Raw genomic sequence first — 71,322 nt, 5'->3', positions numbered from 1 at the left:
ATCCACACCGAGTCGGAGGAAGCACCGGAGCACAACCCGGCCACCCACCAATGACTCCAACCTCTTCGGCAAGAGGACAAATTTCACCTTTCGGGAAAACGAAAACATGATGTTTCGAATCCCAAAACCGAGAACATGCTTCAAGAAACGAAGGTTGCACCTTGACTTGACGAAGCACCAACAATTGACCAAATCCCATGCAATCGAGTTGATACTTCTCGGGAGGCGACAAATCCCGGCACCATTGTCGCAATGCGTTCTCAAAAGCATCCATGAAATATTTTTGTGGAAGAAGAAGAGGTTTTGTAGAGATGTTTTTGTGTTTCGGATGATGAAACAATGAAGCGCAAACGTCTCTATTTATACAAAATGATCAGCACATTTTTCAGAAAAAGGGGAGAGCCGGCTTCCATCGCCGGGCTGCTCGCGCCTCTTTGAGGCTCCTCCAGGATTCCCGCTGTTGACTTGTCTCTTTCAACATGTGTTTTCTCCTGACACCTCAAACCTCCCGCCAGGAACCTCGCGCCTCTTGATCCGGGACATTTTGTGTTTCCTCACACTCACATTTCCTTGTTTTCGCGTTTTACGAAATCCGACACGATTTTCATGACGCAGCTTTAAACATACGGATTTTTCTTTCTTTTTTTAAAAGGGGGAAGGGCTAGTCGCCCCGATCCGCGATGGATCGTTTCCATGTCAGTCGAGTTCCGAAAATTTTTCGTTTTTTTCTCAATTTGCCGGCAAAAATCAAAATCGAGAATTGATAACACGACATCAATTTTCCTCAAAAATTCAAGCGCTCACAAATTCGAGTCTTGACCTCAAAAAGCAAATACACTCGCAAAAATCCTTTTCTAAAAATTCATCCCCGACGGTTTGAGTTTGAATTTTTTCGAGTCAATTTCAATAATTTCGATACAATTTAATTCACGACACGAGTTAATTGCTCAAATTTTCAAATCAATTCCTTTTGAATTCCAAACGTGACGATTTTGTCACGGAATTTTCAAAATTCATTTCAAAATTTCAATTTTAACTTCAAGGTCATCTTGGTTAATTTTTGATTTTCAATCAAATGCTTCTACGTGTTTGCGTTTATGCATATATGCTATCTGTTGCCTGTTTTCTACACTAACGATGCAAGAACCAGTGCAAAGCAAAAGGAGAATCAACAGCCAACAACGCTCCTCCGAAACACAACACAAAAAAGCCAAAATCACAAAATAAACCACAATCCAAAAACACATATATACAAACCGCCTTATGCAGAATACATCGACAACCGTCTATCATACAGACACTGGCCTAAAACAAACGTCTATCATACAGACACTGGCCTAAAACAAACGTCTATCATATAGACACCGGCCTAAAACAAACGTCTATCATACAGACACTAGCTTAAAACAAACGTCTATCATACAGACACTGGCCTAAAACAAACGTCTATCATACAGACACTGGCCTAAAACAACCGTCTATCATACAGACACTGGCCTAAAACAAACGTCTATCATACAGACACTGGCCTAAGACAACGAACTGGGGACTATCTGCCACCTACCGAACTAAGCACTCTCTATCCTCTCAAACGGAAAAGAAAGAGAGCAACACAAGAAACGGAGGAGCAACAACGGAAGCAGAGGTGGTTACCATGACGGTAATACCTCGTTCCTACTCCACGACAAAAATAAAGACAGTGTCTTGCAGACTTCGGATGATTAGGAGGCCAAGGACCGTAACTTAGCGTGTCATCCCGATGTTGAACCCCACTCAGCTGAATTCAACTGCGATCAAGGTCAACAACAAGGGATAACACACTTGTACTGAACCCCACTCATCAGCCACCCTGTCCATGAGCCACAACGAAAAGGACAAACCGGCTATATCAGCCGTCTCTCCTCCTCTACGGAAGCATCCTCCACCACCGCCTCGAGTACGCCAGCCTCCTCGGCCGCTACAGCCCCTCCAGGATCGACTTCCTCCTCCAAAGCCTCAACAACGGACCCCATAGGTCCCAAACGATACCCTGCGATCGAAAAAGGGCAACAAACAAAAAACGTCAGCCGAAATTCCGGCATTACGACGGCATGAAACGGATAAATCCATCCAAAATCCAAAAACAAAAAAACAACCTGCAACACAAAAACAAGGGGGCAATCCCGCCCAAATCCAACCAAACTATTCACAAAAAAAAACACAAAAAACGAATCGCCCCTCTTTTCAAGCAAAAGACAAGTCAAAACCACAAAAACGGCATTTCAAGACCCATACAAGGTCCGCCAACAACCCAAAACACATTCCCGACACAATGAGGATTTTTCTACGGCTCAAAAAGGCAATTCATACGCTAATTTGAGCCCAAACCGGTCAAAATTCAAAAACGACCGCAAAAAGGGAAGCGTGATTTTATCACGCCTCAAGGTGACCTAAAATACCAATAAGGTCCATTTCAAGGCAAACTGACTCAATTCAAGCTCACAAAGGCGCTTATTTTGTCGGACGTAAGACCGTCACAAAAGGCAAAAATCCAATTTTGCCCACGATATTCAACGAAGGTCCATAAAATGGTGAATACGGGTTTTCTCAACTACAATGCAACCTAGTGGGACCCACTACCCAAGCAAATAAACTTGGCATTGCGAAATGAGACGGTTTCTCGCCTCACTCACGTTTTTCGAGCATAGGGAGCAGGAACGGGGACCAAAATGCAAACTAAAAGCACCCCTATACTCCTAAACAGGTTTCTAACCTAATGCAATCATCAATTTCACTCGAAATTGGCTCAATCAAAAACGCCCAATTCGATTTTTAGGGTAAAATTCGCCCTAATTCAATCAAGCTAAAAATCAACAAATTTGAAAGGATTCAAGAAGAAATACTTACCTTGAGATGACATTTGTTGACAATGGCACAAGCGAAAGCAAGCTAGAAGGTCCTTTAATGGCGATTTTGCGAGATTTTTGAGGTTGAAGATGAATAATCATCCGCAGCTCAACCTCGCGTCTTTGTAACAAAAAATAGGGAAGCCGGCTTCCATCGCCAGATGGCTCGCGCCTAAACCAGGCCTCCCCTTTGCTTTTCAGCGGATTTTGGGCTTTAGCCCAATTTCCCATAAACAAACTTCGAATTTTCATTTGACGATATATAAAGTCGTCATTTTTCTCGAAAGCGAACAGTGAAGACTTAAATTCACTATTTTCGAAGGCTTCGAACGACGGAACATAAACCGTCACCCCAATCGAATAGTGAAAATTTAAAATTCGCTATTTTCAAGCAAACGGCGATCAAAACCGCCAATTTCAAAAATAATGGTGAAATCAAAGTTCACCATTTTCCTTCAAAATTTCAAAAATAATGGCGAAAATTCAAAAACCGCTATTTCTCCAAATTTTAAACGACGGCAATTAAAACCGTCATTTTCAAAATGATAGCTGGAAATTGAATTCCACTATTTTTACCACACATGTCAACGGCGGCACATAAACCGTCACTTCAATCAATGGTGAAGATTCCAAATTAACTATTTCTTACAAATGTCAATGACGGCACATAAACCGTCACTTCGATCAATAGTGAAGATTCCAAATTCACTATTTCTTACAAATATCAACGACGGCACATAAACCGTCACTTCAATTAATAGTGAAGATTCCAAATTCACTATTCCTTCAAATACCAGCAGGGGGCTTCCTCGCGGGACCCGCTCATTCCAAAAACAGTGATAATCCAAGCTCACTATTTCCACAGCGACATCACGAGTTCGCTACTTTCAAAACAAGCCCATTCGACGCGGCTACTCCCATGGTCCATTAACCGACCATACCGTCACGGCTGGCGAGCCTTTGTCCGCAACCCTTTTCAAGGACACATCCCGAAGATGCCTCGGGTACATTTCCTTACTTTTGGCTGGCGAGCCTTTGTCCGCAACCTTTTCAAGGACACATCCCGAAGATGCCTCGGGTACATTTCCTTACCTTTGGCTGGCGAGCCTTTGTCCGCAACCTTTTCAAGGACACATCCCGAAGATGCCTCGGGTACATTTCCTTACCTTTGGCTGGCGAGCCTTTGTCCGCAACCTTTTCAAGGACACATCCCGAAGATGCCTCGGGTACATTTCCTTACCTTTGGCTGGCGAACCTTTGCCCGCAACCCTTTCAAGGACACACCCCGAAGATGCCTGGGGTACGTTTCCTTACCTTTGGCTGGCGAGCCTTTGCCCGCAACCTTTTCAAGGACGCCTCCCGAAGATGCCTCGGGTACATTTCCTTACCATACAGCTGGCGAGCCTTTGTCCGCAACATCCAAGGATACATCCCGAAGATGCCTCGGGTACATTTCCTCACCACGGCTGGCGAGCCTTACAATGCACACGGCTGGCGAGCCTTACAACGCACCACGGCTGGCGAGCCTTACAACGCACCACGGCTGGCGAGCCTTACAACGCACACGGCTGGCGAGCCTTACAACGCACACGGCTGGCAAGCCTTACAACGCACCGCGGCTGGCGAGCCTTACAATGCACCGCGGCTGGCGAGCCTTACAACGCACCGCGGCTGGCGAGCCTTACAAGGCACCGCGGCTGGCGAGCCTTACAACGCACCACGGCTGGCGAGCCTTTGTCCACAAACAATCGAGGACAGATCCCGAAGATGCCTCGGGTACATTTCCTTCCCACAGCTGGCGAGCCTTTGTCCACAAACGCGCAAGGACATATCCGAAGATGCCTCAGGTATGACTCCTCCATATAGCTGGCGAGCCTTTGTACGTAGTCTAACGGACTTTAAACGACCCGCATGGACAGTCGACAGACTCTAAACTGTTCCCGACGATAGGTCCTTGGCTCGTACCCTCGAGTCGCCTTGGCGTCGCCCTTCCCGACGGCAGGTCCTTGGCCCGAATCCTTTCGAGCCGCCTTGACGTCGCTTGGGTCTCCAGGTTGTAATCTTCGATTGACCTGGGGGCTCTACTTTGACTTTCGCCATGTCCAAGCCTCAGTCAAAGTGGGGCTCAGAGATACCCGATGATCTGCTGAGACTCCAACAAACACCCGATGGTTATCGGACTACAACATGTTTTGGAATCACAGGCGTTTGATCGACAGTTTGTGTACAACTTTACGTCGGAAAACTTAAAACGATTTCGAAAATAAAACATTTTAAAACATTTCAAAAATACCTGGAGTGTTTAATGCACGGCGACGGGGTCACGATGACACTAACTAGAGTCAAAACCGACACCATACCAAAAACCGACTCAAAAATTCAAATCCCGACTCCAACAACGAGTCAAACCGAGTCAACCACAAAAAACAAGCATTTCAAACCTTCTATGCTAAGATTTCCCGGATTTATGAATGGTCAAGTACCAAACATATGACTACAAATCCTAGGATAGAACAAATCATGATTGCGTTTGTTGTGAAAGCGACAACACAGCTCGAAGACCCGCGACGTGGCTCGCGCCTCTTTGAGAAGCCCAGGTGGCCACGTCGCTCAAAACTCACACAACCACTCATTCTCCTATAAATACCCCTCAAATGCCACCCATTTGAGACTTACGCGAGTGTCCGCCCCCTCTTTTCTTCCTTAAAATTCTCGACTCGACTTTTTAAGTCACAATCCGACGCGTAATTACGACCTACCGATCGTAAATACGAGTCTTACACATTGTTTGGTACCGTCATCGTGCATTAAATCACTTGACCGACCACTTCGACCACTACACCATCACTAAACTTTTAAAACACTCTTTTACTTACCAAAACGGTTTTAAACCGAGTTTTTTCCGATCAAACGAGTTGTTACACTTACGTCGGTCACTCGCCATAACCAAACATGTAAGTATAAGGGTGTAAAAATCCTCTTTTATTATGTTTTCATTTGTTTCATTACTCTAACATGCTAAAACATGCATAACATGAACCAAAACATGGAATAAACGAGCCAAAACTGATTTTTGGTCTGAGGCAGAAGCCCCTTAGGTCGCCAACTGGCTCGCGCCTAAATGGGGTATTCAGACCAGAAATCAACCGTGTTTGTTCTCGTCATTTCCCTTAATCCACTTTTCATATTTGTAATCGGTTTCTACCATTTCAAGTATTTTCAAAACCTTTTTGTTTCATTTCACATGTTTTAACCATAAAACATTTTTCACCCTTGGTTCTTCATACCATGACGGTTAAATCCGTGTTTCGGTGATAATATTTTGTTAATGACATTTAAAAGGTATTTTAAAGCCTTTTATTTCATTTATTTACATTTTCAAACAAATATATTAGTCACCAATACAAAGTCATCCTTGGTTCTACATACCATGCCGGATTTCAACCCGGGTACGATGATGAGTATCGACTAATTACATTCAAATGGACTTAAAACAATTAGTCCATAATCAATTTTCAAAACTATTCATGTCAAGTTTGTCAAATCGAACCCGACACCGAATATTATCAAAACAATGATGATTATTCGAGTCTAGTTCTTCAAATCAACAAAAGCGGTCTAAACGACCTCCCTCAAATCAAACCGGGTTCAAATACCCATTTTCAACACGTTTTATAACGTTTTCTAAAAGGTCAGAACATGGCATATAACCGTTGGCTAACCCGCGCCTCAAGCAGGCCTTTCTTTTCTTATTTTCAAAACCAGAGGGAGGCCTCTTACACCGCCGGCTGGCTCGCGCCTCTTATAGCCGTCTAGTACAGGGCCTGTTCCCTTCCAGCATTAGTCTAGGACGATCCCGACTCCGGTTGACCCGGATATAGGACGGATCAGATGACTATTCGTTTATTCAAAACCATATTTGCAAAATGCCTTACTAAGACAAATGGATCATGTTATGCACCCTAAACCTAATACGGTAAATGGATGTTTAATTTCCGTCTTGCATGCAAATCAACCATTAATCCAACTCGACATCTTATACTTGATACTTGGGTTAAATCAACCGACTTAGAAAGCTCTCACATGTTAGGTTTAAATCATTGGATGCGCATTCATGCATTTAAACCGTTTTATCAACTTTTGCATTCAACCAACCAAGATCGATCAGTAGAGGCCGCTAAACGCGGGCGGGATTGGGTGTCTGATTAAAGGGCTTCCCAATACGTACCTTCACCTCTTACTCAGAAACTTTGGATAGTGGACGACCTTATCCAGGGCGTACGAGAGTCATTCTAGATATAGGATGCTAAAGAGGGACGATTTCCTTATCTTTAGTACCTATGTCAAACGCTGCTTTGTGCTTCGATTTGACCGAGGTATAAAGTGGAATTCGAACGGGTTCCAGGCATCCCACAAATGCTTGGTGGCGACTCCGAACATCTCTAATCGTTTCGAGACCCTTACCGAGACGAAGCCGACCGATCTAAAACGATCCGGTCGAAAGCATCTTTACGCCGCCGAGCGTGGCTTTCAAAAGACCGATGCATGTCCACAGATTGGCTTGGCGTGCAGGTGACCCATGACTACGGATTGGTAGGTGGCCCAAATCCACAGACCGAGACGTGGCCCATGTCCACACGTGTCTAGACTTATTGCTAGACTTGTGTTCTTTAGCTTGAAAGATCGCCCCACTATTGTCACAGAAGATCGTGATAGGATCTTTGGTGGTGGGAACTACCTTTAGCCCTTCCATGAATTGCCTAATCCACACGGCTTCCTTGGCAGCTTCTGAGGCTACAACATACTCAGCCTCCGTAGTAGAATCCGCAATCACAGCTTCTTTGAAGCTTCTCCAGCTTATGGCACCACCATTGAGCATGTATATAAATCCAGCCTGGGATTTCATATCATCTCTATCTGTTTGAAAACTCGAGTCTGTGTAACCCTTAACACATAACTCGGAGTCACCTTCAAACACTAAGATAGAATCCTTAGTCCTTCGCAAGTACTTAAGGATATTCTTCACAACTATCCAGTGACTCTCACCTGGATTCTCTTGATATCTACTAGTCATGCTTAAAGCATACGAGACATCCGGACGAGTGCATATCATGGCATACATGATTGATCCAACAGCGGAAGCATAAGGAATCAACTTCATGCGTTCAACATCTTCGGGTTTGGAAGGAGATTGAGACTTGCTCAAAATGATTCCACTACCCATAGGAATTAAGCCTCTCTTGGACTTTTCCATGCTGAATCGTCGAAGTATCTTTTCAATGTAAGATTCTTGACTCAATGCCAATATCCTTTTGGGTCTATCTCTATAGATCCGGATACCTAGTATGTGTTGTGTTTCTCCTAAATCCTTCATTTGGAAATAATTTCCCAAATACTCCTTGACGGAGGATAACATTGGAATATCATTTCCAATAAGTAGTATGTCATTCACATACAATATTAGGAACACAACATCGCTCCCACTGAACTTCATGTATAAACATGGTTCCTCAACACTTCGAGTAAAACCATTTTCTCTTATAACATGATTGAATCGATGATTCCAGCTTCTAGATGCCTGCTTAAGACCATAAATGGATCTCTTAAGATTGCATACTTTGTTAGGATTTTTCGGATCTACAAAACCTTCAGGTTGTAACATGTACACCTCCTCTTCTAAATGCCCATTTAGAAAAGCGGTCTTTACATCCATTTGCCATATTTCATAGTCATGAAATGCAGCAATCGCTAATAATATCCGAATGGATCTTAGCATGGCTACAGGAGCAAAGGTTTCATCATAGTGAAGACCCTAAACTTGGGTAAAACCCTTTGCAACAAGCCTAGCCTTGTAGACATCATCATGTCCTTCTATGCCATTCTTTATTTTGAATATCCATTTGCATTGAAGAGGTCTCACTCCATCAGGCAAATCCACCAAGTTCCAGACTTGATTTTCATGCATAGAACTAATTTCGGATTCCATGGCTTGAAGCCATAAAGCTGAATTAGGACTAGAGATTGCAGCTTTGTAGGTGGCGGGTTCGTCGCTTTCTAGAAGCAACACATCAAGACTCCCATCCTCTTCGATAAGTCCCACGTATCTATCAGGATGGCGAATTTCTCGACCCGACCTCCTCAATTGAGGAACAACTTCCGAATTAGATGACGAAGGAACGTCTTCACGTGCTTCTCCATTTGTCACTACTTCGGTTTGTGTCTCTTGAACTTCATTAAGTTCAAAATTTCTCCCACTCTGTCTCTTAGAAATAAACTCACTTTCTAAGAAGACAGCCTCATTAGACACAAACACTTTGTTTTCTTGAGGTTTGTAGAAGTAGTAGCCTCGTGAGTTGGTAGGATAACCTACAAAGGTGCATTTTTCGGACTGGGGGGCTAGCTTGTTGTCGGTCTTTACTTTGACGCAAGCATCACATCCCCAAATCTTCATGTAGGAAATATTAGGAACCCTTCCTTTCCACATCTCATATGGAGTCTTTTCGGTTGCTTTTGATGGACTATAATTCAATGAGATAATTGCTGTTTGAATTGCAAAACCCCAAAACGAGCCAGGTAACTCAGTTTGACTCATCATAGATCGAACCATATCTAGTAGGGTTCGATTTCTCCTTTCGGCCACACCATTTAGTTGTGGTGTACCAGGTGGAGTAAGTTGTGACACAATGCCACAATCTTTCAAGTGTGAATCAAATTCATTACTGAGATATTCTCCACCACGATCAGATCGTAGTGTCTTTATCCTTTTGTTCAATTGGTTCTCAACTTCATTCTGAAATTGTTTAAATTTCTCAAAAGCTTCACTCTTATATTTCATTAAGTAGATATACCCATATCTACTTAAATCATCGGTGAAGGTAATGAAGTAATCATAATTATCCCTAGCGGTGACACTCATTGGTCCACACACATCGGTATGTATAAGGCCCAAAAGTTCACTAGCTCGTGTCCCTTTACCACTAAAAGGACTACGAGTCATTTTGCCTAGGAGGCATGATTCACATATACCATAAGATTGGAAATCAAATGGTTTGATCACGTTAGTAGAAACTAATCTCTTAATGCGATTCTCATTGATATGACCCAATCGACAATGCCAAATGTACGACTCATTTGGATCACTTGATTTGAGTTTCTTGGTTTGTATATTATAGATGTCATTCCTTGGATTTGATGTTTCTAGAACATAAATGCCATTAATAGATGAACCTCGGCCTATGACCAAGTCATTTCTAGTAATAGTACAACAATTGTTCTTGATGGCAAAATTAAAGCCTTCTATGTCTAACATAGCAACTGAAACAATGTTCTTAGATAGAGTAGGTACATAAAAACAATTATGCAAATACAACTCAAATCCATTCGCTAGAACAAGTACATAAGTACCCTTGGACGTGGCCGCTACCCTAGCTCCATTCCCAAGTCGGAGATCAACATCGCCCTTGCTTAGCTTTTCCACGTTTCTTAGCCCCTGTAAATAATTACAAAGGTGAGAACCACAACCAGTATCTAGTACCCATGTTGTGACGGAAGTGAAATTTACATCAATAACATAAATCTCAGTAGGAATTTTACCAAGTGGAATGACAAGTCCATCCCTTATATTTCCCAAATATATGGGCCAATTTCTCATCCAATGTCCCATGCCATGACAATAATGGCATTCATCATCAACTTTGGCTCCTCTACTAGTCCCACTAGTCCTATTGTTACCATTGTTGAATTTTCTCCCTTTTCTTCCCTTCCTCTTGAACCATTTCCCTTTTGTAGCAAGAACTAGCTTGCTAGAACTCCCACTTACTTCGGCATCCCTTTATTCCAAGGATAGGGATCTCATAGACTTAGTGATATGGTCTACCTGAGACGCATTCACATAAGGCCTAGTTATAGTAGGAGGTATTGAGGAAGTGATGAAATTGAGGTTTCCATCGGAACCGATCCCAAAATGAAGCTCTCTAGTAGTATCGAGTTGGTGGTTGGAGCAAATTTCGTCGAATAAGTTATGACATGACTCAATGGTAATTGGTGTTGTTGCTTGTGATGGATCCATTGTGATATATATCAACTACAAATTTGGAGGTAAAGGAAATATTAACATTTGTCATTTTAATTAAACTTGTAAACATTTTTAAACAAGTTTTAACATTTATATAGTGACCTCCACCCAACTAATATAAATGATTCCGAGATCCAAATTCATATTAATACGGGTACGGTAAGCCGAGTCATCCCTTATTAATATAACTTGGTGGATTAACCTTTTAATCGATTCTACTTTTAGAACTCTCGGTCGATAAAAATTACTCTAACTTTCATCTTTAGCCCGGAACACATGCGACTACGGTCACGAATGCTTCCGTTGAGCTCAATCCAAATTTCGATGTAATAACATTTTACTACCCCACTTCGCCAATGTAACAAGGTTTGTATTACGGTAAAGCCGGCTCAACTCCCTTATGAAATTGGTACTTCATTGGTTTCTACTATTTGGCAAGGCTAATTCTCAATTATTATTATATGTGAGAGGTCTTGTCAATTTATTATCTATCACGTTTTAAGTGAACTAAGCGGTGAACCACGATAATTATAATTGACACGGTCGATGACTCGATATGATATGCATGTGTTGTTATGGCGATTTGGCAATGCATGCAACATATTAAAAGAAATGCAAAGCAATAAATAAAATTCCTAGTATGGCCTTCCTAAAATAGAAAATCAAATAATCTATTACATATTCGGAAACCAACTCCTTTGGTCCCTTGAATCTTCAATTGGCACGCCTCACAAGACACTGTCTTCGTCGGATCACCTTTCCGAATGGCACCGTCTTTGAAGATGCTCCATAATTACAAATAATAATAAAAAATACAAAGCTATTCCTATTATACATTTGTAAAATGGAAAAACTAATAAAAATAAAAGTGATACGAGATCACATTAAATTACAACCGAATCAATATTCCCTTTCATTACGGGTAATATTGATTAAAACTAAGGCCATACTAAGATAAAATTACATAATTCAAAATTATATAAATAAAAGACATTCAACAATTGAAATATGCAGCATTATAATATATACCTATCATGCCAAATCATGTGCCAAATCGCCCTATTTAACTTATGTCGTATATATAACCCGGTTTTATGGAAATGTGTGATAATAACCTTTTAAAATCACTAATTAACACTTAAATCACATCTAAGCTCAAGTTAATTATCTTAACACCTATTAGGACTCAAAAATTAGTCATCACTAAATTTTTGACAATAATTCAACTTGATTTAATTTTATGCTCATTTTTTTTGACCTTAAAATCATAATATTTATGAAATAAATCCAAATTAAATTATAAAAATTTCAAAATTTGAATTTTAAATTTTTGAACATTCTGGAATAATTCCATGACACTCATAATGTCAAAAAACATGGTTAAAATTTTCGAATTAATTTTGAGAAAATATAGTTGCATTTATTCGGTTTTATCACATAAAATATTTAAAGTATCCAAAAATTAATCCAATAATTTTTACAACTTTAGATCTGATTAGTGGGATATTAATGCAACCTAAAATAATTTTCTCATGCCATGCAATACGTTTTAGCTATTTATGCCAAAATAGTCACTATTTATGCCATTTTTACTCTAAAAATTCATAAATCATGCTAATTGAGATCTTTTAATCTCAAAATTTACATAAACTCTGTAAACTTTGCATGTGACAACATATTAAAATCTTATGGCTTAATTCGAAATATAACTATTTTTAACCATTTTACCTCTTTTAATCCATTTTTATCTCATAAAAATCATAAATCATGCAATATTAATCCAATTAATACGAGATTTTACACACAACTTGTAAAATATGCATGTGAGGTCATATAAAATTTTCAAGGTCAGAAACTTAGTTTAACTATTTTTAGCATTTTGATTCCCATTTTAGTCATAAAAATGTAATAAAATGACCAAAAATCCTTAAAATGAGCAATAAATTTCCATAAATCATAAAAATGACCTAAATCATTTTAAGACCAGAATATATAACATGCATGGTGATTTCGTGGCTTATACTTATAAATCACAAAATTTTAGTTTTATATGTTAACCTTTTAACTCGGAAAAAACAATAACCGATTATGCATGCAACATCCTTATGCTCTGATACCACTTGTTAGGTTCATATACCTATTATTAGACTCCTCTAATAATGAACTAATTAACTTGTTAATTATTTGTTCTTTAGATCTAGTGCATGCATAACAAAATAAGAGATTTATAAGAAAAACAATGTCCCTTACATTGGTAGTTGGTTCGAAAATATGGGCACAAGTAAGGTCACCTTCCTTCACTTGTTCTTGAGCTTAATATGATGGATGATCCTCCTAAGACTCCAAGTATAGAAGACACTCCAATAAGTTGCACCCAAGATTAATCCCAAAAATTCCTACTAATATTAACTAGATATGTAGTAGAAATGTAACCTTAATAATACTAATATTTCTAGTATTACTACTTCTAGTAATAGATTGAGTGTATTAGTATTTGTGAGAGTTTTTAGCAATTTGCATGTGAGGGAAAGTAAGTGGAAAAACAAGTAAAACCAAGAAGGAAAAATGAGCAACAAATGCTCATATTTAAGGGCCAAAAACCGGTGGCCTCGGAGCATTAGGGGGAATATTTTTCCTTTTGTTTTTACTCATTTGTATAGTCTAGGTAGAGTAGTGTAAGAATAGGTATGATTAAAGCTTGTGTGTTGTGTCACAATCACCCTTTAATCAAAACCAACAAAAGACAAAAGAGCATCTTTTGCTCTTCCATATGACCGAAATAATGGAGCCATTTTGGTCCATTTTTGCCTTTTGTCATTTGTCCCACAAATGCTTATAAGTCATATGTTTAACTATCTTACATAATTAATTATTAATGTAATCATTTAACACTTAAATATTACAACTAATAATATAATATACACTCCACTATATGAGTAGTATACTACCATTATATCAACATATAATGGGTCTTATAATTACTAGTTAGTTAAAATTACAACTTCTTGTAACTTTAAATAACTAATTACCTCTACCTCAACTTATAAAATACCTCAACTAATTTAGTAATTTAACACTTAATTACTAAATTAAATCTTATTTAATCACATTACAATAAGACGTAAAATTGCACTCCCATAATTAAGGAATTAATTAATCTGTATCGCATACAATTAATTAAATATCTATTTGGGCCTCATCCTATAGGTGTGACCTAAAGGGATCAACTGACCACCACCGTCACACGACAGTCGACTATATAAAGAATCATCCCCCACGTATTCTTAGTATGAGATTTAATTATGATATTAAATCATGTGATCGCACTATTGTTGAGGACACATTTCCCAACAGGTTGGGCCAGCTAACTGTGAAACAACAGACATATCGGTCCTCTGGTTGCGCAATGAAGTCCATATCATCGACAGTTATGTCGTATGCGACCACCACCTGAAGCCGGATGTCCCATAAGTCAGTAGTGTGGACGCGGGCCCACGGGGGCGCTTGGAAAAACAAGCGTTTGCATTTGTGGAGTCGCCACCAATTTATTGTGGAAAATTGGAAACCGTTCGAATACTTCGTGTCATGTCAAAACACAAAGTAGTGACATGAACACCAAGAACTCGTTACCCTTAGCATTCTATGTCTAGAATGACTCTCGTGGATGCCAATGAACACGGATGTTCACAGAGATCTGGAGTAAGGGGTGAGGGTACGTATTAGGAAGCTCTTTTGATCGAACATCTAATCTCGCCCGCTTCGATAGCGGCCTCTACTAATGATTAGGGAAATTATCTATACTCGATATATTGTCAATTTAAATGCATGCAATGCAACATCCATTAGATTAATCCTAGCATGTGAGAATTAATACTAAGTCGGTGAACACGTAATTTAACATACAATTAATTGTCAAGGTAGGAATTTAGATTGATTACATGTCAGAGCATACAAGAAATACAAGAAATATAATAAATACAATAAAGAAAATTACAATAATTAAAATGGGATTAAACGATTTATGTCGAAAATACTTTTAAAGCGGATAATTTTAGAAAATAAAGAATAAATAAATTAACGAACAAGAATTAGGCGATAATATGAATAATAGTTAATTAAATACGTGATTAAAACTAGGTCAAAGCAGAAACGGAAATTCAGAGACAGAAATCAACCAGGAACAGCCGCAGCAGAGCTGCGTCCCTTGGAAGAGGCGCAGCAGTCGCTGCGTCTGTTCCTTGGCTCAGTTCTGGCTGTGAAGCCGGAATTGCAAGCCGTTAATGTTAATTGGTGATTTTAATGCTTGATTATGAATAATTGACTCGGATGAAAGTGATTAATATGTTATTTACATGTGATTGAGGGTGATAAAAGCAATAAAACACGGACAAAGCTAATTTGGACTAATTATTTACAAGATTAGAAGGATTAATAATTACAAATTAAACAAACTAAACAAATTAATTAGACTAAACAGGTTATTAATGATGAATTAATGGTGGTGATGATAAACAAACAAATGAGAATATATCAATGACGAATTCCAGAGACTCAATATGGATGAATCGAACCTCTAAAACCCGAATTGATTTTATGACGAAAATTCGTAAATATGAATTACTTGGGATTTAAGTCGGGATTTAATGATGAATTAATGATGAATGATGATTAATGATATGTCAGATTATTATATACAAATTATTATGTTAAAAGAAACGTGAACAAATGAAAACAAAGCAAAAACGATAGGACGAACAAAAGACGAAGGAATAAAAAAGGAAGCAGGAACTGCGGCAGCCTCGCGAAGAGGCGCAGCAGGTGCTGCGTCCCTTCGAAGAGGCGCAGCAGTTGCTGCGTCCTTTCTCGACGGTTGTCTTCTGATAATCCGTAAAAAGGGATTAAAGCATAGTTTTACAAATCGGTTTTAGAAATATTTTCGACATAAACCTTACAATTGTGATTACAAAAATAAAGAACAATAAATAAAAGGAGGATTATACACCCTCAGACTTACATGTTTGACGAAACTAGATGAACTAAGTTAACGTTTAGTGATGCTCGACTCGAATGTAGACGAAAGTGCCCTCGTAAGAGGAAAGAAACAAAGTTGATTAAAGTTGATTATGGTGTAGTTGGTCAAATTGGTAGGTCATGCAAAACGAGGCTGGTACTTAGAAAGATCCAAGTTTACGTGGTCGAAGGTTCAAGCACGTAGACGCCAAAAAGTAAGAACGTGGTCTAGAATGCAAAGGGAGAAGAGAAGGGCGGACACTCGCGTGAGAAATATGTGAGACCGAAGGTCTCTATTTATACTAATCACGTGGAGGAAATTAGGGCTTTCGGAGAAACTATGGAAGTGAATCTCGAAAAGATATGAAAAGATACGAAAAATACGCAGAAAAGGACTTGGGAAGAGGTGCAGCAGACACTGCGTCTCTTGGAAGAGGCGCAGCACCTACTGCGTCCTTTCCCAGGTGGTTTCCTCCTGCGGAAGAAAGATTTCCGTATTTGATTATGGAATAACGGATTAATCTTGTTTTCCTTAATATTTTGTGTGAATATTACGGGAAATTATTTGCCAAAGATTAAAAGATTGTAAAATATGGAATAGAAATATCCGGAACATTCCAGAACATTCTGACTCGGTTTTAGAAAATGAAGACGGTTTTTTGACCCGGACTCCAAATGTACTCTAATTACTGCCAAAACGACCGTATCGGCACGTAGATGACAATTAAGAGGTAGAAATAAGTGTTTGAGCGATCACTTGACGATAAACTTACGAACTGTCACAAATCGTTCCGCGTACCAAACATGCGGCCCAATCATCACCGGGTGGTTTTGCGGGAGGTGCAGAAATGAGGTATCTCTGAGCCCCACTTTGTCGAGGCTTGGACAAGGTGAAAGTCAAAGTATAGCCATCAGGTCAATCGAAGATTACAACCTGACGACTATGGCGACGCGAGGCGGCTCAAGGGGTCTGAGCCAAGGACCTGTCGTCGGGAACATTTTAGAGTCTGTCGACTATCGGGGAGGGTCGTTTAAAGTCCATTAGACTATGTAATGAGGCTCGCCAGCCATAAGAAGAGACCATACCTGAAATTCCTCGAAACTCCAGGGAAAACAAAACGCGATATTGGGAGAAGATAGCAGGACACAGTCTGGAGCTGCTGGGAGAAATCTGCTTGTGTTCGGCTTCAAACAAACTTCGGAAGAGCTTGGGGTCGATGTGGATCTCCATGTCTCGAGAGGGAACGACTGTCGGTCGTGAAACTCTCGCTGGGGGAACATAATCGGGAACTGATCTCCATGTCTCGAGAGGGAATGTCTATCCGTGTACTCTCGCTGGGGGAACGTAATCGGGAACTGATCTCCATGTCTCGAGAGGGAATGTCTATCCGTGTACTCTCGCTGGGGGAACAGAATAGAGGTGTATCGAAACACCTGTCAAAGAAGGAACGCTCGTTGTGACAAGCTAGGTCTTGGATGAGAAAGAATATATGGCAGTTTGTAGTAGGCTTGAAAATGCAAGACCGGACGAAGAATATACGTCAAACGGATCAGCTATGTGATATGGCATCAAGGAAGAGGCGCACCAAAGATGGGCCCACAAAATAACGAACTCATAACGAATTTTTGAAAAGTCGTATGATGGGAAGCTGAGGAAAAGGCGCAGCAAGAGTTGCGTCCCTTGGAAGAGTCGCATCACCTGCTGCGTCTATTCCTGGACGTGTCAATTCTGCGTAAAAACGCGATAAAACAGAGGGTTTATTTCATTATTTCGAAACATAAACTCTCAATTTCTCTCTCAAATTCCAACCATTTCCGTCAAAATTTGATCGAAAAGCTTGCATCGAGGTATGTATATCAATCTTGCATTTATCTTCCGTATTTGATCAAATGGGATCGACAAAATTAGGGTTTTCGACCCTAATTAGTCGAAAATTTGGGGCTTTTCCCCCAAATGATTTTGCCTTGCAAAATTGACTTTATAAATGGCTAATTGGTAATATAAGGATCATAACCATGTATTTGTTTCGAATTTTCGTTGAGTTTTGAGCATTTGAGTGAAATTGAGACGGTCTTACAGTTAAACCGTAAATCGCTTCGAAAATAGCCTTAGGATTGCCCATTTGTGACGAAACTTGACATCTGGACTCCTTGTATGATGGGTAAACTTCCTACCATCTCGGAATTTTGGTTGGTGACGGCTTTTTCAGGACACTTCCTAGGGCATAATCGCCGTTATAACGAAATGCTATCGAAATTTCGACTCGAACCCATGACTAGGCTTCAACTTAGGCTTGACTCGACCCAAATTATCACATGAGCGGTCGGGTTTGTGGGAAATTTGCCAAAGATGGCGAGAAAAGAGCGATTTCGGAGCTCCGAAAACTCGAAAATCCCCTAATCAAGGCTTGTCGTCACTTGACGCGGCCTAAATTTACTTTAATTTTGCAGGTGACGAGACTTCTACGTCTGGGAGAGCTCCCATGGACGTGGACACCGCTGTTGACCCTTCTCAGGTGCTTGAGGAGGCGTTGGAGGAGGCTTTCACCGTTGCGGTGATGGCTGCTGAGGACGAGGTCCCAGAGGAGGAGGAGGCCCCGAGACGGGCCAACGTTGGATGGGGTGGTCGCCAGCTGAGGGGAGCACCTGCGTGGGATGAGACCTGGGACAGTAGGCACCTGCTTTGGGCTGCGGAGGATCACCTGTCCTACAGGACGGTGAAGAGCTTGGTAAATCGAATTCATCACTCTTCATTCATCTTCTTTCGTTTCTGTTTGTCATTCCTTTTCTTCTTCATCTGAGCTAAAGATAGCTTTTGTTTCAAATCATAGGAGGTCGGGAACATCAGATCGTTCTCGGGCTATACGACGGCGATGGGGTGCTACGAGAGGCTGTCGGCTGAGGAGCAAGCCATGATCGAGCGGGGAGCGTTCGGAGCCCTAGTGCAGGCTTGGAGGGATATCGCGAAGAGGAAGCTTCGGGCTAACCTCAGTCTTGTCCGAGCTTTCTTGGACCGATTTTGGGATACGACCTCCACATTTCACATGCCTTTTGGTGAGGTGGGGGTTACGTTGGAGGATTACGGCATGATTTCTGGTCTGCCGTGTGGGACTGAGGTGGTGGAGTGGCCGGAGACAGCCATGAGGGTTGACTCGGCCGAGGCTAGGAGGCTGATCGGCTGGAATTTGGTGCCAAAGGCTGCTGCGATACCTGGCTTGGTGCCTAGTTCTTACGTTCGAGACTACTTCGCGGGGAAGACCCCGGCGTTGGTGGTGATCGATGGGAGGGAGGTGGCTCCTCCTCCCTGCACTGCAGAGCAGAGAGTCCGCTTGTGGCTCTGGTGGTTTCTGTCTTCGATCTACCTCGGAGACAAGGGAGAGAGGCTTTCGACGAAGCTCCTTCCCTTCCTTTCTGACCTGAGCTCCCTAGGCCGTTGGGATTGGGTCACTGCTGGTTTTGCGGTCCTCATCCGCTTCATGAGGGTTATGGTTTGTCCGGAGTTGATGGAGAAGGGGACCTCTCCTGCTGCTGTCGGCCCTGGATTGCTGTTGGAGGTATGAACCTTCACTTCATTTCATGAAAGATCATTTCCTTTTCTTATCAAATCACGAAGGATCGTTGTTGATTATCTTGTTTCACAGGCGTGGGTGTACTCCTACTTTCCGAGCCTCGCGCCCAAGAGGACGGAGCCGGTGGAGAAGGCCTATCCCGTTGTGAGGGATTGGGTGATGTGTCGCACGAGGAGTCGGCGTTCCTTCCACGACGTCTGTCGGCGGGAGGTGAACGCTCTTCAGCTGGACGGCGTGAGCATTTCACCTTTATTTGTTTCTTCATTACCTTACTTTTAGAACTGATCATAAGAATGACCCTTTGTTTGCTTCTCTAGTGGGTGCCTAGGCCCTGGGAGGAGTACGCTGGCCCTCCTCCTTTCCTGGCTGAGGTCCTTCAACCTAGGAGCTCGAGCCGGTTGCTGTTGAGGACGTCGATCGGTCCTGTGTGGTACTTGGGCGAGCGCTTGGCTCGTCAGTGCTCTCGGGACGTCTTGACGGTTCCCATCGATCCTCCTCGGACGATGTTTAGGGAGCCTTCTGAGGCTGAGAGGGAGACTGACCTGGCTGGCGTCGGTGGCGACGCCCTCTTTCTTCCTGGTGAGGACTACTGGGCGTTCCTCTACGGGAGGTTGGCGTACTGACCGGTTGTGGTAAGTGCTTTATCCTCTTTCATTTTTGATTACTTGAGAACACGATGAATGATCATCGGTTAATGGAAATCACCTGATCTTGCAGGAGGTCGAGGCGGCGGGCATCGAGCCCCCAGAGTACCCCGAGACCCTTGAGTACACCGACGCGACCAGGAGGACGACGATCTCCGAGCTGCGTGACTTTGACGTGACGGTGAGAGATGCTGGCTTGGACGAGTGGCAGCATCTGATTCGGAGGGTGGGTCTTCTAACTTGAATAATTTTGTGTAAGAACACATTCGCTCGAGTTTGTCCAATCGCTAAGAATTTTCCTGCAGGTTGCGCCATCTCGGTTCGTGGCTTTGTGGAGGGTAGCCAACCGGCTACGGGCTACTGCCGTCGAGGCACTTGCTGGTGGCCGAGGACGTCAGGTATGAACCTTCCGTTTACTTCATTTTCGAATTTTCTAATCTTCCTTTATGTTTGAAATGATTGACATAAGCCGGTTTTTGTGTTTGCAGAGGGAGCACGAGCTGGAGCGAGAGCTTGCCCAGTCCCGGGAGGAGACAGCTCGCCTGCTGAGGGAGCTCGAGGTCCGCGACGCCGAGGTTGCTGCTCTCGAGGCGAGAGCTGCGGAGCTAGGCGGCGACCAGCAGTAGCTTCCGTGTTGCTTCTTTTTGATGTTGTATTTTTGTACATTTACACATTTTTGGACCCACTTTTGGACATTTGGATCTTGTTTTGGGGCTCGAGCCCCCAGTCTGGTGTACATATCCCATTTTGGTTGTATATATGATGGCCTGAGTGCCTTTGCTGCTGGGTTGTTTTGTTTGTACCTGCAGGTTAGCTTTGAACAGGTTTGGTAGATGACGGTGTACGCCGTCATGCTGCCGAAATTTACACAGAAATCACATAGAACATACATTTGTACATATGACATAAATTAGCGCAAAACAATGACTCGAAAATGCAAAAAATTGGTCGGAAATGACCGGACGGTAGGGAGGGTTACCCCCTAAAGAAAAAAAGAAAAAATAAGAACGTATAAGTTTGAAATGTGATGTGGAAGGAGAGTGAAATGATTCCCCAAAAAGAAAAGTTGAAAAGAAATGTATAAGTTTGAAAAAAAAGATTAAATTAAATTAAATGCAAAAATGTATAGATTTGAAAAATGAATAAATTAAATTAAATTGGTGAAATGATTCCCTAAAAAAAAGAATTAAAAAAAGAAAGAAATGTATAAGTGTGAGAAAAATGACGAAAATGTCGATGTCGTCTCGAAATACTTGTCCGTGAAATTAGGAAACACGAAATATGGCAACTTGACGTATTTACCAAAATAATAACTCGTATGAATAGGATTATTCGTTGAGGAATTTAGGAAAGATCCGACGCGAAAAATCACAGAAAGAATGCTGAGGAAGAGGCGCAGCAAGAGCTGCGTCCCTTCGAAGAGGCGCAAAGACTGGCCTTGCGCTGTTCCCTGCCAATCGTCTGTCTCCGACGGATTTTAGGAAACAACTTTTAGTATAAATAGAGACGTCGAGGGAGGTTTTATTCACATAATTCTTCTGTCTTTCTTCGTCTTATTACATAAAGCTCTCGAAACAAGCATACATCATGAATACTCTTGAAATTCGTCTAAAAGAATGGACAAACGAATTCTCTAATGTGGAGAAATATGACATGGGTGCTTATAATTTTGGATCGCTTTTGAGCTTGAAGCTGATCAAGGTAGTCAAACCGTTTCTAGATGCTTGTCTTGATTATTGGGACCCAAATTATCACGTGTTTGCCTTCCCTGGAGGCGATATTTGCCCATTTCCCGAGGAGATTGCTGCGATTGGTGGTTGGGACCCGGAACATTTGTCTGCTATTCCCTCCACTTTTCAAGGGTATAAGAACAAGTTTAGAGACTTGTTTGGATTGGCCAGAGTTGATGTTGACCGTCTTGTTACTTCTAAAGGAGTGCGAATGTTGGATTTCATCGATCGATTTATCAATAGGGCTGATCCCACTGTCTCTTATGTTGCGAGGCGAAGGGCATTCGGGTTTTGTCTATTACACGTATATGTCCTTCAAGGGCATGTTGATGAGGATATGAGAGGCGACCCTCGTCTCTTGAGCTTGATTGAGCAAATGGAGATGCGCAGGAGCCCAGCTTGTCTGTGTTTAGGAGAGATCCTATTGGACTTGGATAACAGGAAAGCCAATCGCGGCCTACCTTATTTGGGAAGTCCCATTATATTGCAGGTAAAAGAACTCTTTTTCTCTTTTTTTTTCTTTTTCGTTTTTTCTTTTCGTTTTTTTTTTTTTTGTTTTGTTTTTTCCGTTTTTTAATACCTGCTTTTGGTAGGTCTGGCTTATGGAGCGTCTTCGATTGATCGAGCCCCCAGTTAATGTTCCTGCTTATCATGCTCGCTCAATTGCAATGAGGACTAGGCTCTACATGGTGGATTTCACTCGAGTCTGCAATTATTGGGAAAACAAATTGAAGAGTGAAGATGGCCCCTTAATTAGATGGATCGTACCATGGTGGCATCTCAAAACTGTCACTGGAGTATCATCCTTGGATCCTACCCGATCTGTTTGCATTCCCGGCCTGGAGTTTATGATATGCATCTTCCCGGAGAGGTTGATGAGGCAGGTTGGATTGAAGCAGATGATCCCGAAGCTTGACACTATCCCGCAGACTGCTGTGGCGCTCACTACTGAGAGTCGAAGAGAATGGGCCATCAAATGGGCTCAGAGGAACATGTGGTTCTTAAATTCTTCTATTAGTTCTCTATGGGTGTCAGATTCCTATCTGCGGTGGAGGAAAGCTACTACTTCGGAAGAGCGCGAGAGACTAAGGAAGCGCGAACCTGTGGACTACAAGGTTCGCGAGGTGGAAAAGGAGAAAGAGAAGCATCTGACCGAGGGAGAGGAAGAAGCCGGGTTTCGAGTTGTTCATCCCTCGAAGAAACCAAAGACCTCTCCTGCCGTCGAGATGGTGGTTGACAAGAATGGCAAAGCGAGACCACGAGAGAGACCATTGGTGATTAGGTCCGAAGTGGCGCAAGAGCGCCTGGTTCGAGGTCGGGACAAGAAGTATGATAGAAATGACAAAGGCAAAGGGAAAATGGAAGAGTAGCCTAAGTCTTTATTATTATTTATTATTATTATTATTATTGTTGTTGTAATAAGAAGGTGGGGTTTTTAGAATCCTAGCCTATTTATTTTTTTTTTTATGATTTTATTATGTAACGTACTATTATTAGAAATGAAATAAAAAGGTTAATTGGTTATGAAACCATTGTGATTTTCTTTTTCATTATTCTTGTCAAATTTCAAAATGCATTCGCAAATGTCCTTCTATTTACATTTAAGATAATTAGATGGGTTGTATCCTGTGAAGGATTGCCTACGTATTCATTAAAAAAATGAAATCAAACCCTTGTGCGTAGTTCAAGTAAATGTAAAAGAATAATTGTTCTAAGCAAGAGCTTGTAATGAACTTAGAAAATAAGCATGAGCTTTACTTACTCCTAAAATGCAATTTAGTTTATTTGATGATATGAGAATGACAAGTTGTCAAAGTGCAAGAGCAAGGTGACATCAGTTTATTTCAGCTTGGCCAGGGGCCGTTTATTTCGTGCCACAGGAGCGACACATGAGGTTACGCGAGGCGCTTTTTTGTCCCTATTCTAGGCATAGTAACGTTTTAATTGGTCAAGGTTTGTTGGGTTGGCAAATTCGTTCCATCTAGGTCTGTGATCCTAACCGCACCCCCTGGAAGTATGGACTTGACTAGGAATGGCCCGGCCCAATTGGGTTTGAATTTTCCTCGTGGATCGACAGGTAAAAGAGCCCTAATTGATTTGAGGACTAAGTCTCCTTCCTTAATGTTCCTTGGCTTAACCCTTTTGTTGAAGGCTCGTTTGATACGCACCTGGTATGTTTGCACATTATGTAATGCACGTAACCTTCGTTCATCCAGGAGGATGAGTTCTTCATATCTGTCCCTCTTCCACTCGGCTTCTGGGATTTGACTTTCGAGCAAAATACGCAAGGATGGTATTTCTAGCTCGACTGGTTGTACAGCTTCCATGCCGTAGGTCAAATAGAAAGGAGTAGCCCCAGTGGGCATCCTAACAGACGTACGGTATTCCCATAAAGCGAAGGGTATCTTACTTGGCCAATCTCTATAGTTGTCAATCATTTTCTTGAGAATTGTGACAACGTTTTTGTTTGATGCTTCTACCGCGCCATTGGTTTATGGTCTATATGGCGAGGAGTGGTGATGCTTGATTTTGTACTTGGCTAGCAATTGTTCAATCTCAGCTTGGAAGTGTGATCCATTGTCGCTGATGATCTCATGTGGGCAACCGTATCGACAGATAATGTTGGTTTGTATGAACTTTGCCACATTCTTGGCTGTAAGACTGGTGTAGGAAGCCGCTTCTACCCATTTGGTCAAATAGTCGATTGCTACTAGGATGAAACAGTGACCTCCTGTTCCGGCGGGAGTGATCTTGCCAATTATGTCAATTCCCCAAGCAGAAAATGGCCAGGGAGATGTCATAGTGTAGAGCAACGAAGGAGGAACATGTTGCACATTCCAAAAAATTTGGCAATTATGGCAATGTCTTACATATTTGATGCAATCATATTCCATCGTGGTCCAATAATACCCCAAACGTGTGATTTTCTTTGCCATCATGGGTCCACTCATGTGAGGGCCACATTCTCCATCATGGACTTCTTCCATCACTTTCCGTGCCTGTGAATGATCAAGACAACGTAAGATTACACCAAGAGGTGTTCTTTTGTATAACTCTCCTTGCATGAGGACGTATTAGGAAGCTAGCAAGCGGATAGCGCGTTGTCCCCTTTTGTCCATTTCTGGTGGATAGGTGCCATTGAGTTTGAAGTTTAGGATTGCTTGGAACCAAGGTTCCTCCGTAATTTCCTCTTCATCGGTGATTTGGTGCACATAAGCTGGCTCTGATCGTCGTTCGATGCATAAAGGCATTTCTACCATGCTATCCGGCATATTAATCAAAGATGCAAGTTTTGCAAGAGCATCTGCAAATTGATTCTCTTCGCGAGGTAGATGTAGGTAGCTCACTTGATCGAAGAATTGGGCTACTTGGTCTATTCTGGCTTGATAAGGTGCTAAGCTTTCGCTTCGGATTTTCCAAGATCCCGTAATTTGATTGATGATCAAAGAGGAATCCCCATGTACTCGAAGATTCTTGATGCCTAAACTTACTGCCGCTTGCAATCCAATGAGACATGCTTCATATTCTGCAGCGTTATTTGTCACCTCGAAGTCGAGTTTGACAGAGATTGGTGTATGCTCGCCTTCAGGAGAAATGAGCAACACTCCTATTCCAAATCCTCTTAAATTCAATGCCCCATCAAAATAGAGGTCCCAGGAGTCTACATCCGTTTGGAGTATATCCTCATCCGGAAACGACCAGGTGTCTATCGTTTGTGTATCATTGATGGGATTTTCTGCGAAGAATTCGGCAACGGCGCGCCCCTTTATGACTTTCAGAGGCACATACCTGAGATCGAACTCTGAGAGCATCAAAGTCCATCTTGCTAGGCGTCTATTGAGAACGGGTTTCTCGAAGAGGTATTTGACAGGATCCATTTTGGAGAATATTTTGACGGAGTAGCTAAGCATGTAATGGCGTAGCTTCTTCGCTGCCCACACAAGAGCGAGGCATGTCTTCTCGAGTGGTGTGTATTTGCACTCGTACTCCAAGAACTTCTTACTAAGGTAGTAGATGGCTCTTTCTTCTTTTCCTACAGTTTGAGCTAGCATAGCGCCCATGGCTGTTTCGGTTACCGTGAGATATAAACCGAGAGGTTGATCTCGTTGAGGTGGCATGAGCACTGGTGGTTTGGCTAGTATTTCCCTGATTCGATCGAAAGCCTTCTGACAGTCATCATCCCACGTGGTGTGATCTGTTTTCTTTAACTTCTTGAAGATAGGTTCGCAGATCATGGTGAGTTTCGATATGAATCGACTTATGTATTGCACCTTGCCTAGGAACCCTCTAACTTCTTTCTCTGTTTGAGGTTGCGGCATTTCGATTAGAGCTTTGATCTTGGAAGGGTCTATTTCTATACCTCGTTGGCTAACAACGTATCCCAGAAGTTTGCCAGATGTTACTCCGAATGCGCATTTCTGAGGATTGAGCCTCATGATGTACTTCCGTAGCCTTGAGAAGAATTTGCGAAGGTTCGCAATGTGTGTCTCTCTTTCCTTGGACTTAACAATCATGTCATCTACGTATACCTCAACTTCTTTATGCATCATGTCATGTAAGAGCGTAGTTGCGGTGCGTTGGTATATAGCTCCGGCGTTGATTAACCCAAACGGCATAACCGTGTAGCAATAGGTCCCCCATTGAGTGACGAAGGCGGTCTTATGCATGTCTTTTATGGCCATCTTGATCTGGTTATATCCTGCGTATCCGTCCATGAAGGATAGCTACGCGTGATCCGCTGTATTATCCACTAATATGTCGATATGTGGTAGAGGAAAGTCATCCTTAGGACTTGCTTTGTTTAAGTCTCTAAAATCAACACAAACACAGATTCTCCCATCCTTTTTGGGTACGGGTACTATGTTAGCTACCCAGTCAGAGTACTCGGAAACTTTGATGAACCCAGCTTTGAATTGCTTATCGACTTCTTCCTTTATCTTGAGAGCCCATTTTGTCCTCATTCGACGAAGCTTCTGTTTCACGGGTTTGAAACCTGGTTTGATTGGGATTCTATGCTCTACAATATCCATGTCGATCCCTGGCATATCTTTGTAGGACCAAGCAAAAACGTCTTTGAACTCGTGCAGGAGGTCTATGAAGTTTGCCCTTTCGGTGGGGTTCAAGGTTGTTCCTATCCTAAGTTCTTGGGGTTCAAGTTCAGTTCCTACATTGATGGGTTCAGTATTCTCTATCACTGGTCCCCCTTCCCCCTCTTGTAATATTTCTTTGGCTATGTAGGGAGGTATTTCGATTGAGTCTGGGTCTGGGTCATCCTCATCATCATCGTAAACAGAATTGCATTCAAGATAACACGGAGAGTAAGCAGAACCTGATTTATTCATATTAATATTTGAGAAAAGTTAAAACAAAGAAGCCATCTGATCTGTAGTCAGTAGCGGTAAAGGGACAGCGGTTGGGACATTTCCCGAACTACCGTTGCTATTTGACACTAAGCTAGGAGAAACGAGGGGAGTGGGAATGACAACAGGATGAGACTCTCTAGGAACTTTTCTAGACTCCGACTCTGACTCTGACTCTAATTCATCGTCTTCTGGTTCTCCTTTGAACATCTCTCCTTCTCCAGTAGTGAGCTTGAAGAGTCTTCCTTGATTGTTTGTCCACTTGATCGACTTTCTCCATCCTTTCTGCTGATTGTCGTTGGTTTCTGCGGTCCCCAGCGTGGCAATGATCTCATCTATGATGCTTTCGGCGCTTTTGATTAAGGGAAGATCTTGGAGGTAGATATCTTCCTCGCTATTTGTCCATATCCCATTGACTATCTCTTCCTTTGGGGAGATAAGATGTGAGCAATCTAAGGTAGATTCGTCACTTGTAATCATCAGAACTCCAAGAGGATTCTGAGTGTTATTGGGCTTACCTCCCAGCGGTATTGGTAGGCGACCGTCTTCAATCATGTCTTGAAGCACATTTTTCAGTTTGTAGCATTTTTCTGTATCATGTCCCTTACCTCTATGATACTCGCAGTAGGCATTCTCGTCCCAGAATTTGGATTTCTTTTCTAGTTCGGGTGTAGGTCCTATGGGTTGAAGCTTGCCTTGTTTCATCAAACTTTTTAGAGCGTTGGAATATGTGTCCCCTAGATTTGTGAATTTCCTTGGAGGGGTACTCTTCTTAGATGGCTCGAGAAGGTTAACTTCATCAGTTTTGCTAGTAGAGCCGTAAGAACGACTTGTTGAGCCTTGATATCCACGACCTATCTTTTTGGACAAGAGCCCTTTACGGATGTCATCTTCGATCCTTGTCCCTAGTACGGTCAAGTCTTTGAAAGTCTTGATGTTTTGATACCTCAAATGATTTGCATAGATGGGCTTTAGGTTGTCCACGAATTTCTCTACGAGGGTGGCTTCATCTGGACGTTCAACAAGTTGAGTACTAGTCTTCCTCCACCGACTTAGGAAATCGGTGAAACCTTCTTTGTTATTTTGGGTAAGAACCTCTAAAGTGCGCATGTTAACTTGGATTTCAGCATTATCCGCGTATTGTTTAGCAAACTCGATTGCGGCGTCATCCCAGGTAGCGATTTTCTTGTGCTCTAGAGAATAGAACCATTGCTTTGGGATGGTGTCAAGAGATGAAGGAAATATCCTTAATAACATCTCGGGTTTAATGCCTTTGATAGACATGTAATCCTTGAAGGCGCGGATATGGTTCAAAGGGTTTTCATGCCCCTTGAATTTAGGGATATCCGTCATGTTGAAGTTAGTTGGCAATTTGGAACTCACAGCCTCATATTTGCGATTGTTCTCCCTATAAATGTCATCCCCTTTGAGATACATCAATTGTTCCTCCAAGTATTGGAGTCGTTTCTCATTGTGATCATACCTATGGGAGGGTTCTCTTCCCCAAAGTTGTTCACAAAGTCATCGGATACTTCACTTTCTCGAGGAGGCAACCTCGTTTCTACGGTATATATTCGGCCTTCGATTGTGTCGAGGCGATCATACACTTGGTCTTGAGTAACTTGGAGACGAGCTAGCGCGGCTAGGATTTGATCATTACCATTCAGGGGTTGGTCGTGGCTCAAGTCGCTTGTTTCAGGCATCTTGGAAACTGGATAAGAGATCGACGACGAATCAAAACACGATCGACCATTCTAGCACACTTACTTAAAAAGAAATGTTTTGACTCGTGAAGTGGGAGTGTACCACTTGTGTACCACTTGTGTCAATTGAGTTTTGAGGAAATGACAAAGTTTGAAAAATGTTGGTCCTAGTCAACTTTAGTGTAGTTGTAGGAGTGGACTCGAAGTGAGGTTTTGAAATGGGTTTTGAGGCCCGACTTGACAATTGGACAGAGTTTCGATTTGTTTTGTGCTAATGTTAGGCCCAAGTTTCGAAAATTTTACATTTTGAAAGAGGTTTTGATTTTCACAAAAATCGTCATGGTTTGTTTAGAAATGGTGATCACATATGGTACAAACATTATACAAGCATTATAACGGGATGCTGAGTGCGTTTAAGAGGGTTTTGGTTTAAAGGGTGGGTTGCCATACCGAACAATCAAACCCGAAGTCTGTGGAGAGGCTCGTACCAAACAGGAGTAAGGCCGATTCCTAGTCCATTTCCTCAAGTAGTGAAAGTCCTTGATACAAACAAGAGTAAGTACCATGGTATGGATGACGTCAATCGCTATCCATCCTTGGGCCCAAATAAGAATGAGGACCGTTTAGATGGGACGATTGGTCGATTTGGTTGGGTTGGGCCTAGGAAGGCCGAATAAACGATCTAGGAAGACCGAGTTATGAAAAACCGATAATTGTCTTGTACAAACTATTCCCTAACCTTGTTCAAGTTTCACCCTTTTGGCTACACGTAAGTGTATTATTCCCCAGCGGAGTCGCCAAACTGTGGACGCGGGCCCACGGGGGCGCTTGGGAAAACAAGCGTTTGCATTTGTGGAGTCGCCACCAATTTATTGTGGAAAATTGGAAACCGTTCGAATACTTCGTGTCATGTCAAAACACAAAGTAGTGACATGAACACCAAGAACTCGTTACCCTTAGCATTCTATGTCTAGAATGACTCTCGTGGATGTCAATGAATACGGATGTTCACAGAGATCTGGAGTAAGGGGTGAGGGTACGTATTAGGAAGCTCTTTTGATCGAACACCTAATCCCGCCCGCCTCGATAGCGGACTCTACTAATGATTAGGGAAATTATCTATACTCGATATATTGTCAATTTAAATGCATGCAATGCAACATCCATTAGATTAATCCTAGCATGTGAGAATTAATACTAAGTCGGTGAACACGTAATTTAACATACAATTAATTGTCAAGGTAGGAATTTAGATTGATTACATGTGAGAGCATACAAGAAATACAATAAATATAATAAATACAATAAAGAAAATTACAATAATGAAAATTACAATAATTACAATGGGATTAAACGATTTATGTCGAAAATACTTTTAAAGCGGATAATTTTAGAAAAGAAAGAATAAATAAATTAACGAACAAGAATTAGGCGATAATATGAATAGTAGTTAATTAAATACGTGATTAAAACTAGGTCAAAGCAGAAACGGAAATTCAGGGACAGAAATCAACCAGGAACAGGCGCGGCAGAGCTGCGTCCCTTGGAAGAGGCGCAACAGTCGTTGCGTCTGTTCCTTGGCTCAGTTCTGGCTGTGAAGCCGGAATTGCAAGCCGTTAATGTTCATTGGTGATTTTAATGCTTGATTATGAATAATTGACTCGGATGAAAGTGATTAATATGTTATTTACATGTGATTGAGGGTGATAAAAGCAATAAAACACGGACAAAGCTAATTTGGACTAATTATTTACAAGATTAGAAGGATTAATAATTACAAATTAAACAAACTAAACAAATTAATTAGACTAAACAGGTTATTAATGATGAATTAATGGTGGTGATGATAAACAAACAGATGAGAATATATCAATGACGAATTCCAGAGACTCAATATGGATGAATCGAACCTCTAAAACCCGAATTGATTTTATGACGAAAACCCGCAAATATGAATTACTTGGGATTTAAGTCGGGATTTAATGATGAATTAATGATGAATGATGATTAATGATATGTCAGATTATTAAATACAAATTATTATGTTAAAAGAAACGTGAACAAATGAAAACAAAGCAAAAACGATAGGACGAACAAAAGACGAAGGAAGAAGAAAGGAAGCAGGAACTGCGACAGCCTCGCGAAGAGGGGCAGCAGGTGCTGCGTCCCTTCGAAGAGGCGCAGCAGTTGCTGCGTCCTTTCTCGACGGTTGTCTTCTGATAATCCGTAAAAAGAGATTAAAGCATAGTTTTACAAATCGGTTTTAGAAATATTTTCGACATAAACCTTACAATTATGATTACAAAAATAAAGAACAATAAATAAAAGGAGGATTATACACCCTCAGACTTACATGTTTGACGAAACGAGATGAACTAAGTTAACGTTTAGTGATGCTCGACTCGAATGTAGACGAAAGTGCCCTCGTAAGAGGAAAGAAACAAAGTTGATTAAAGTTGATTATGGTGTAGTTGGTCAAATTGGTAGGTCATGCAAAACGAGGCTGGTACTTAGAAAGATCCAAGCTTACGTGGTCTAAAGTTCAAGCACATAGACGCCAAAAAGTAAGAACGTGGTCTAAAATGCAAAGGGAGAAGAGAAGGGCGGACACTCGCGTGAGAAATATGTGAGACCGAAGGTCTCTATTTATACTAATCACGTGGAGGAAATTAGGGTTTTCGGAGAAACTTTGGAAGTGAATCTCGAAAAGATATGAAAAGATACGAAAAATACGCAGAAAAGGACTTGGGAAGAGGCGCAGCAGACACTGCGTCTCTTGGAAAAGGCGCAGCACCTGCTGCGTCCTTTCCCAGGTGGTTTCCTCCTGCGGAAGAAAGATTTCCGTATTTGATTATGGAATAACGGATTAATCTTGTTTTCCTTAATATTTTGTGTGAATATTACGGAAAATTATTTGCCAAAGATTAAAAGATTGTAAAATATGGAATAGAAATATCCGGAACATTCCAGAACATTCTGACTCGGTTTTAGAAAATGAAGACGGTTTTTTTGACCCGGACTCCAAATGTACTATAATTACTGCTAAAACGACCGTATCGGCACGTAGATGACAATTAAGAGGTAGACATAAGTGTTTGAGCGATCACTTGACGATAAACTTACGAACTGTCACAACTCGTTCCGCGTACCAAACATGCGGCCCAATCATCACCGGGTGGTTTGCGGGAGGTGCAGAAATGAGGTATCTACAAGTAGTGACCATCTTAGGTAGGAAAGTAGGCACAACCATTTTTTTAAGAGCCCCCACTTGTCCATCAGATGGGCCCTACTCAGCACATTGTAGGGCTTCTCTCTTCCTCTTAAAGAAGTTACAACACTCCTTATAAATTCCTCGCCTTTCCAAATTGCCATCGTCAACGATTACCTGTTTTTTTTTCCTGAACAAGGTAATCAACAGCGTGTTTCTCAGAGTCAGCCATGAATTCTTTTTTTTTTCGTCACTAAAGAAACAGGCTGCAGGTCCAGGACCTCTTCGAAGCACTAAATTCGCTTGATTTAGCTCCAAGTTTGCATGACTATATATTGGCTCTGGCCAACCTAGTGCTTTGTTAATGTCAGACAATAGAGTACGGAAAGAAACCTGAATTCCCTCTTATTCTCAGCCATTTGTAAACACACCTGGAAAGGCATTTTATGAAACCCTTTCTCAAATGTATATCATGCCGCAACTCTAGCCACAACCAATAAATGAATTGGTCGCCTTCACATAGCAGAGCAACTGACACTATTAAAAACACACACGAACACAGGCAACACACAAAACCAGATAGAGACGCCTATCACCACTAAAACAATTAAACAATGCAGCCCCCTTGGCATGCTTACTCTTTGGGTGCGGTTCAATTTTTAACCCCAATATGATAATTAGACTGTTCAACATGCATAACTATTTTTATTTACCATCTTAACAGACAACCTTTCCAAACACCAACAAACAAACCCAGTTCTTGAATAAATCACCTTGAAGAGGACCCCCAACTATTACGCTAAGTACTGATCCATAGTTTCTTCACAAACTGCATAGCCTAATGCATGCTATTTGAAATAATTTTACGCAAGAATGTTTCACAGAACCAAACCCTCGCCCAAATCAGTCACCTCTTCATTTTTACTCACACACAGAATCACACACAATGTTCATTATGTCAGTAACCGAACCCATAACTCACCAATAGGGAATATAGGGTACTTTTACATAGCTTACTAAATGGCAGTTTATTCCACACATAATCCAGACTGTAATACCACCACCAACACAAATTTTAGCCTACTATACAACATTGCATTCAGCACCTAATTCACACTGTAATAGTACACCGAACACAAACCAAACAACATTTCAAAAACACACCGACAACTAACAACCTACCAAGCCCATAACCCTATCTCCAATCATTTCCAACATGGCATACCCATCAGAAGTAAGGAAAAAATAAAACCACACCACTACACCATTCACCACCAAAATATTTCCACGCAAAATATTTAAACCTACACAGGCAGAACTAATCCTTAATGAAGCTAAAAACATGCTTGTCAACAATGCAGCAATATAACCATTTAAAGGTCACCATTCAACACTCCAAGCACAGAACTCTTAAATACAACAAACACACATACACTACAAGCATACAACTATTAAATACAACAAGCACACATACACACATACCCACAACAAAAATCAAGATTAAAACTATAACCAAAATGAGTGACACGTATTATTTATTTACCCATTAATAAAGGCGCCTTGCAATGTCTTTAAAAATACTCGCCTGCAAACACCCGCAAAAAAAAATTAGCAATAACCAAACAAATGAGCAAAATTAAAAAGGAAGTGGGAGTATGAGAGGTAAAGTAATTTCAAGCACTAAACCTTCAAATTATGTAGAAACTTTTTTTTTAACCCTGGCAGTGTTTATTTTATATATAAAGACACAAACAAGAAACCACACATCTCCTTTACACTGTTTGGGGAGGGTACAGTGACATCACCACACCTTACCTCCCTTACTTAACATACATGCTCAAACCTCACCTTAACACACAAAGGTCATCTCACCTTACTTCCACTCCTTACTAATAAAACATTACTCAACACAAATCCAATCAATCCCAGAAGTCCTCTCTAATATAATAATCACGTGCTTGACAATGACTCAAAACTACACCACCTTAAAGAACCCCCTTTCTCGAAGCTTTAACCAATCTTTCCCTTTATAATATAAAATAAACATCTCTAACTAACTGTAAAGTAAATTGGCAGGCATTTTTAGCCCACAAACCATGTAAACGTTATGATATAATACCTAACTGTCCCCTACATTGAGAGTAACTAAAATTTACACCACCGTAAACACCCCTTTTTCCCAAAGACTATACAAACTCATTCTAAATATAATAATAATCATCTTTAAATTGTAGGACTGTAGAATGGCACCCAACTTAAATCAACAGTGTTACCTATGGACGATAATCTTATAGTGTTGCCTATTGACGATAATCTGTAAATGACTGCACTGTAAATTAACACTAGTAGTATAAATGTTAGCCATCAACGATATAACCATGGACGACAATTAACAGCAGCGCTTTAACCATGTACATTTCTCTGACCACCAACAACACCATACACATTCGTCTAACCACTACCAACTGCAGCCATAAACAACATTTTTGGGAACAGCGTTGCCTAGAAAGACAAGGAATAGCCATTGAAGCATCAGTTTCCGCCAAGAAGAAAACGAATTCAGCTTTTTTTTTATTATTATTTATTTATTTCCTAAATCAAGATTTTAAAATGAGGAAAAAGACCCAAGATATTTTAAAAAATCAAGATTATTGGACCAAGGAGTTAAAATGGCCCAAGAGATGAGCTTCAAGTAGTTAAAATGAGGGAAAAGGCTTTTTTTTTTTAGACAAGTGTGTACTAGTATAAAAACAAGCCAAATTACACGATACGATCACAATACCAGGTATGATTACAACTAAGGAAAAACTTAATACGACTAATACTACCAGATAAAGTAATGGGAACACTAGACAAGCTGGAAGCACGCATCAAACGTAGAAGTCGGATGCCGTTGATTTGAAAAAGTACGTTTTCAAGTCTGAAAGCAGAGGCAAAAGTCATAGCCTCAATCAGAGCCATAATATTGATTTGAAGACGGGAAGAGCAAAAACATTGCAGCACTTCGTGAGTGAGATGAACATTTCTGTAAACTTTAAACGAACCGATCAAAGTTTTGTTGCTGAAGACGATCTCCATCCGAAAGAAGTGAGAAAAGTGTTGCATAAAAGAGGAATGGAAGCATAAATCTTCAAATCGGCAGGAAGATTGATCAAGAGCTTTAATATTGGAATTGAATACATGTTGTTGTTTAGAAAGAAGATCAATCTCTCGGACAATGTTATCAGCCTCTCTAAAAATCACATTATTCCTATGCTTCCAGATTGCATAGAGAGTAAGAGGAAAATATAGAAGCTGCTGGTCATTAATATCTGCAAGGCGAGATAAGTAGCGAAAAAAAATTTGAAACCAGCTACCAATTGAGACGTGGGAACTTACATCGGAGCAAATTCCAAGTAAACTCGCAGCCCAAACACGTTTGATAATGTCACAGTCACGAAAAAGGTGGCTCAAAGTCTCACCATCCTTATGACAAAAAGAGCAAATTGGATTGACTGGCATTTCTCGACGAATTAAAACATCCGCAGTAGGCAAGATACACTGAACAATTTTCCAAAGGAAAAGCTTAATATGTGGCTGACAAGGGAGGTGCCAAATCAAAGACCATTGAAAATCCCGATCAACACGAGAGAAGGAAGAAGCGACTGAGGGCAAACTGTTTTTCAAAAGGAACGAGTACTCGGAACAAGAAGAATACCTTCCATCTTCAGTGGATTTCCAGTAAATGTAATCATCCATAGGCTCAAGGGGAAGCTCAATTGAACAAATTTTCTTTGCGGACTCGGAGTGAAAATATTTGAAAACATTTTGCATGTTCCAGCGACATGGGTCAAACAGAAGGTCCGTAAAACTGAAATCTTGAGATTGAAAATTAGGCTTAAAGCACGGCTTCTTACCAAGGATCCAAGCATCATTTTTTATATTAATCAATTTTCCATTCCCAAATTTCCAAGCAATTCCATCCTGAAGTAAGTAAGTGTTTTTAACAACTCCTTTCCAAGCGAAAGATGCAGCAGTATATTTCGGGACCTTATCAGGGACAGGAAAATCTTTTTGATATTTTGAACGAAGGATTCTCGAAACAAGGGAATGGGGCTTGTGATGGCAACGCCAGAAGGTTTTAGATAACAATGCTTGACTTACAATAGTAGCATTTTTAATCCTAAGACCACCCTCCGACATTGGCAGTTGCAATCTTTCCGGCGGTAACCAGTGTTGAGCACATTTGTTTTTAGCCTTTTTCCACAAAAAAAGATCAATTAAGTAGTTTATCTTATTGGTAATTTGTAGAGGGATCGGAAGCACAGAAGCCACATATGCAATGGACGTCATCAAAATAGAATTAATAAGCAATAACTTAGACGCTTGGGAAAAACTCGCTGGACCCCAAGAGAGAATTTTGCTTGAAATCTTGTCTAATAGGAACTGAAATGCCCCAGTTTTCCTTTTGCCAAGATCAATAGGAACACCCAGGTAAAGTCCAAAATTTTGTTGTGATTGCACTTTCAAAATATTAAGAAGATGCTCCTTGAAATCATCTGGGGTGTTGGGGCTGAACTTGATATAAGATTTGTGATTGTTAATCATTTGACCCGAAAGAGCGGTAAAAGAATTCAATATATTCCGTAAGGACTTACCGCTAGCCGGAGTTAGACAGAGGCATAGAAGAGAATCATCGGCATATAATAAATGAGAAATGGATGGGCTATTATGAGAGAGCTTAATACCTTCAATAGCCCGTTGTGATTCAGCTTTAGTAATCATAAGAGAAAGGACTTCCATGCAAAGGATGAAAAGATAAGGTGAAATGGGGTCACCTTGACGCAAGCCGCACTGAGGAAAAATACGATCGGATGGAGTCCCATTAATAAGCACCTACAAAGAGACTGTCTTGACACAAGACTTAATAAGCTGTCTGAAAGCTTTCGGAAAACCAAATAGCTTAAGAACATGAAACAGAAAAGGCCAGGAAACTCTATCAAAAGCCTTGTTCATATCCAGTTTGATTGCTCCGAAACAACGAGTGCCACTCCTACGCTGATTAATATAAGTAAGAATTTCATGACCAAGAACTCCACTGTCACTGATAAGTCGCCCAGGAAGAAACGCATTCTGATTTTGGCTGATAATATTTTCAGTTACCCTTCGGAGCCTGAGGGCAATACACTTCGAGGCGGCACGGTAAATGACATTACAAATACTGATAGGACGAAATTGTGAGATATTTTCGGGATTATCAACCTTGGGAATTAGAACAATATGTGTATTATTCCAAGCCGGAAGAAATTGACCGTTGTTCAGAAACCCAAGAACAGCCGCGGTAATGTCAGCATTAATAATATTCCAAAAAAATGATAAAAACGAGGCGGAAAACCATCCGGGCCTGATGATTTTTAGGCTTCATATCAAAAAAAAGCCTTTTTTACGTCAATGGCGGTGAAGGGCTGAGACAAAAAGTCTCGCTGCAAGTCATCTAACTGAGAAAAAAGATAATTCATCAAGTTCTGACAAGGAGATTGCTTGTTGTATTGGATTAAATAAATTCCTAAAGTGAGTCACAATTAAAAGAGAGAGATCTGACTCTGAAGAAGTCCAAGAGCCAGTATCATCTTTCAGCGAGATAATACGAAGCCTCTTTTGCCTTGATTTGACCCTGCTGTAAAAATAAGCAGTAGGAAGTCCGTCATTAAAATGAAATTCAGATTTAGCTCTTTGTGACCAGAAGGAATGTTGGATGCGAACATCATGTTCAGTAGCTTTAAGATTGTGAAGATAATCAGAACCAGTTGAGGAGTCGTGAATAAGTGAAGCCGATTTAGATAATTCCTGGGAAATAGAACTCCAATCAAGCATGAACAGACGACGATTATGAAGCACCCAATTGAGAATCCCAGAACGAATTTGACTAAGTTTCTTGATAACAGAAGACATAATATGACCAAAAGAAAAACTATGCCAAATAGACGTAACAAGAGCTTGAATCTCAGTGTGTTCAAGACACCAATTATCCACTCTGTAAGGTCGTTTTGGTTTCTTGATACGGGCAGATAAATCAAGCACAATAGGGGCATGGTCTGAAAGGAAAATGTTAAGATTTTGTATATGTGCTTCCGGAAAAGTGAGGAGCCAATCTTGTGGTGCATAACCACGATCAAGACGTTTCAAAATAAGGCTTGAGGTTTCCCTTTTATTAGCCCAAGTAAACTGAAGACCGAAGTATGGAAGCTCATAGAGAGGTGTATTGATTCGCCAATCATAAAAGGCTAAAATGAGGGAAAAGGCTGAAAAAGAGAAAAAGACCCAAAAGATAAGCTTGGAAATTACGTAACCAAAATAAAAAGGCCGAACTGAAGAGCTTGGACGGCAACAATCCACCCACGGCTATCCGCCAAATAACCACTATCCGGCTCTAAGAGTTCAACTATTCATGCACTATTCGTTAGGAATAGTGGTGCATAGAGTAGGCAATGGGCCGTGCTGGGCCGGCCCGCGTGCCGACCCACCGTGCCGTCCCCAAAAATTGGCCCGGCCCAGGCACGGATATTGGGCTCCTCGGGCCGTGCCGTGCCAGGCCCACTAATCCAAACCTACGCCGCGGCCCGCTCAAGGCACGACCATTTTCGTGCTCGGGCCGTGCCTGGCCCATGGGCTTTTCGTGCCTTGTCCGTGGGCCGGCCCATGTGCTTTAATATTTTTTTTATTTAAATAAAAAACGTTATATAATTGATATATTTTTAGTACTTTTTGTTTAATAAATGATGATTAATGGTTTAAATATATATTTTATTAAATATTAGTGTACTTTTAGCTTAATAAATGATGATTAATGGCTTAAATATATATTTTGTTAAACGGTTTTTTCCCATGGTACCCTCGAACTTTGTCAGATTACACATGATACCCCTCGTTTTAAGTTTCTACATATGATACCCCTGTGTTTACCATTTTTCTTCCCAGAATACCCTTATCTAATATACCGTCATAACGCCGTTACTTTTATTACCTAAATCCTAAATTTATCTAATAAACTAAAACTTAATCCCTAAATCCCCAAACTACCTATTATCATCATCTTCTTAAAAAAATGTGAACCAAAAAAAATCAACCTCATACAATCATGACTAAACTTCATATTCTCCATCCATTAAAGCCTGCCAAAAAGCTACCCAACACTCCAGCAAAAGGTATCACAACATCACAAACCCAATTCATTTAAGCTTTATGCATATTCTCCATAATCATGTGATTAAAAAAAAAAATAGTAAATCTAATAAACAACCAAGCAACCATCTTTTTCCTTGTTATTTCATCAAATCCCTGCTACTATTTTTCCCACTTACTCAATTATTGAGGCGGTTCCAATTGTTGTATTTTTCTGGGTTGTTTTTCATGATTTGTGCAAGTTTTCAACTTCAAAGTTGATGAATGTTTGGGTTTATTCATTTATGATAGATTAGGTAAATTAGGTTTTATGGGTCGTAATTTGCTGAAAAATTTCAGCTTCCAATATGAGGAATTGTTGATGAATTAAGTTTAGTTGGGTTGTCTGGGTTTTGGGGTTTTCTGAGTTGGTGTTATAATTGCTGCAACTTTTCAGATTCAAATTGGATGAATTTTATTGGGTTAAATCGTCCATATTCATCTTTTCTCCACAATTTTCCAAGCATACAACAAATTAGACCAATTGACAACCTAATTCACCATGTTCCCATTGATAGTGATTGAGTATATATTGCTGGTAATGGTGGCAGATTGAATAGAGGGAAAGAATGAGAGGTGGTTTGCAAATGGTGATGAGTGATGGGGTGTGGTTGCGTATGGGTAGGGGCAGTGGGGGTCGTGCATGGTGGTGATGGTTGAAGATGTAAAGCAAGAAGATGAAGATTATGAATTAGAAGATGTGTTACGGGTACAAGCAACATGTTAAGGGTTTAGAAGATGTAAACTAACGCCGTTATGACGGAATGTCAACTAAGGGTATTTTGGGAAAGAAAAAGGTAAATACAGGGGCATCATATGTAGAAACTTAAAATGAGGGGTACCATGTGTAATCTGCCAAAGTTCAAGGGTACCATGGGAAATTTCCGTTTGTTAAATGTTACTGTACTTTTTATTTAATAAATAATAATAAACGGGCCATTCTTCGTGTCGGGCCGTGCCAAGCCCGTCGTGCCTGGTGCGTGCCGGGCTCCACCGTGCCTGGGCCGTGCCTGGGCCGTGCCCCCGGCACGCACCGTGCCTAGGCACGGATTTTTGATGAAAATCGCGCCGGAGCCCGTCCAAAGCCCATTCGTGCCGTGCCCGTGCTTCCTCGATTTTCTCGTCGGGCCGTGCCGTGCCGTGCTGTGGGCCGTGCCTGGCCGTGCCGCCCATCGGCCCGCGGCCCTTTATGCCAACTCTAGTGGTGCACCTTACCAACTTTTAAACAAGGGAAGGATTTGTAGATTTTGAGCCATGGATTGAAAACAAAGGACACGTCTATGAATAAACTCTGAACAGTACATTTGTTCTAAGACACAAACTGTTTTGTCCGGGAAAAACAACAACCTTTGATTGTTTGTTAGTTGCACAAATATCCAAATAACGTGAATAAAGTTTAATCCCATCACCAAAAACCCAAAATCTTGTAGATAAAAATGGCCACTTCCCTCTTCTTTTCTACTCCATTAGTTCACCCTTCTTATTGTATGCCTCTTCTTATCTCAATTTTCATTACTTTCTTTGTCTCCGTCATTTGTTTACCTTTTTTATTTTAAATTTTTGTGAGAGAGTATATGTACTTTCCATAGTTGTTCAATTGCATGTTTGCTTGAATATTTGTTGTAATATTTTATTTTAATTTGTGGGTTGAAGATTCTGGGGTTGGGCTAATATGAATGATTTACAAATTTGTCACTGAAATTGGTATTTTAGATAAAATGTATGTGTTCTATAATGGGTTAATCTTCAAATTATAAATGACATATTTGTTTAAGTAGAATGATAGTAATAATTGAATGTTTAAACAATGAAAGGAGACGCGGTCTTATTCTATAATTTGTGTTTTTATTGACGATTGGAATTGGGTGTTTAATTATGTGTTGTTAATAGCAGATAGAGAAGTGAGGGGAGCAACATTTGGCAAATTGATTGGTTCTTCAAGTTTTAATCAGAAGGGGATTAATCAAAGCTGCAGGAAGAGGACTTTTACTGTCACTTCATTGGTAGGAAGAATTTTACTTGCATTTAGTTGTTTTCGATTGCAAATTGATTAATTATGATGTACATTTTTGGGTGTAGCGAGTCTTGTATGAGACGGTCATAGATACGAGGTCAACTGAAGTCCTCATATTTTCCCCACTTTAGCTATAGGGTGAGTAGGGTTAATGAGTGGTCTCACTTGTAAATTTAAATTTTTAACCATGGACTTAACTAAATAGGACGGGCATAGTTGCTGCAGGATCATCTGTGTTATGAATGAACAACCTAACTAATGGAAATGAGCGGACGTTTTGCAGTTTGGAAGGAAGGCGCCAGTAAAGTCTAAGCGAGAAACTGTAGTACCCGAACCAGATTACCGGATACCCATTGTTCTTCTTGGTATCCATTTCTTTCCTTCCAAAGGCTTTTCATAGTATTTCACTGGATGTCGGCTTGTATATAGCATAGAGTTGTTATAATAATGAGCTTCCTAGGATTGATATTGGAATTTAAAGACTGCATTATGTTCCCATTTTGGTTTGTGTAAACTGTAAAGCATGGTTAGCTTATTTAGTGTAATCGGCATTAAGAAACCTGACATCATCCGATCATGTTCCTAATATCTATAAATTTTAACTAATTTTGGTGTTAAATAGGTGCAACTGGTGGGTTAATATATACAGACAATCTAATAGCAGCGGTGCCAGTTGGTCTTCTAGGATTGCTTCTCCTAGTACAGGTATTATGTGTTGCATATACCTTATTCAAGTGATAGTCATGTGAAACTTGGTTCTCTGATCAGTCTAGCTATAATGTTTAGAATTATATATCTTCTGAAATTTTCAAATGAGAAGGGCTATTATTTCTGTGTAAAACACTGTGGACTCCGGTAGCTTGACGACACTGGCGGATCATAAGTAAGAGATCTAAGTGATGCGTGTCATAAGTCTACGTTTTCAGTTGTTTGTTGTACCAACATATGGAGTACTTACTAGAATGGCTAACTTTGTTTTGTATTTGCCAGGCTACGAGGGTAAGGTTTGTGTTCGACGATGAGGCTCTGGTTAGTCTGTTATGCCTTTCTGAAATTACTCAGCCTTACTATATCGTATGGATTATTATAAAGTACTGTATGACAGCCATAAGGAACAATTAGGAATTTTAGACTTAAATTGTTATAGAAATTTGATTAGTAGCTCTCTCGTTAAATTGATTCATCCTGGTACTCAGATTATTTGAAACGTTCGGTCTTTTTTTTTTATGACTTGGTTGCAGGAAGTAAAAGTAGGTTCAGAGCTGAAAGAATCAGGAGAAAATGTGTTTGTGGGTGGGAAGAACCGCTGGAAGTAAGTATAAACTTCACAACGACTTAATGCTCAACATTCTTTTCATCTTGTAATTTTCATTTTTCCTATTCTTCTAATTGTAACCATCACATGCCCAAATCACTGCATTCGAAAAGGTTCCTGCTCCAAGCGTAGTAAGGTGTGGTTGAGCTATTAACAAAGACTCGGTTTCCAAATGACCTTTCATTGAAAATTTACTCTTGAATGTTTTACTACAGGTACTCCTCTTTTGTAAACTGGGAGTTCTGGTGGCCAAATTTTCCGATTTTGGTTTACTTCAAAGAAACACAAACCAAGCCAGAAGGCCAGATTCACTTTTTCCCTATAATATTTGTAAGTATTAAGTACCTACTCTTTAAATTTCAGGGAAGAAGGTTGAATAATTGTTAGAAAAAATGACAAAGTATCTCTAATTATGTATTATCACATAACCAAAAAATATAAATGCTGAACCGTTTTAAGCCATTTTTCATTTTTACAACGGAAATGCTCCCTAAATGGCCATTCCAAATCTTCATTCACTCATTTTTTTTCCTTGTAGAAGAAGACTTCGAGTTCATTCCCTAGTCTTTAATGTAATATAGTAGGTAATCCGTAATAGTGGTGGTTTTGGTGACTGCAAATGAAACCAGTGGGCTCAGAATGGGAGATGAAACAAGGAGCTCTTAATGCTTACTATATCTAATATTGGATTGCTTCTTCCCTTAAGTTACTGATCTTCATGAAATCGCGCATATTGAGTCTAACTCTGTAATCCCCAATAGTAATATATATTGCTGGCTTAGACTTGAGAATTCTGTTCTTCAGCTCTGATTCTCCGCTAAAACTTCATATAAGGTGGTCACCTGAAATAGTTCTTCACATCTTTCTTTCTGTCAATTGTACGAAACTGGTTCCCTTTGAAAAACCGGTTCAAATATTCTTTAATATTTGATAGTCTCATTCACAACTATATTATGCTGTAATTAGAACCGCGTTACTATTAGATGGTCTCGTGTAAGCATTTGTGTCGATCTTTGTGCTCATAATGGTAATTGTTGATTTTTCTGATGTAACAGAATGGAAAGCAGCTATATGATACTATGGTAGAGCGAGCCGGTTCTTCAGTGACCAGCGGCCCTAAATAAGTTCCAAGAGTCGAGTTGTGAATTTCTTGCGAAGATGGCACATTGCATGGTATGATTACCCAAGTTTGCGTAAATGTCACCTTTTACTATGTTATACTTGTTATTTGTTTTCAGAATCGTGTTCATAAAGTAATAGCACCTTCACTTTGTAGTTTCTGCATATGATTTCTATTTTCACTCTATTGTTCTTGCAGCGCATCAGTGACGTGTTTCGTTACGATTCTAGGAATTTTATTCCAGACTTTGTTGCGCTCATTATTCTAGATTGCAGTGTAAATGTACTAGAAGAGATTACTTTTCGATTAAGTACCATTTCTATCCCCGTTTCAACTGAGTCAAAAACTCGTTATTTCTTGTCATTTGAATATCAAGGGAGTCAATTGATAAAGCAAAATGACTCACTAAAATGTGTCTGATTCTCGTGAAGTAGTAATTAGTCGATGCAATAGCGACACAATTTTTCTTATGGGTCATCTGAAAACAATTTGTGTTCAGTACAAGGTAGGTTGTATATAACTACATATCCTTACCTTGCTGTAGACAAAGCTGGAATTGAGGTAATTGGTCAAAAACCTGATGCCTGATGGTTATGATCCAGCTTATTTAGTAGCGAGTCTCGTGAAGGATTTGAACGACACAAATAGTGAGAGATAAAGAACATGAACTAAAGAATGATCAACACAGTGCCTTAGAAAAATAACCGCAATCATCTTCAGGGTTCGATCTGCAGCTCTGCAAATCCTGAATCTCAGGTTAACATAATGCAGAACGAAAGCTTACAACAGCAGATTTTCACGAGCTATGTTCTTCGGGCTCTATTACAGTTTTAGGTATAGGTACATAACCAAATATCGGAAACTCAGACATATACTCGGTTAAAATAAAAGACTGAAAATTTGAACTTTCATAAGAGGAATGGAGAGATAAATATGAGGCTTAAACAATTAAAAATGATACTAAATGTTTTATACACCGTCTGCCCTTTACATTTGACATGCGGGCCTCTTATCCTATGTAAACCAGGAGAAGCATTGCTCATAAGTCATACCCACATTCTTAAGTGCCTAACCCACATGAAGCTGGAATGAAGAATCGAAGTAACATAACCCACAACAGCCATGAGTCGTCAATCAACTGGAGCCTGACTTTTGTTAATCTTTCGAGAAGGAATTTTAGTTAAACAGACTCTACCTTTTAACACGCCTCTCCGATTTGCTGACTGTTGTAGAGTGACTGTTCTAGCAACTACGGAGTATAAGATCTCTAGCAAAATTTAATAATCCTTCCCTCAATTTTTGGTGCAATGAGCATCAGTACCATGTTGGGTGCATTGATCATAACCAACGCTCTTAAGAAAGTCTCGAATCTCTTTAGCTGTGGTATTGCTAGCTTGCAACAAGCGCTCGTCTTCCTCATAGATTAGATAAGGGGCTTCGGCTCCTTTTCTTGACAGCAACTTCTTGGCACCCTTCAACACATGGTATTCCCACCCTTGAACATCTATCTTAAGCAAAAGCACGGGTTCTGACTCAGGGATGACATCATCAAGAGGTACGGTCTTCACCTGAACTGCTATCTCTTCATTTGATTTGAAAGCCAACTTTGCACCAGCAGCAGAAACTGCACTGTTATCTAGTCGACCAACTAACTGCCAACGAAAGAGAACCATTGTGAGCCACAATTCCACAACAATCTATTTGTGGGAGCAACAAATACTATGTGAACCTATTCAAACAAATACCCTTATTCAAAGAAGAAGTTTAGTACTCCGTAACTATCACAATTTATGATATGGATAAGTGTCTCTAATGGATGGTTTTACAATATCTTAATGTTTAACCATTTGTAAATTTTTGGCGACATTGGGATTGGAGGTAGACTTGGTAACGGGTCAATTGGGGTCGGGTGTTAGTTCAGGTTCAAGTCATTCGTGTTTGCAAGGGTTGATCTGGTGTGCTGTTATCAACTTACTTATGAGTAATGGTTAGTACTCCCTCCATCCCACTTTTATTGTCCTACTTTCCTTTTTGGGAAGGATTTAAAAATAGGATGAAATTACTAATCTACCCCTTTAATTAAGAACAAGAGGGACATTATAATTTTCATAGGGGGAATGGTAGTTAAAAACTTAGGGGTATTAGTGGTAGTTTACTAATTTCATACTAAATTAAGATAAAAGTGGGAAAATTTTTGAAGAAAAGAGGACAATAAAAATAGGATGGAGGGAGTATGCGCCAATAAACGTTCGAGTCCCATTAGATGAGGTCGGATCAAATTTGGGTCATCTATCCGTTTGCGGATTGGATATGAGTCAGGTCGTTTGGGTCGGTCAGTTTAGCCGGGCGTATTGGAGGTACGGAGTTAAAGGGTAATATAGAGGCAGACAAGAATTAATCGATGGGTTATCTAGGGAGACATAAGGGAGTAGGAGATGACTATGGTTTCTCCAAAATCAAAGCAATCGTTACCCACCTCCCTCATAATGTGTCAAACCCAATCACCTCCAGGCTCCATGTATGAACCCCTTCTCAATTTAGCCCCTATTATTCCTTAGTCCACAACCATCAATGGACAAGAGGCATAAAGAAACAACTTCCCACTATTGCACAAAATATGAGGATTCGACACATCTCGAGTCACATTCTTGTGATTCTACTAAAGCCATTCCCCCACAAGGGGGATAATATCCAGTAAGTGGGATGATAAAATCAAATCTTCTACACCGGGAATGAATGTGGCAGACGACGGTTCCAGAAGAGGAAAGTGTCCATTCAAGTTTACAGAAGAGGAAACTTTATCACTAAGACATCAGCATCCATATGGAGGTCATAATTCAGCATCAGAACTACTTAAGCATCTCCTACACTCCTAACCAACCAATAATTTTTCGCTTAAGAAAGGGTTACAGAGTTAGTTTTACCGCGGTTTTGAATCCAGGTCATGAATATCACCATTCAATAACTTTACCAGCTACGATAGTTAATAAGTAACAGGTAAATATATCTATCAACACAAAACCATCAATCACAGACCTCATGAGTATTCTACTCACATTCAACTCTTTGCTCAACATGTCGCTGTAAATCCGCAACTATCATACCCTCAACTTAAACAAACATACACCATAAACCTCTCACAAATGTATACACAGCAGAAATAATAGAGTAATGCATTACTCCCTACATCCCAATGATTTATTTACCATTTTCATTCTTACGCGAGCTACTTAAATCAAAGGTAAACAAATGATTGAGACGGAGCGAGTATTATTTTCTGAACTGAACACACCAAAAAGAAATACCTTATGAAATGTAATATTCCCGATATGATCAGAAGCAGCAGCATCAAAAACAGTAACAAAATCCCCAACTTTATTAAAATAAATCCCATCACAAATCCTTTGTAAATTCTCAAAAACAGGTTCAAATGCCAAAACTTGAAACCCCATTACAGCTGCAGCAAAACTAGCCATACCCACATTAGCCCCAACATCAACAAAAATTCCCTTTTTACCTTTATCCCTAAACTTATCCATAACATCCTGCACTGTTTCAGAAATGTCAGGTTTTCTGAAAGGTTTACCCTTTAGAATTCTTTGTATATTTTTATGGGGTTTTTCAGGTAAATTACCAAGATCAGATAAAGCAAAGATAAAAGGGTATTTTAGTCCTTCAACAATGTTCGCAATTACTGGGTGTGATTGTGGGGATTTACTGCAGTCAAAAGGTGGGATCTTTGAGGTAAAGGGTGAATTTTGTTGGGTTTTGAGGGTAATTTGGGAATTATTGAGAAGATTTGTTGGATTTGAGGTGAAAAGGAAGAAGATGATGAGAAGGAAGGAGAGAAAGAAGAGTAAAAGGAGTGAATTTGAGGAGAGAAGTTTGGGAGTTCTGTCTCTTCTCCATGCATTTGCCATTGATAAAGATTGAAGCTTTTAAATTGATGTTTTCTGGGAATTTGGATTTGGAATTACTGGGTTGGATTTATTGTTTTGAGAGAGTGAAGGATGAAGATTGATGAATTGGGGAAGAACATCGAGATTAATGAACTTGAAGAAGAGTGTGGAGAGTGAGAAAGGAAGTGTGCGAGTGTGTGACGGACTGACGATGAAATTTGAGGGGGTGAAGTTTCTTAAAAACTTTTAAAGTTTCGGAAAATTCACACGATATTCTTCGTATTTCACATTTTGAAACAAAATACCCAATTTTGCATATGGAAAATTTTGAGAGGTCATAATTTGTGTTTTACAAATTCAAAAAGTAATGATTTTTTTTCAAATCGTTCATCATTTCGAGAACTATGATTTGGAAAAAAAATTGTCGTATTTGAAACTCGTGTCTAGGAGTTTTTGTATGTCCATTTTTTTTTAATCGAACAAACTTTGAGTTTTAGTCACAAGTTCCAAACTCGGAAAAAAATGTCACTTTTTGAGCTCGTAAACACGAGTTATGGCCCCTTAAAATTTTCCGGTTAAAAAAATTGGATATTTCGTACAAAATGTCAAACTTACGGGGTACCGCGTGAATTTTCCGAATAAATTTGACGTTATTGCAAATGGTTTATCGAGATAATTATGTTTATAAATGTTTGAGTGGAAATTAGGGTTGAAAACTTGAAATTAAATTCCTACTAAAATACTTCCAAGTTTAAATAATTGAGCATATAATAAAAGCTTTTTAAAAAAATTAATAAAACATTGATAATGAATACTTTTGTATTGTTTTAAGTTCATTATGGAGTAATACTTCTTTTATTTTTTGAAGTCGGAGCTTTAAATTTAACCGCAATGTAAAAATATATGAAAAAAAAAAAATACGATACTCACATTTCAAAAACGTCACATTCAATAAATATACGAGTGGTAATACGTAAATGTAGAAAAATATGGTAATTCCTTATTCCACCCTTTTTGGAAATCTCGATTTGGAATAATTGATGGTGGGTGTCCACATTATTGGAGAAAGAAAGATTGTACCACTTTATATAACTAAAGGGGATACTCCTCCTAATCTCATATTGCCAATTGGTTTTAGTATGGCCTTACGTTGTGGAGTGGTCTGTCTCTCTTCCGTTTGGGTGTGGCCCGACCCGTTTGCATGTTCTAAGATGCATTTTATGCTAATATGGTAATGCTTCTGTTGTTGTATAATCGAAAATGTAACAATAAGCGACAAATGAGGAAGCAACTGTCAAAATTTACCATAAACAGCCTCCAGAGTTCAATTAATATGGTGAACAAATTTACTTAATAAAACCATGGAGTTTGGTGTACATACATTACATTTAATAATACAAGAGGTTACCATTGTCCATTTGCCAAATGCAATAATACTTAGCGTAACAGTTGAGCTCTCCAATCCTGCTCTAACATTATGCCATTTCCCTTCAAGGTGTTAATGCATCAGGTAACTTATAATAAATGTCTCCAAATTCTTGAGGTTTACGATCCTGAATCCACCCAACCCGACCCATCTGCGATAGGTGGATACCGTGTTCATTCTGTAATGGCTTCTCACCATAGTCTCTCAATCTATAGCTTCTATAAGAATGGTAAGAAGCCTTAAGGAGTTAAGGGACTTACTTTACTTTTTCTTCTACGAAGAACCCGAGTAAATTTCCTTCTTTAGCACTATTTATTGATTTTGACAATTTTTGTGTAGGGAAATTTTGTCTGATGTCCTACTCAATTTTCGAATGTCCCTCTTTTTCTACATGTCATGGATGTTTATTTGAAGAAATAAAATGAAATTGCAAGTGTTACTAAGATTACTAACGAATCTCATGCGACTCATTGCAGGATATCAGTGGTTCAATGCTAATCCTTTGGATACTTTGTATAAACATAGCTGGTTTATACGCCTGTCCGCGTCCTGATCATTTCAATGTCACAGATTATGGAGCTGTCAGCAGCATTACTGTCGACAGTTCTCAAGTGGGTAAAATCATTCTTTGACAAGTTTTAAGGTCGGGCAGAAGATCTTGTGCAAGTCTAACATATTTTCTGGTTCTGCCTTAGGCTTTCTTAAACGCCTGGAATTCAATATGCAATTCAGAAGTCGATAATCCAACATTGCTTGTTCCAGAATGGAGAACATTCTTACTGAATCCCACTGTTTTCTCTGGACCTTGCAAGCCCAAACGCATCAACGTCGAGGTTCTGTAATTTCTGTTTTCTGTCTATTCGTCTATGTACTATGTTACTCTAGCTCTCATATTAACAAGCTTACATGTGTTCCTATACTGTGAAACTAGATCCACGGCGAACTTCTAGCACCGCCTTTACCTTCTGCTTGGGCAAAACACGATCCGGGCCAGTGGCTTGCCTTCAAAGAGGTTAGTGGACTCCGAGTTTATGGCAATGGAAGAATCAATGGACAAGGCTTTGGTTGGTGGAACCAATCATGTAAATACCACCCGGGAATGGTAACTTATACGCTCAATACCATGATTGATTCGATTGTTTTCAATTCTGTTGTCTGTTGAAATAACGAGTTCTTCCCAACTCTTGTTTTTTGCAGGCAGGATGCATCAAACTGGCACCAACTGTGAGTATTTGCCTCAGAAATCAGGAAAGTGGCAAAAGAGAATTTTGGCCAAAAATCAGTTTCTCATAAATGTTTTGAACAGGCAATCAAGTTCCTTAAATGTAATGAGACTAGTCTCACCGGGATACACTTCATCAACAGTTCACAAACACACGTTACACTGTTAGGATGCGATGAGTTTCATATTGATTCTCTCTCAATCGAGGCACCTGGAAACAGCCCAAATACCGATGGCATTCACCTTCAGCATGCTCATAATGTGATCATTACAAACACTATGATTGGAACAGGTACCATAATTGTTTTTTCTAAGAGAATCGCTACAGTTTTATGCATCAAATTCAGAACTCCTGGCACACGAAAACCAGGAAAAGAAAAATCAGTGATAGGATTCAAATGAATTTTTGATTTCTGAAGTTTTAAAGAGCCTCAAACTGAATCAATAAAGTTTCTGACTTTGATAGGTGATGATTGCATTTCAATTGGAGATTATACATCCAATATTGATATCGTGAACATTACTTGTGGACCTGGGCATGGCGTGAGGTGATCATCTTAATTAGATACTGATCTTAATATTATCGGCAGTGGTCATGGCTCCTAACCCTTGAATGGTTTTCAGATCATATACATTTTAGAAAAATAAATTAGTAGTTGATCCATCATTACTCTTAACGGTTTTAAGTCCGAACCCTGTGTCAGGGACTCAGGGGTCCAAATCTCGGACTGTCGGACAGCATTATTTTTGCTCCAAGGTCTGCCACTGATGTCAATAAATACATCCTAGGAACTGACATGACAAATATATGTTGGAAATAATTAGATTTGTTCTTGAAACAGCATTGGTAGTCTCGGTAAAGGAGGAAGCTATGTCCAAGTGCAGAACATACATGTAAAGGATGTATATTTCAAGGGCACCACAAATGGAGCTCGGATTAAAACATGGCAGGTAAAAAAAGGAAAAAAAAAACTCTGATTTTCACCATACAAACGCACGGTAAGCCACAAAATTGCCCACTGTAATTACTCCTGAAAATATTTTTCTTAACATATGGAATTGTTTGCTATCCTGTAGGAAGGAAGAGGCTTCGTTCGGGGAGTCATATATGAAAACCTCTTCTTCAATTCAGTGAGAAACCCTCTAGTTATTGACCAGAATTATGGCACAAGAAACGGCACAGTTAAGGTAAACAGAAACCATCTTTACAACGTTATACTATATGTCTTTCGATCCAACTTTCATTTTGGGTCATTTGGAAACGGTATTTCTATGTTACCGAGTATTTCTTACCATCTAGTTTGCAGGAGACCTTGAGGCGTTAGGAATTGGGATAATTTTGTGAATTGACTTTTCAAGATAAAAATGTTAATTCCGAGTTTACGACTTTTCATATTACCTCATGTATCTGTTATCCGACAATTGGAACCATCCATTGTGGATTTACTAGCTAACAATTTTATTTGACTGCATCACTTGCAACCAATCCGAGTCTAACTAACCTAGCACATGTAATGCTCCTCTTGAGTCTTGACAAGAAGTTCATAGTTACTAAATTATTTATGTAGGCGAAAAACGGAGTTCATGTATCAGATGTGGCATACAGAAATTTCTACGGCACCTCAGCTAGCAATGTGGCGATTAATCTGAACTGCAGTGAGTCGGTGGCATGCACCAGCCTGAGATTGGACTCGATCGTGCTTTGGCCAGACTATCGACTCAAGGAAGTGACTTCTTATTGCTCCAATGCATACGGTGTAAGTATGGGAGTAATACAGCCTCCCCCATGTCTTAACCATACCAGCTTCGGATAAAATATTGATTTGCTTAAACAATAAAATAGCATCTAATCTTTTGGCTACTATCTTCTTGTTTAGAGTACACGTAAGTTTTCAATGCAACAACTTTTAGCATTCTGCGTTCCGTGAGTACGTGACAACAAGTGACATGGCTATATAGAGAGTGGCGAAGCGAGGGGTTAGTACGGATTGCTGACCCCAAGCCATGATAAATTGATAATTGATGCATACGAATTTTTTTATTTAAAATATTTGATTTTTTCTAAGTTTCTCTATTGTACATAACAAAGTATATCCCTCAAAATAGACTTCTTATTTCCTGTAAGCCCTCACCTACATTCATCCAGGCCAAGAAAATTCCGAGCAAAAAAATACCACAAATCATAGTGGAATCGACGTACATTGCCTAGGATGAAAATTTTCTGCTGATAATAATTTTGTTACAAGGCGCCTGAGCCTGTCAGCACCAGGGCCGGGAAGTAATTCCGTAGTATTTACAGAGATGGCAAAATCTGACCTGATTGGAGAACTTCTTTCTGAACCGCGTGAAACCTGACCAGTAGTTCGATCTGTATGGTTTCTGTTTTTAGTAACCAGCCATTTTCCAGACACAAACCCGTGGGCTTCCCGGCCTAGAAGCTCAGAATCGATTTGATCAAGAACTGATTCTTTTCTTCCAAATTTCCTTGCGAAGGGTGCATTGCTATTGACCATTTGCTGAAAGTCGTCACGTGTTAGAAAATGAGGGTGTTGTTTAGGGGGTGTATCCCATGATATGAAATGGAGATCATGGTTAACAGTGGTGTTCTTGAACTCTTCGACATTGCAAATGACGGTGTGGAAGTACCCTTCGGGTGAGGATAGGAAGTTTGCATAGTACATTAGGACTGTCCTTGGGAGGTTATCCCAACCCCATAGACAGTATTCCACGAAAGGCCGAGAAAGCATCATCCAAGCGGATCCTGATATAACTCAATTGGTATTAATTTTCGATTCAGGATTAACATTAAAAGATTGAACTAAAGAGAGTTACTGATACCTGTGTATAATTTGAATGCAGTAGGTATGCCTCTTTGTTCAGGCACCCAAAATACATCAGACTTTTCGGAAGTGTACAAACCAGGGTCAATTATTACTGGTCTTGCTCTCTGAAACCTGTCGGATTTCGTAATAAACAGACATTTAGATAAAAAAAAAGATTGTATAGCGTAAAACAAATTCATCTTTATACACCTCATTTAATGATGATAGTGATATTGAATATGTTGCACCATACAACGGTCTTACATAGAAACAACGGTTAAAGATTAATATAAGTTGGTTTGAAAATATACAAAAGAGAGATGAGCCACATACTCTTTCCACCCAATGTCATTTGTATGCTCAATAAAGTTTAGTTCTCTTGGTAAGGTTGATAATACATGTAGCAAATCTGTTGAACAGAATTTTACAAAAATTAAAAACTGTCTTAAACTGAAGCAAATCTACAAGATCAACTATTCAGAAACAAGCATTGCAGTAATTATTATTTTTGTCAAAAGATTAGGTTAGTTAATCAAAATTTTACAAGCCTGCCCATATTTTGATACCCTGCCCTATATGTATTGTAATATTTACGGTTTTTTTAATGTGTACACTTATGACACACATTAATAAGCTTTTTGTGGAAAGATTTATAAGAGATTCTTATTAAAAATGCAGGTATGAACTTACTTTTAGAAAAACCGTAATAGTTAATATAATAATAAAAGGTGAAAGTTGAAAGTTTACTACTTTACAGAGAAACTGATGAAAGATCATTGAGCACTTTGAGCATCAGCTAAAGTAATCAACAAAAAAGTTCATTCTTGACTAAAACAACCCACATCTAGATGCAACAGCACAATCTTAACTCGAAAAAAAATTGAGTTCAGCTAACATGAATACAAGTAAAATTATAAGAAAATGACCAATTAAACATTTAAACCAACAAAAAAAATGGTTTAAGTAGGTAAAACGACCAATGTACGCGACCTTACACTCATCTTAATATCAAAAAAGTGTGCCTAGTTCCTGTGGCGGAACTAGGCAATGGAGGTTGCCCCTCTAATTAATGAAAATTTTGAAGCTTTTAGCAGAAAGTTTCGACTTTTTTTCTAGTTTACTCTAGTAGTCCACTCCCAGTTAGATTTTTCCGCTCCCTAACCTCAAATCCTTGTTCCGCCACTACACTAAGCAAATAACCATAATTAACAAAAGTAGATACATACCATCCTGAGTGACAAGAGGATAATCAGAAGCACTCAAATTAATAAACCAATCCCAAATTCCACCATGTTTGATCAAAATAGCCATAGCATGAAGAGTATTAGTAACCATAGTAGGACCTCTATAAGTAACTAAATTACTCTTAGCCATAACTCTAACATTACCAACTTGACTAAAAACACTTTGTTTTTCAACAAAATCAACCAACTCTAATCTTTCATGTAATGTTGCTTCTAAATCCAAATGAATTACATATTGATTTAATGGATGATATAATGCCATTAATGTCCTTTTTAAGCTTTCTCCATCACCTCTTGATCCTGATATTAAATATGCTATTTTGGGTATGTTGTTTTTTGATGATGTTGGTGTTATTTTTAGTTTTGATTCTACAAAGTTTGTGTTTTTTGTGTTTTTGTTGAAGGTTTTTCTTGGGATTTTGAAAAATGGGTTTTTTTTGTTGTAAGATGATATGATCATTAATGAAGAGATTACTAAAATTGATGTTGTTATTGCTATTAGAAATAACCATTTCTTTCTTTTTTGGATTTGGGATGTTTTGTTGTTGGTCCAAACATCCATATTATCGATATTATTCGCTAGTAGAAAAAGATTAATTTGCGACTCCCTATTCAAAGATGATCATGTTTATTATTTGGAATTGCAATGATTTTTGGAGAGGTTTTGGTTGGGAAGTGAGGAGGAGTGTTGTTGATTCAGGTGTTATGTATGACAATCAAATTAGGAAGTGAGTAGATGAATTTGTGTGTTTATTATAGGAGGTTGACAGGTGGGTGAGAAATGGATGGTGGGACTACAAGATATTGGAAAGTTAGCCAATCAAACATAGACACAAAACATAGAATGTATGTGCTCCCTACTCCCTATGAAAGGTGCTCATTGTAGGCTTGTAGCAATACGTATGCTTATTATGGTGAGACATTCTCCACCTATTTGTGATTTCACTTAGAGGTGATTAAAAGCGGACTTGAATTGGATTTTAGTTAAACTTAACATTAATTTAGAGCCTTTGTATAAATGGGCTAGTTGGTTTGGGATAGCTGGGCAACCGATTTATATATATTTTTGGATGCTTCTATTCAGCGTTTTCTTCCCGCATTATACTAGCAGCTAGCAGTGTTTTATGACTCTTATCCATATTCTTTGTATTTGTGTACGTATCAACAGCAGACATTAAACTTCACTGTGTCATCCTCTATTCACAAATTTTTGGCTAAGACCGTTTTAAGTTAAAACGACAGTCAAAACCGGATTTGTGATTTAGTTAGTGTGTACAAGAACTTAGTAAATGCAGAGCAAGTGGTTGTGAGTCTTGTGACAGGTGAGCATAAGTGCATGAGCAGTGTGAGCACCAACCTTTAGAAGTATAAACTAGTGGAGCATAGTGAAGTATATAGAATAATTCAAAGAGCTAGTCTTGCTTGTGACGGATTTAATCCCGTCGTCTGAGTTTGTGACTCTTCTACAAAGGAGAGAGAGTCAAGGTGGGCAAAAGACTCCTCCACGTATCCCACTCACTACCGATGGGAATGGGAATTTTGTGAGAGAAAACAGTATCCGTCACAAGCTTGTGACGGATATCGCTCGTCTTCATGAAATTTTGTATAGTTCAAAAGAGGTAAACATTTAAAGTGTTTAGTTAGACTTTTGATGGGAATAAAAGGAAGAGAGATACAAAGATAACAATTTCTTAAAGTCACTTTGCCTATAATTACACCACTACATGATCAATGTGGTAGGGGCCTCCTATTTCAGATTCTTTGCTGAAATATGATGTGAATACCGACTGTAGAATGTTCTGTTTTGTTTTCACACTTGGACTAGAGACTTGAAAATAAGGATTTAAGGGATTCGAAATCATGGACATCTCTTCTTAAGTTCTCATGAGTATCGACTATACCACTGCCTTGCAGGTTGAAATTTTTTTTTTTTTTTTTTTTTTTTTTTTTTTTGGCAGCTGTAAATGCAGGTTGAAATTTGTGGGTATGATAGTCGTGATAAACTGGACTTCGACGTACTCTATTTATGTTATTGCTAACCAAATATACATTTTAGTTTTGACAAGTACTTTCGAAAGTTGTTTACTTTAGTTTCTGGTAATATAACTTTCCACGAACACACAAAAAAAAAACGGGATGACAACCTTAGGCGGAAAAATGCTTCAGTTTAGAGCACATAATGGGAAATCATCCTCATGGACTTGCCAGTGGTTACTGGAAAGAGATCCTCTTAACCCAAAAAGGTTTAAATTTATAGTGTGGCACAAGGGAAAACATTATTGTTAGAAATAGTTAGTCCAGGAGGATCATAACCCAGGAGACAAGAGGAGCTAAAAGCTAATCAATTTGGATTGCCAATAAAAGAAGGATTGTCTAAATTGATGGGCTGAATTGCTGAAACTGTTTGTTCGTTCATGTTTTTCTAGGCCCGTATGATATGTGCCACAAAATAAGACCACTTCGCCCAAGTTTAACTACAATAGTTGCTAACTATTGATAAGTTCCAACTTTCCTAGTGATCACCTTTCAAGAGCTTGTTGAATCCTGATTTTCCTGGCTTAATTTCGCTCATTTCAGTTTTAAGCAGCTCTGTTTAGTTCAGTTGAGTTCATCTCTTTATAAATTAACTTTTACTTTAACTCAATTCAGTTCAATTTAGCTTAACTATATTTAGTTTTGTTTAGTTTAGTTCTACTCTTATCAACTGAAAAAAATAGAGTTTAAAGTCGTCGACTATCATGTCATTCATGTGCATAAATCATTTAGTAAAAAATTTTACCAAATAAACGAATATACCGTAGTGGCATAGTGGAGCGAGGGGAAGTTAACAGATATTTCGTTCTCACTACTGTATGAAAAATTCGAAGTTGTGAATTCAAATTTTCGAATTTTTCTCAAGGTTACCTGTTATACTATTACCCATTCGTTCCCATTAAAAAATTTCCACCACTCCGAATACATTACGGTAGTGTCAACTTGAATACAGGATAGTTACTCGTATTTTATATATATCGAGTATTTATAGTTGAATAAACTAGCTTGATTTCTTAAACTCGTGGTGAGACCGTCTAAAAAATACTCCTTCCGTCTCAGTCATTTGTTTGGCTTTGGTTTTGAAACAAAGACCAAGGAGATGAAAGGGGACAAACAATTATTAGATTTCAAGTGGATCAAAATGAGTGAGGTCGATCTAATTACCCACCCATAAAAGACATTTTTAAAATAAAAAGGCAAACACTTAACTAAGACACCCAAAATGTAATAGGCAAACAAATAACTGGAACGGATTGGTACAGAATGGGTACAATGTTCAAGGAAAGCTTCTTCTTTGAGGTCATTGAGCCGATCCACCTCATGTGAGTTGACTTCTTTCACATTGGTCTCCGAACTACGTATTCTACTAGGCTAAGAGGGTCTTCCGGCCAATGGAGTAATTCTTACAAGCAAGTACCAATTAGTCTCACTATAGACGAATATATTCGTTTAAAGTGAAAGACGGGTCAAATATATTTAAAGTGGTGATATTCTTGGGTTTCACCATATAATTTGTTACTTGTTTTATATTTAAAGTGAGTGGATATTTGGCTTGTCTATAATTATAGACGGATATCTCTCGTCTATAATGAGAATTTGTGATCAAATACAAAGAAATTTTTAAAAAAACAATCTAAAGACACGCCAGATAACATTTGTGCATTTTTATGTACTACTCTTTTATTCGTCTTTTTTAATCTTTGTAATGGGTTTTAATCATAGGCTACTTACATAATTGTAATAGCAAATCATATGATCGGACAATCGGACATAAGGAAATAAATATAGATTCAATCCGGTAAAAAGTAATTACGTCAAAAATATATTCCGAGTTTTAATAGCTCTCAATTCTTCGTAACTTGACCATAGTGCTGATTTTGGTCTTTGGAGCACTCTTTTTCATTAATCAGACAATAATCAGACGTTACTTATGGTGTAGTGGCCATGTTAGTTGTTTGCATGGTCAATGGGATTTGCATTGTTTCATACTCAAAGGTTTCTAAATTTCATTCTTAATTAGGGTTTAGGTTAGACTATTTGAACATTATGGATTTTCATCGATCTCGAAAACTAAGATACATTTAAGCATGCATTAAAGTATTAAAGTGGACAGATTATCTCAATTATTTGTTTAATTTTAATCAAAATGTCTTTTGCATAGAATATAAAAAACAAAATAATAATTGAATCGGAGAGAATATTATGTAGTAACTAGGTTTGGTGTCCGACTACGCCCGAACTACCTTTATTTACCTTTTAAATTTTATTTTCTATGAAATATGATACGCTAAATTTGTTAACCCATACATTTACAATTTATATCTTGAAATTATGATGAAATGTAAAAATCATCTACAAATTATGAGACACGTTTACCACCCCCGATGTTAATATTATTACTTTCACTACATCCCTTGTTAATACTATTTCTTCGGTTATTGTTGTTTGTTTAACTACTCCTGCTATTTTTACGGTTAACCCGTTAGTTTTGTCAAACTCAAATGTTTAAATAATATTAATATTTTCTTAAAATCGAATTGTTAGTTAATTTTTCATACTCTCTCCGTTGTCCCTATGTTACTTTCATTACATGTGTTGTGACTACTATTACTTTCACTTCCTCCGCCGTCATTATTTTTTTTCATTACTCCCGCATTTATTATTGTTAATTTCACTACTTCCCTTGCTGCTAATATGACTTTCACTACTCCCGCTGCTATTATTGTTACTTTTACTACTCACAAGTCACAATGCGTCGAGTAGCTTACCGATCGATTTAACAAATATAATATTATTAGATTTATATATTTAAATAAATCTGAAATATTAAATTAGAATATTATTAAAGTGCAATCATTATTTTTTAGTAATTAAATTACAAATTTAATGAATTATGAAATATTATATTTTTTGGAAATCTAGATTGATTTATTTACCTTTTAATTGTTTCCAAAATATAACATATTTATATTATATTTTTGTATGTTAAATAACTAACATCTTTATACTAATTAATATCATAAGTGGGGTCTGTTTACTTTAAGGAAACTTACCACATTCTGGTATTCTCTAAATTTATATTTCAACCAAAGCTATATAATATTTACATTGAAGTCCCTTGTTCGGGTCCATCACACAGTGCTATAATTAAAAATTATATAATATAATTAATTTGTATAGATTTATTTAATTACATTAAAGTTCCTTGGTTTCTGAAATTACTATTGATGGGGCATATTCTGCACCGCTGACCAAGTCAACATATTGAGCAAGGTCAAAGATATCCACAGCAAGTCAACGACTTAGACAGTCTAGCCGATGCAGCCCATCGGCCTGTTAACCTGGGTCTCGGCATGGCAACCTGCCAGCCGGGGCACACATCCGCGTACTCATATCCAAGACCCCTCGGCGGTGAGGCAACAGGGCCCGCCGGCCTGCCATAGGTCCCTCGGCCGAGGGGTAGATCAGTCTTTCCACCTGCTAGCCACTTGGCCACTTGGCCACTACGTGACAAAAGGTGAAAGTCTATAAATACTCCTCAACCTTCATTGAGGAAAGGATCCACAACTTAACCTAAGAAACACTATTCATCTGGTATTATCTTCCTTATCTCTCTACAATATACATTTAGCCAAGTAACAACAACTTATCCCTTAAGTTTACTGACTTGAGCGTCGGAGTGAGTACGCTTGGCACAAAGCCAAGCCCTCAGTTCGTTCATTGTTGCAGGAGAGGCCGAGAGGAACGATAAAGACAAGAAGGATTCAACTCAAGACATTATTCTACAAGCCACGGGTGGTAACAATACTTGCTCTGGAATTACACCCGGAACAATTGGCGCCGTCTGTGGGAAATCGCTACTAGAAGCTAGTCACATTCATTCCCAAAAAAAAAAAAAAAAAAAAAAAAAAAAAAAACCCACCCAAAAAGCTAAGAAGATGTCGAAACAACAAAGACGTGAGTCGTGACCGACGAAACCGCATTCTACCAAGATGATACCTTCAACAATTCTGGAGTCGTGCAGCCCTCCACCGGCGGAGTAATCCAACCGGAGTTCGGGATGCCAATAATACCAGAGACACGCGCTGCCAACCAACCAGTCACCATCATGGGACATGTGGTTGACGTAGCAAAACTGAAAATGCTCCTGGACTTAATTAGTAATACGCCTGCTCACACTGTCACGCCGACAAGAGCGGCGGAAACCGTCCAGGAGACCAGGGCCCAAAATGTGACTCCGAGAAATTTGAACGGAGCACTAGGAGAAGCGACCCGGTCAAGTCGCCGGGGAGCCCAAAGTGGGCGTGGTAGACCTAAGTCCTTCCCGTACTCATGGGAGGACAGCGTCCCCGCAGCACGAACGAGGCTTACCCCAAAGGAGCCAGAGGAGTCCGACTCAGCAGAGTTGGAGAAGAAGTCCAAGTCGAAGAAGGAGTCCTTCCCGCTACGAGGAGAGGAGCCGGATTAGGAATGCGAGGAGCCGATCGCCGCGTGTCGTTCGACATGTGGTCGACAGACCCCTCGGCGCCTACGTCCTAGAAGTCCAGGTGCCAACTAAGCTCAAGTTGCCACCCATATCATACAAAGGGGAAAATGATCCAGCCGACCACGCTGAGGCTTTCGAGTCTTACATGTCGGTATGGGAGCAGCCCGATGAGGTCTGGTGCCGAGTTTTCCCAACAACTCTACATGGGATGGCTCAAAGTTGGTACAAGGGGCTTCCCGACGGCTCGGTATACTATTACGCCGACCTAAGGGACGCCTTTCTAGCCCAGTACTCTTGCAACAAGAGAAGGGCCGTGGAGACATCGGACCTCCTAACTATCAAACAGGAGGGGGGCGAGTCTCTACGAAGCTATGTGAAGAGGTTCGATGGAAAGGTCCAGCAGATTCGAGAAATTAATCCCGGCGGCGGCCTTCGCGCGATGAAGGGCCTCCCGGGGAGACTTAAAAAATGAGCTCATCAAGTGCGGAGGCCTGGGTTTGGATGCCGCCAGGAAGATGGCTGACCAAGCCATCAAGGTAGAAGACTATCACAAGACCTGGGTAGGCCCCAGCGAGGCCGAGCACTCAGAAAAGAAGAGCCACCGGGAGGACAACCCGGATGAAAGACGCCGTGACAACAACGGGTCACGGTCCGATGAAAGACGCCGTGACAATAAGGGGTCACGGTCGGACAAATCTGCCAGGAAACAGGACTCGACGGGCGCCGGGTGGAGTTCAGGAACGTACCACCGAGGCGGTATAATGATAAAACCCCTCTCGTCGTATCGGCCGCCGAGGTCTTCGCCCGAGCAAAACGAGGGCCGAAGTGGGAGAGACCCCCAAGCCAAAAAGTGACGGTGACACGAGCCGATCTTTGTGAGTACCACGGCCACACCGGCCATTTAACCAACGATCGCCCGGCATCGAAGAATGCCATTGAAGAGCGATCCGGAAGGGAGCCTCGGCAAGTACGTTGCCAAAGGCCAAAAGACCGACGCAGACGGTTCGGGTAAGAAATCCGTCTTGAACGGATAGGAGTGATCCATGTTGTCATCGGGGCAACGAGAACGGAGGGTCCGCCCATGGGCACAAACGGCACCTGAACGAGCTATATCAGGCCATCAACTTTGTGCCCAACACGGCGATCCCCGCTTCCAACATCCCCGATATAACCATTGGAAGGAAGGACTACGAAGGAGTCATCGCTCCTCACAGCGACCCACTTGTAGTCAATTTGGACATATCCAACCACATGGTCAAGAGGTGCACGATTGACACGGGCGCGTACACGAACATCATGTTCGGGGAGTGCTTCCTCGGCCTCGGCCGAAAGTCAAGGACTTGAGCCCCGCACCAACCCACTATACGACTTCTCGGGGCCGGCCTGGTACCACTGGGATCAATCGGACTCCGGTGACGTTCGGCGAAAAGAATGCGGCTAAGAATGTCCTAGCGGAGTTCGTGGTCATCGACGGCTCGTCCGCCTACAACGTTCTCATAGGCCGAGTCACCCGAGCGAGGCGACGCAGTGATGTCCATCCGGGCCCTAACACGATGTATGTCTCGGACCGGGGGAAGCGCATAAGCTCGTCTCCAAAGACGAGAATGACGAGGTGGTCAACGTCCGGATAGCGCGGAGGATGCAACATGCAATCCCTCAAAGTAGCAAAGAAATCGGAGAAAGGGAAAAGTCTATCCTTACAAACGGAGGCCGACCTCATGGATGTAGCTAGCGGTGACCGGGAAGGTGTGCCTTTGATAAACCGTTAGGACACTGGTAATCTCGGGAAAACTCTGTGTAGCGGCGGAGGTGTCCAAAACATTTTGTGGGCACCCGATGCATGTTTTTATCTAATGAAAAACCGTCCAAGTCTTCCATCAAAATGTTCATTTTCCCCATAGTCACTAGGAAGCAAGACGCGGCTCGCACTTTGTCATCATACCGACAAGAGCGGCAGTCTCTATCGAGCAGCGACGTCGGCTCACACTGTCATACCGACAAGAGCGGTAGTCTCCATCAAGAAGTAGGCGCCGTCGCAGTCACCCCAAGTAGTAGACGCCACGGCAGTCACCCCAAGAGGTTTGACGCCGTCGCAGACACTCCAAGTGGTAGACGCCACTAGATCTCCATCAAGAAGTAGGCGCGCCGTCGCAGTCACCCCAAGTAGTAGACGCCACGGCAGCCACCCCAAGAGGTTTGACGCCGTCACAGTCACTCCAAGTGGTAGACGCCACGGCAGTCTCCATCAAGAAGTAGGCGCCGTCGCAGTCACCCCAAGTAGTAGACGCCACGGCAGTCACCCCAAGAGGTTTGACGCCGTCGCAGTCACTCCAAGTGGTAGACGCCACGGCAGTCTCCATCAAGAAGTAGGCGCCGTCGCAGTCACCCCAAGTAGTAGACGCCACGGCAGTCACCCCAAGAGGTTTGACGCGTCGTCGCATCACTCCAAGTGGTAGACGCCACTAGCGATCTCCATCAAGAAGTAGGCGCGTCGCAGTCACCCCAAGTAGTAGACGCCACGGCGATCACCCCAAGAGGTTTGACGCCGTCGCAGTCACTCCAAGTGGTAGACTCCACGGCAGTCTCCATCAAGAAGTAGGCGTCGTCGCAGTCACCCCAAGTAGTAGACGCCACGGCAGTCACCCCAAGAGGTTTGACGCCGTCACAGTCACTCCAAGTGGTAGACGCCACTAGATCTCCATCAAGAAGTAGGCGCCGTCGCAGTCACCCCAAGTAGTAGACGCCACGGCAGTCACCCCAAGAGGTTTGACGCCGTCGCAGTCACTCCAAGTGGTAGACGCCACGGCAGTCTCCATCAAGAAGTAGGCGCCGTCGCAGTCACTCCAAATGGTAGACGCCACGGCAGTCAATAACAAGGAGCACTCGCCGGCTGACACCGTCACACCGGCAAGAATGGCAATCACCCTCAGGAAACAAACACCTCGACGGTCACGACCAGCGCAGTTGATACTCGCAAAGCGATCAAAACGCCTTAGAAGCGTTACACAGTTGAGGAACGCACTCTAGACTGCCTCGGCCAAGCCAAGGCGGAAACAAAGGAGACGCCCAATTAATAACATGAGAAAAACTCAGACAAGGACGAGAAAAGACCTCGGCCGAGCCAGAGACAAAGTGAAAACGTTAAGTACAGATTGAGACGCTCAACTATTAGCACAAGAAAAAGGAATGAGGTAAAGACCTCGACAAGCCGGGAGGCGAAGAAACGAGCTCTTATTAAATATGTTCAACAAATTACAAGAAATACAAACGACGGCCGTCCCCATAAGGGTCAGCCAAAAGACAACCTACCAAAGTTGTACAAAATACAAAGACAGAAAGGCAAAAGGGTACAGACATCATCTCCCTATGTCTGTTGCTGCTCGCCATCAGCAGCGGTAGCAGCATCTCCTTCGATGGGCAACCCAGCGGTTTTCTGGCGACCTCGGCCCGGCGGTCTCGGCCTTTGCCTCGGCAGCCTCAGCTTCCCTCATTCTCTTGGCCTCCTCATTGGCCGTCTTTGCCTTCTCAGCAAGGGCTGCTGCCTCCTCGGCCGCCTCTTTCTCTATCTTCACCCTCACCGCCTCCTTGGCTCTCTCCTCCACGGCATTCTCCTTAGCTTCGAGCTTGTCGTCAAACAGCTCGTTAAATCTGCCCCACGGGAAGGAACCTTCAAGAGGGAAGAGTTCCCCAATCACTTCCCTGGCAGCGTCTTCGGCGGATCCGGTCGGCGCACATGTTAGGGAGCATGTCGGTTTGGAGCATCTCAATGTCGTCCTCCTTTTGCCCGATGATGGCCTCCTTGCTCCGAATCACCTTCCCCGGATCTCGAAACCGTTCCTGAATTCATTCTGTCTTTGGAGATAAAGGTCGGCGTGCCTCGAACAAGGTCACACTTCGCCGGCGACTTTTCAACTTCGGCCCACAGCGGCCTCGGCCTTGGCTCTCTCAAAGAAGGACCTCCTTTTCGGCGTCCTCCCCGAGCTTTCTCTCGCCCAAGAGCGCTTTCTCAGCCTCCCCCCTAAGCCTCTGCTCATTGAGAAGATCCAGCTTCGCCTTCGCGGCCACCTTCTTAGTGGCATTAAGCTCAAAAGCGGATTGAGCCACGGCCTTCTCCTGCTCCATGATACGAGCACCGGTCAGCTCGTTCCACCTCGCCAGTCTCTTGATCAACCTCGCGCTTTCCACTACAAGCTGGGAGGGGGAAGCCTTCTGGGATGAAGAGCCAGTGACGACGTTTCGATCACCGACTGCGGTCGGGAAAGGAAACCTTCGGGATGAAGAGTCAATGGCGACGTTATGATCACCAGCCTGCGCGGGGTTCTCCTCCACTTGCTGCTCAACAAGAGCGGCGGTCGACAGCGGCTGATCTACAAAATTAAAAAAAAAAAAAGAAACAAGAAGAGCATCAGTATCAACATACATAGGCATGCCGAAGAGCCTATCATCAGCAGCGCCTGATGAACCGGCTAAATCTGAGCCACCGGATAGATCAATACCGTGCTTGGCCTTCTTGGCCGAAGGGCGCATTTCCTCGTCAGCAGCAGAAGCAACGGCAGCAGTAAAGGCTGTCTGCTTTCTTTTACGGACAAGGGGCGACCCCTCCTCCTCATCGGAGTCATCCCCATTGGAGATATAAACTATCTCCACCGTCTCCTTCTGAACAGGGGGGATGGAAGGCGGAGCCGATGTCGAAGCCATCACCGCCGAAGGCTTTGTTTTTCGCGTATGGCGCGGCATGTTACTAACAACCTTCGCCTGGGCCTCCACCACATTCAAGCTTTTCAGCTGCTGGTCCATAAGATCATTCGGCGACGTCCTGCGGTCATGGGTCAGAGCCTTGGGATGCAAGTTAGCAACGGTTTTGTCTTTGTGCAGCCCCATTCTCCGGAGGATATCCTCAGACAAATCCGGTCCAAAGTAGTCTGCGAAGGAAACAAAGCAAGAATTAAGTAGAGGAATTAAATCGAAGTTCGAAGAACAGGAACATTGACAGTGGTGATGGGCCTCATACCGACCCCACTCACCCTGTGCTAAGGCCGGTATGAGGCCGACATGGCAGAGCGGCTCATCGAAGAATGATCTGCGTTGGGGAATCCATCTTTTCGGCACCCCACTCTTGTCCGCCTCAAAGAGCCTCATCGCCATGACCCTCTCATCCTCCCTAAGAGAGACCGCTGGCATCCATCTTGAGTTTTTCCGGTGACCCATCCGTCATGTTCCGCCTTAGTCTCACACCGCAAGTTAACTTGGTGCTGAAAGCAGCGGGGCAGCGGATAGTCATCCGGCACCTTAACGTACACCCACCGATCTCTCCAGTCTTTGCAAGAAGTAAGTTTGTCAACAGAGACATAACCCTTCTCCATGTGCACACTGTACCAACCGACGCGGCCAGAGATTGTGGTGGAGATAATGAAGCCGGCGGAATAAATTCACCGTCGGGGCCTCCCCCTTGAAGAGACAAAGCCACACAAAGCCGACTATCGTCCTCATGGCCAACGGATGCAGTTGGGCCACAGCGGCGTTCATAGCTTTGATGATAGCTATGACGTACTCGTTCAGCGGAAACCGGAGCCCGTACTCCAAGTGTCGCATGTATACACCGGTATGGCCCGGTGGAGGGCAACAGACGGCCTGACCCTCCTCAGGGATAACAATCTTGTATCCCCTGCCAAAGAAGAAATGGCCCTCGAAAAATTTCTCACCGGAACAACTGGCCAACTTATGGGTCCAAGCTCGGTCAACGCGTACCTTACAGACGTCACCGTGATCCATAACGTACTGCCTCCCCTCTTTGGGACGGGCCTTTTCAGCATCATCACCAAAGTCGTCTGCGTCATCATCGACATCATCGTCATCCTCCCATTCCTCCAAAATTCGGGGATCAACTTCGGGAGAAGGAGACCTAGGGCCCCCAGGCCTTATCAGGAGGGCGTCCAACTTCTCCTCCTCATCAAGACGCGACGGGGAACCCCCCCGCGCCGGTTTGCTAGGCCCGGCATCAGCAGAAGACATGTTTACAATAAAAACTTACAAAGTTAAGAAATTGGAAAGTTTGTTTGTTTACCTTGAAGAAAAACACTCGCCGGAGTAATAACTCTGAAAATTAGAAGACAAAGAAGCCCTTGAAAGTTTAGAGAGGAAAAATTTTGGAGAATGAAATTGGTGGCCAATTTCACGGAATAACTGCCCTATTTATAGGGAAAAGCCCATAAAGAAGGACCAATCGTGAACGACCCATGAAGCGTCAACCAATCAAAGCATGCGGACACGTGTCGGACATGCAACCACGGATGTCAATCGTTGCAAAGCGATTGGGCGTCAATCAATGCAATGATGACCAAGCGTCTTCAACACGCCCATTCATATCTCTCCGCCTATTCACCTTCCTCAACAAATTCCCAAGCATCTGTTCTCCGCCGGCCACTAGATCAACCAAGCTAGGTAGCACCGGCCGGGGGCAATCAAAAACAACCGGCACACTCAACCCTGGTCTCGGCCAGCGTCACTTTCTTTTCCACATCGGATGCCCTTTACACATCCATGTGGAGGGGGGATATGGTACGGCCTAAGAAAGACCAGGCCGAGGTAAAAGAAGCCGCCGCAGAAGAAGCCGTCTGAGAAAATTTTTACAAAATTACTTGCGCAGAATATACGCTCAAACGTACATCGGAGCCCATACCACGGCATAGACTACGCTGGGGGCAAATTGATGGGGCATATTCTGCACCGCTGACCAAGTCAACATATTGAGCAAGGTCAAAGATATCCACAGAAAGTCAACGACTTAGACAGTCTAGCCGATGCAGCCCATCGGCCTGTTAACCTGGGTCTCGGCATGGCAACCTGCCAGCCGGGGCACACATCCGCGTACTCATATCCAAGACCCCTCGGCGGTGAGGCAACAGGGCCCGCCGGCCTGCCATAGGTCCCTCGGCCGAGGGGTAGATCAGTCTTTCCACCTGCTAGCCACTTGGCCACTTGGCCACTACGTGACAAAAGGTGAAAGTCTATAAATACTCCTCAACCTTCATTGAGGAAAGGATCCACAACTTAACCTAAGAAACACTATTCATCTGGTATTATCTTCCTTATCTCTCTACAATATACATTTAGCCAAGTAACAACAACTTATCCCTTAAGTTTACTGACTTGAGCGTCGGAGTGAGTACGCTTGGCACAAAGCCAAGCCCTCAGTTCGTTCATTGTTGCAGGAGAGGCCGAGAGGAACGATAAAGACAAGAAGGATTCAACTCAAGACATTATTCTACAAGCCACGGGTGGTAACAATACTTGCTCTGGAATTACACCCGGAACAACTATATAGTACTAGTATTGATGCCCGACTTCTTCCGGGCTATCTCTACTTACCATTAATTTTTTTTCCATTAAATAAAATACTTAAAGTTGCATAACCCATAAATTTATCATTAATATTCTATGCATATCCTAAAATTATAATGAAATAAATTTTGAAACAAATTCACTACTGCCGCTATTAATATTTTACTCTTATAAATGAAACAATAGTAATAACATTTCACTACTTGCCCGTAATCATTGTTACTTTCACTACTCCCGCAGTAATTATTGTTACTGTCACTACCGTCGCATTAATATTGATAATTTCACTACTCCATCCGTAATTCTTGTTACTTTCACTATTGCCGCATTAATATTGATTATTTCACTACTCCCGTTGTCGTTTCAACCACTTTCATTAATCTCGCTGATAATATTGTTATTTTTACTATTCAAATGAGTGATTACTATCATATCACTATATCCAAATATTACTACAACTCTTTTCTTTACTGACGAAATTATTTTTACTACTTAGGCAAGCAATTTTAAGAGGATAATATATTTATATAAATATATTACATATATGCATTAAATCAAATCGAAAGTATTATGCAATATTATATATTATGGAATCTAACTTGAATTATTTGTAACCTATTTATATTATATTTTTGTATGTTAAATAATTAACAATTCTATATATCTAATAAACTATAAAGTTTAATAAAATTGCATAGATTTTAAATTTATATATAATTTTATGATGATAATAATTAATACCATAAGTGTGCATGTTTATACTAATTAATTATTTTATTTTATGGAAATTGGCCATCTTCTAGTCTTCTATAAATATTTAGGAAAATTACCAAACATCTTCTTTCTTTTAGTCTCCATGAAATTGAGCATCTTAATTAATTTTTTTTAAAGAAATTGACCATCTTAATTAATTTTTTTTTAAGGAAATTGACCATGTTTTAGTCTCGTACAAATGTTTAGGAAAATTACCAAGCATCTATATAATTTAATTTTAACTAAAACTATATAATATTTGCATTGAGATATCTTAATCAGGTCCATCACACGGTGCTAGTGATTTAAAACTATATAGTATAATTAATTTGTATAATTTTCTTTAATTACATTGAAATCCCTTGGTTTCTGAATTTAATACTCCCTTTTATTCTCCATGAATTGTGAGTTGGGTGAGGTTTGGTGATAGGAGAGATGAATGAATAATTAGGAATTAAATAAGGAATTTTGAGTTGTGTGGGGTTTGGTGATAGGAGATAAGAATGAATAACTAGAAATTAAATAAGGAATTGTGAGTTGGGTGGGGTTTGGTAATAAGAGAGAGAAATTAATTAAATAAGAGTAAAAGTTTCCAAAAAAGGAAAGGAAAAGAAAATCTGAATAATCCGCTTAAGGAAATAGGGAAGAAAATGGTGAATAGGAGGGAGTATATATCCCATATTTACTAAATGAATAGGTTAACTCTAAAATTTTTCCTCCAAAAAGCATCTTTATAAATAAGGAAACTATTGATAATTTAATTGTATTCACTAAATAAGGTAATTAATAATTATAATGTATTTCATTATATAATTATCATTAAATATTAACTTTTTCATCAAATTTTATAATTTTCACTAAACACTAAACTATAGTATTTTAATTAAAATATAAATAATATAAAGCTATAAACTATTAAATCTTTTATTGATGCTATTATTTGAGAATGACTTGACTCATAATATGTATAAACAAAACTATAAATCGTTTTGATTACTTTCATGACAAAAACAAATGAGAGAATTAATAAATTGGAATCATTAGCTTTGTGGTATAAAAAATAGTTTTTAAAAAATATATTTCAGCACGTTACTCAATTCTCATTGACTAATTTTCAGTTTTAATTTTTTTTTCTCGAAAAAATATATACAATAACGAGAAAATGAACAATTAATTAGATACCACTATTATTTTGCACTTTAATTTTACTCGGTTTTCTTGAATAATTTTACAGTTCAATTTTTTTTCTCATATCAAAATATAATGACATGAAATATGAAAAATTAGTGAGGTATTACTTTAGTATTATTAAGTAATATAAAAGTAAAAACTCTATAAATACCGCGCATTCAATGCACGGGATCTAAACTAGATATTAATTGATTGATTAGGTGCTCTATTTCTTTTTACTTTTGAATGCGCATTTTCATTGTATAATACATCTTGTTTTCAAAGGAAATACATCGACATTGTTGGATGAAGTTAATTTGTGAAGTTGACTAGAGTAAGTCCTAAAAAGAGGGCTTGGGTCAATATTGTAGGTCACTTTCAGAAACTCGCGGTTGATATTCATATGCTTAATACGAGACATATTTATGTTAAAATTTAAATTGGTAAATGGAGTATCTTATATGGAAAGATAAGACAAAAGTGTGATAGTATTTATCCATTCTGCTTTTGTCTCTTATATTCTGATTAGTTTTAAATTTAAGACGGATGAATATGCCCGATTTAAACAAAAAATTGTGGTCCATATAAAAGGACTAATAAAAATTTACGATTTATCGTAATACTAATACAACTAATAGAACAAGTAACTGTAAAAGGTAAAAGTAAATTAATAGAACGTAGATTGGTTAACAATAAGAGCAAACGGTTAACAACAAGAGCAAGTCGGCTGGTTTGGCGGTGACTTGCTTGTAAGAAATTGTAAGTTAGTAGCTACATTATTGGAGTTGTTTATAAAGACTAACTTGATTTAAGCAAGTTGTTTGATAAGTTAGTAATTTAAATGGCACAAATTCTCATTATAGACGGAGGTATCCGTCTATAATAAGGGACGGGTCGGATCCTTCTCATAAAGAGGCAAGTGGGAGGGCAAGTGGAAAACTAATGGGTTACCATTTGCAGGGGTGTCTAAGGCCACGAGCAACCACGGGCGTGGGAACCGGGCCTCCGCTTTTCGTCACCGTATTATAAGCTTTTATTAATGAAATTCAATACAAATCTCGAAGTATAATATACTTAAGCATTCAATTTGAGG

At 40.4% G+C, this 71,322-nt stretch overlaps 6 protein-coding genes across 7 annotated transcripts; 2 read left to right on the top strand and 4 right to left on the bottom strand.

Annotated features, from left to right (window-relative positions):
- Positions 1 to 34,943: 34,943 nt before the first annotated feature.
- Positions 34,944 to 36,965, bottom strand: LOC141608300 (uncharacterized). Its single transcript, XM_074427664.1, has one exon. The coding sequence runs from the start codon at positions 36,963 to 36,965 to the stop codon at positions 34,944 to 34,946; it is 2,022 nt and encodes a 673-aa protein (XP_074283765.1).
- A 93-nt stretch (positions 36,966 to 37,058) lies between these two features.
- Positions 37,059 to 39,395, bottom strand: LOC141608299 (uncharacterized). The gene is made up of 4 exons (XM_074427663.1): positions 39,350 to 39,395; positions 37,743 to 38,464; positions 37,610 to 37,660; positions 37,059 to 37,424 (listed from the first exon to the last, which is right to left on the bottom strand). The coding sequence occupies exons 1-4, from the start codon at positions 39,393 to 39,395 to the stop codon at positions 37,059 to 37,061; spliced, it is 1,185 nt and encodes a 394-aa protein (XP_074283764.1).
- Positions 39,396 to 40,637: 1,242 nt separating this feature from the next.
- LOC141606003 (uncharacterized) lies at positions 40,638 to 44,162 on the top strand. Of its 2 annotated transcripts, none has more exons than XM_074424962.1 (8): positions 40,638 to 40,868; positions 41,277 to 41,386; positions 41,681 to 41,762; positions 42,020 to 42,102; positions 42,388 to 42,426; positions 42,639 to 42,709; positions 42,928 to 43,042; positions 43,768 to 44,162. In XM_074424962.1, exons 1-8 carry the CDS (start codon positions 40,820 to 40,822, stop codon positions 43,834 to 43,836), a joined length of 618 nt encoding a protein of 205 aa, XP_074281063.1. In that variant the 5' UTR covers positions 40,638 to 40,819; the 3' UTR covers positions 43,837 to 44,162. The 2 variants fall into 2 exon arrangements, with proteins under 2 accessions (XP_074281063.1, XP_074281062.1); XM_074424961.1 differs by having other exon boundaries at positions 41,274 to 41,386.
- A 584-nt stretch (positions 44,163 to 44,746) lies between these two features.
- On the bottom strand, positions 44,747 to 48,051 carry LOC141606002 (uncharacterized). The gene is made up of 2 exons (XM_074424960.1): positions 47,138 to 48,051; positions 44,747 to 45,484 (listed from the first exon to the last, which is right to left on the bottom strand). Exons 1-2 carry the CDS (start codon positions 47,750 to 47,752, stop codon positions 45,125 to 45,127), a joined length of 975 nt encoding a protein of 324 aa, XP_074281061.1. The 5' UTR covers positions 47,753 to 48,051; the 3' UTR covers positions 44,747 to 45,124.
- Positions 48,052 to 49,131: 1,080 nt separating this feature from the next.
- LOC141606001 (putative polygalacturonase At1g80170) lies at positions 49,132 to 52,240 on the top strand. The gene is made up of 10 exons (XM_074424959.1): positions 49,132 to 49,241; positions 49,634 to 49,768; positions 49,853 to 49,990; positions 50,089 to 50,259; positions 50,355 to 50,381; positions 50,464 to 50,671; positions 50,846 to 50,927; positions 51,222 to 51,330; positions 51,457 to 51,567; positions 51,948 to 52,240. Exons 1-10 carry the CDS (start codon positions 49,209 to 49,211, stop codon positions 52,191 to 52,193), a joined length of 1,260 nt encoding a protein of 419 aa, XP_074281060.1. The 5' UTR covers positions 49,132 to 49,208; the 3' UTR covers positions 52,194 to 52,240.
- Positions 52,241 to 52,398: 158 nt separating this feature from the next.
- Positions 52,399 to 55,168, bottom strand: LOC141606000 (beta-glucuronosyltransferase GlcAT14B-like). Its single transcript, XM_074424958.1, has 4 exons — positions 54,428 to 55,168; positions 53,535 to 53,610; positions 53,218 to 53,333; positions 52,399 to 53,140 (listed from the first exon to the last, which is right to left on the bottom strand). Exons 1-4 carry the CDS (start codon positions 55,005 to 55,007, stop codon positions 52,560 to 52,562), a joined length of 1,353 nt encoding a protein of 450 aa, XP_074281059.1. The 5' UTR covers positions 55,008 to 55,168; the 3' UTR covers positions 52,399 to 52,559.
- Between the last annotated feature and the right edge of the window lie 16,154 nt (positions 55,169 to 71,322).

Source organism: Silene latifolia, chromosome 10 (assembly GCF_048544455.1).
Source record: "Silene latifolia isolate original U9 population chromosome 10, ASM4854445v1, whole genome shotgun sequence".
Lineage (NCBI taxonomy): Eukaryota > Viridiplantae > Streptophyta > Magnoliopsida > Caryophyllales > Caryophyllaceae > Silene > Silene latifolia.
The sequence above is the reverse complement of the archived record's forward strand: the minus strand, read 5'-3'. Positions and strand labels throughout refer to the sequence as shown.

Coding starts and splice junctions, on each gene's coding strand:
- LOC141608300 (XM_074427664.1), bottom strand. CDS start 36,965: ATGGAAGTCCTTTCTCTTATGATTACTAAAGCTGAATCACAACGGGCT.
- LOC141608299 (XM_074427663.1), bottom strand. CDS start 39,395: ATGAATTGGGTTTGTGATGTTGTGATACCTTTTGCTGGAGTGTTGG. Junction 38,465..39,349: donor ACCTTTTGCTGGAGTGTTGG/GTAGCTTTTTGG, acceptor TCTCTTTTTCAG/CCTTTTCCCTCATTTTAGCC. Junction 37,425..37,609: donor AGCCCTTCACCGCCATTGAC/GTAAAAAAGGCT, acceptor CTAATTCCCAAG/GTTGATAATCCCGAAAATAT.
- LOC141606003 (XM_074424961.1), top strand. CDS start 40,820: ATGGCCACTTCCCTCTTCTTTTCTACTCCATTAGTTCACCCTTCTTAT. Junction 40,869..41,273: donor ATTAGTTCACCCTTCTTATT/GTATGCCTCTTC, acceptor TGTTGTTAATAG/CAGATAGAGAAGTGAGGGGA. Junction 43,043..43,767: donor ACTTTTTCCCTATAATATTT/GTAAGTATTAAG, acceptor CTGATGTAACAG/AATGGAAAGCAGCTATATGA.
- LOC141606002 (XM_074424960.1), bottom strand. CDS start 47,752: ATGGCAAATGCATGGAGAAGAGACAGAACTCCCAAACTTCTCTCCTCA. Junction 45,485..47,137: donor GGAATATTACATTTCATAAG/GTATTTCTTTTT, acceptor TTTCGTTGGCAG/TTAGTTGGTCGACTAGATAA.
- LOC141606001 (XM_074424959.1), top strand. CDS start 49,209: ATGCCATTTCCCTTCAAGGTGTTAATGCATCAG. Junction 49,769..49,852: donor TTACTGTCGACAGTTCTCAA/GTGGGTAAAATC, acceptor GTTCTGCCTTAG/GCTTTCTTAAACGCCTGGAA. Junction 50,260..50,354: donor GTAAATACCACCCGGGAATG/GTAACTTATACG, acceptor TGTTTTTTGCAG/GCAGGATGCATCAAACTGGC.
- LOC141606000 (XM_074424958.1), bottom strand. CDS start 55,007: ATGGATGTTTGGACCAACAACAAAACATCCCAAATCCAAAAAAGAAAG. Junction 53,611..54,427: donor TCCTCTTGTCACTCAGGATG/GTATGTATCTAC, acceptor TCTGTTCAACAG/ATTTGCTACATGTATTATCA. Junction 53,334..53,534: donor AATGACATTGGGTGGAAAGA/GTATGTGGCTCA, acceptor GAAATCCGACAG/GTTTCAGAGAGCAAGACCAG.